Source organism: Ptychodera flava, unplaced genomic scaffold (genome assembly GCF_041260155.1).
Source record: "Ptychodera flava strain L36383 unplaced genomic scaffold, AS_Pfla_20210202 Scaffold_28__1_contigs__length_4768798_pilon, whole genome shotgun sequence".
In the NCBI taxonomy this organism is placed as follows: domain Eukaryota; kingdom Metazoa; phylum Hemichordata; class Enteropneusta; family Ptychoderidae; genus Ptychodera; species Ptychodera flava.
The window spans coordinates 4,627,232-4,699,320 of record NW_027248350.1 but is presented as its reverse complement, the minus strand read 5'-3'; the positions used below and the strand labels follow the sequence as shown (position 1 = coordinate 4,699,320).

At 37.3% G+C, this 72,089-nt stretch overlaps 4 protein-coding genes and 1 long non-coding RNA gene across 5 annotated transcripts in view; 4 read left to right on the top strand and 1 right to left on the bottom strand.

Annotated features, from left to right (window-relative positions):
- The window catches only part of LOC139126991 (uncharacterized), an 8,654-nt gene extending 1,080 nt beyond the window's left edge, over nucleotides 1–7,574 (bottom strand). The window contains exons 1-3 of the long non-coding RNA XR_011550881.1: nucleotides 7,431–7,574; nucleotides 4,734–4,849; nucleotides 1–885 (exon numbers count right to left, since the gene is read on the bottom strand). The exon at nucleotides 1–885 is cut by the window's left edge and continues 1,080 nt beyond it. This is a non-coding gene — a long non-coding RNA (uncharacterized lncRNA). The remainder of the gene's footprint in view (nucleotides 886–4,733; nucleotides 4,850–7,430) is intronic.
- Nucleotides 7,575–12,985: 5,411 nt separating this feature from the next.
- LOC139126983 (estrogen-related receptor gamma-like) lies at nucleotides 12,986–32,265 on the top strand. The gene is made up of 9 exons (XM_070692900.1): nucleotides 12,986–13,015; nucleotides 14,008–14,350; nucleotides 27,262–27,558; nucleotides 28,213–28,393; nucleotides 29,090–29,265; nucleotides 29,916–30,022; nucleotides 31,096–31,153; nucleotides 31,513–31,567; nucleotides 32,166–32,265. The coding sequence occupies exons 1-6, from the start codon at nucleotides 12,986–12,988 to the stop codon at nucleotides 29,951–29,953; spliced, it is 1,065 nt and encodes a 354-aa protein (XP_070549001.1). The 3' UTR covers nucleotides 29,954–30,022; nucleotides 31,096–31,153; nucleotides 31,513–31,567; nucleotides 32,166–32,265.
- Nucleotides 19,177–21,927, top strand: LOC139127081 (uncharacterized). The gene is made up of 3 exons (XM_070693002.1): nucleotides 19,177–19,826; nucleotides 20,361–20,448; nucleotides 20,655–21,927. The coding sequence occupies exons 1-3, from the start codon at nucleotides 19,567–19,569 to the stop codon at nucleotides 20,889–20,891; spliced, it is 585 nt and encodes a 194-aa protein (XP_070549103.1). The 5' UTR covers nucleotides 19,177–19,566; the 3' UTR covers nucleotides 20,892–21,927.
- A 14,203-nt stretch (nucleotides 32,266–46,468) lies between the features above and the next one.
- LOC139127067 (uncharacterized) lies at nucleotides 46,469–58,692 on the top strand. Its single transcript, XM_070692991.1, has 2 exons — nucleotides 46,469–46,671; nucleotides 56,215–58,692. Exons 1-2 carry the CDS (start codon nucleotides 46,586–46,588, stop codon nucleotides 57,566–57,568), a joined length of 1,440 nt encoding a protein of 479 aa, XP_070549092.1. The 5' UTR covers nucleotides 46,469–46,585; the 3' UTR covers nucleotides 57,569–58,692.
- The window catches only part of LOC139127069 (uncharacterized), a 34,588-nt gene continuing 21,191 nt past the window's right edge, over nucleotides 58,693–72,089 (top strand). The window contains exons 1-3 of the mRNA XM_070692992.1: nucleotides 58,693–67,816; nucleotides 68,438–68,515; nucleotides 69,252–69,377. The gene's annotated coding sequence lies outside the window, so the exon portion shown is untranslated. The remainder of the gene's footprint in view (nucleotides 67,817–68,437; nucleotides 68,516–69,251; nucleotides 69,378–72,089) is intronic.

Genomic DNA, 72,089 nt, shown 5'->3' with positions numbered 1-72,089 from the left:
TTACAACATTTTGACAGTTTTGAATTTACATGTAAACACGGTCCCTCTATGTGATAGAGGGACCGTGATGTAAATGTTGCAATGTTGAGCTGATGCAAAGATCTTCATTTTCAAAAATGTTGTGGGCACAATAGTTTCCAAACAAATACTTGTGTAGTTATGTGCTACATGATATGATTGGAGATTTCATAAGCACACCAAAGGTGTGTGAAATGGAATCCTAATTCCATGAACAAAAACCCACGTAAGATATAACAGTGCATTTCTCCTGAAATGGCGATAGCGCCCTCAAGTGTCAGCCATTCAAAGTAAAAAGAGAACGGTCTGAGCATGATTTTTGACCAAATGGTGCAGTTTCATAATTAAATGTCAACTCACTATCACCACAGTACACTCAGTAAGTATAAGTCAGAGCTATGCAGAATGTGATTTATTAGCCAAGAACCTTAGTACTTTATCGCAAAAACTCAACAAAGCTGGTTTAATTACCAGTACATAGGAACATCCTGGTATGGAGTACTGGATAGTTTTCTTTTGGTTTTTTTTGTCAACTGCAAGAGGTCAGATCCTCATCTACACTGTCTCAAAAAATGAATCTGAAGGTGACACTATGTCCAGTGGCATAAATTCCAACTTTAGCAGTGTAAAGCCTCATTAATTGTCAACATGGGAACTAAGCAATGCTTTGCAGTCCTAACTTCTGTTTGAAAACTAGGGGAAAGTATTTGCTAAACCCAACCATGAAGAGATTTCCATTTCACAAGAAAGCTTAACAGCCAACACTTTTATGGTTTCATTGTAGCATCTTCATCTCAAAATAAAGTCCTTCACTGCATCACACGTTATGTACCAGTAGTCATCCATGTCATGCATCTCCACTGCTTCCTGTAAGATCAGAAAGTATGAAATCTACTTAGAAGTTGGTTTGGTGTTGGGCATGGGAATTTTATATCTTAAGTCGATTTTTGTTCATGGAATTAGGATTCCATTTCACACACCTTTGCTGTGCTTATGAAATCTCCAATTCCACATAACAAAAACCTCCTTAAGATATAACAGTGCATGTTCAAAGCCTATGACATTTTAAGAGGTCATTCTGCTAGCCCACTGATGACTGTACTCTGAAATGTCAGACTGTGTGGTTCAGCTTCATCAGTTGTCAAGTCTCTCAAGTAAAACCTAGAAAATGTGGATGTTTTTGACCATTTAGCTTGTGCCAAGATGTCTTTGACTGATACCCCTTGCTGTTTTGCTTTTGATGTACAAGCAGATCGGGTGGAATGTGCCTTAAAAATGTCAGTATTTATACCTGCTGCACTCAACAATGACTTCAGCCATCTGGCACGTGTACTAGTGGTAACAGCTTACTTGTGAGGTTTGACTTTGTTTGTGTACCGTCTATTTACTATCTGTTCTGTGCTGTTTTGTGTCTATGTTTACAACTATTGTCTTACGAATTCTGACCTAGTGTTATTGGATTTATGGATTGGTATGATTGCGATTATTTGACATTAGCTACATAACAGCTGGTTGACTGGTAACTTACTCCCACTAATGCAACACCATGGTTCTGACAACTTTAAGTATTCTCTGAGGCACAACACTACACACAATACAGGTTGTGATGGTAACGTGTGGATTGAAAGTAGTGCTACCTAAGGGGCTGTGAGTGGACAGAGGTTTGGTTGATACAAGTTTTGTCTTACTTGACTTGGTCAATGAAGAATGCCTGAATGTGGTGTAGTCCCCATTGTCACACATATTAACAATATCCGGTGTCTGAATTGCCAACTGACGTTCAGCACTGGTCAGAGCCAATGGCAATGACAAGTCTTTTGGCTTCAATTTCTTGTTTTCAAGTATGTTTTCAATGTGACTTTAAAATCTGATCGAATTCCAGGTATTTGTGTACCGTGGTTGCGGTGGTCTCTCATTAAATTCTGCCATAGCAATATGATGACCCTGGGGTGTTGACCCGGCCTATATAAAATATTTGCCAAAGATGCCGAAAAAGGATCAATTTGCCTTTCACTACACCAGCCACTCCACTTTCTGTAGGAGTTGTATTAGACACTGATGTTCCCTTTCTACATGCATTTGACATACGCTGGGCAGTTTCTGCTGAAATTCCCCGTGATGAAAGACTACATGAAACCCTCCAATGCCGCTAATTTCAGATTGCTTCCTGCTGGTGACGGATGTGGTTGGTGTGTTTGTGAGACTAGGATAGGAGTGTCTGGTAAGTTGGAAGGACAGGGAGATCTAGAGACATTTCCACAATTAGTGGGAACCACGGCTGTGTATGCCATACTGGTGTCACCATGGCAATAGTCATCTCCTTCCTCACTTTGGCTAGACATTTCCCTATCAGGGAAAATAGGGGGGATGCATGCATACCCATTCAAGCTGATCCAGGAGATTTGAATTGCATTGAATACCAATGCTCCTGGGTCAGGTTTCTAAGAAATGTACTTGTCCAGCACATAAATACTTGTGTAGTTATGTGCTACATGATATGATTGTGCTGAGAATGCTTTGATCCTATCCTTACATGATGATCTTTGAATGCCATAATGCCAAGTTTGTAGCTAGGGTTTGAAATTTTCAATTGCGTTCACCACCAGAAAATATTTTGATTTTTTTGTTGTCACAATGAACAAGTGCACGGCTGCTACAAATTCAGGGCTCGAAATTCACATTTTTCCTGGTAGTCCACTTTGGCTGCCATTTACCGAAGTGACAATGGCTGGTAGCCCATGCATTTTTGTTCAGGGATTTTTTTCTAATCAACCAGACAATAAAAGACCTATTTTTCATACAATGAAGTTAATTTTCTAGTTATTGACATTTGACAGGAATACTTGCAAACCTTACCCAAGGGACACCGGTTGGTGACCTCTTGACAGCCTGTCTCATACTCTCAAGTTGTATGCAAATTTTGATAGTCGCCATAACAACGACCAATTCTCAGCACCTGTAGCAGGCTAAAAATAGACCATGGGCTTTCTGTGTGGAGGAGACATGTCAAATTGATGCATAAGGAACAAAATTCAATGAAAATACATGTTCATTGGCCATCACTCCCTATGCCTGTCATCCATGTTATCAGTTCAGACATTGAAACTTAGTTTCAAAAAATCCCCCTGCATGTTGTTTTTGTAATTTGAATAACACTGTCATAGTTTTGCTGTTCTACTTCCAGATGGGTTGATGCATTTAACTCATCTTGGTAGTCCATGTGGGCTACCATTTCATGGATTTTGGTAGCCCCAGGGAAAAGTTTGTAGTCTGTGGATGTGGGACTTCCGCTGATTTTGAGCCCTGAAACTACAACGCTCAACACGTGTTGTGAACGCTATTAAAACATGAACATTGATACATAATAATTGTCCCTACTGTTGGTCAAAATATTTTTTGATAGTAATTCTGGATAGCTTCAAGCGGTCACCGTGGCGTTAGGAGTAAATGGAATGATTAACACATAAGCTTATTAAATAAACGAATTTACTAAAAACTATGAATAGCTGTCATTTATCTTTTAATCATCCATACAATATTGTCATAGTTTCATACTGAGATACAGTATCTAAGTATCTGAAGGCAGAGGACATCTACCTGTCCTGGTATGGGTGGGGCATTGTCACAATTCCATTGCTTTGTATACAGACATCAAGAGAAGTCATAGTCATTGTTTTTACAATTTTCACAAAATGGCAAATATGAGTGTGAATAAACATTTTGAAAAATGTATCCTAAAAGTAAAAGTGGTGTCGCCAGAGAGGTAGATTGTTTGTCTTAAAAGAAGAACTATAAAGTATGCTGACTCAGCAGTTTTCATTCATGTCTGTGATAATGATAAAGATGTAATCCAGTATTTTCATAGCTTGGTCAGCAACATTTGCAGATCAATGTCTTAAACACTGAAAGCAAATGACGTTGCTTCTCTCTTAATTACCTTTTGTAAATTTTCTTAGAGCTGAAATTTATCACAAAAGCAATGTCTGCATAAAATCACAAGGTTATGTTGTCATCTACCGCATATCAGAAGAAATAAGACAGAACATGAATCTCTCAAATTTCTTGTCTACACACAGCTACCGATAACATGTACAGCCAGTTGTGAACTAAAATGCCTCAGTAAATGTTGCAGTTGTCTGAATGATGACACTACTGTTTTCTCTGACATTATCCATAAGTTTGTACAATTTCATTAAATTTGCAAACAATGATTCACTGATATAAACTAGAAGATATTTTTGAGAAATCATAAGAACAAGATATCCGAGCTTCCACCCTAATCACAAAAGGTCATAAATAATTCAATAAAATAATTTATCAACAGGATGTCACTATTCACTTTACATTACTAGAAGATCAATATCTGTATCATGTCTCATAGAATTTGATGCAGGATTTCTGGACGTATAACATACTGACAAATATCTTTGTGTATTATTAGAATTGAGTAACCAACATGTCTATAAAGTTTCATCAAACTTGGTGCAGTCTCCTAAGAAACAGAGCTCTTTTTCAAAAGTCACAATTATGCAAATTATGCATGCCACACCAAAAGCAATAGGCGTGCATATGTATGCCATTATGAATTATCCTTGTATGAACTGGCTCAGACATGTCAGAGACAGACGGGGAGGGATGGACAGACGGATTGAACTCAAACCACAAGTCCCCCTGGATTTCGTCCGGGCACTAATATTAAATGCAAGCACACTCACAAAAAGTAATCAGTTCTTGAAATTCCCAAACAGAATACTCGTAGTACCAGACTTTATTCCAATCTGATAAGCTGTTCTTGAGATATCACGTAGACAGGTAGAAAGGCAGGCAGAGACTGAAACACAGAAAGACACAAAAACATTGGTAAAACGATAGCTCATATGTGTGGACATATGAGCAAGTAAGGATTTTACTTATGATTTCATGTATACAATTGTATCTTTAATGCTTCATGCATGCCTAAGTATGCATTTTCATTGTGTAGGCAAATGATAAACTAGTTAAAAAAATCTAACAAATAACATATAAGGATTAGTCACATGGGTAATAAAGTGGTAGACTGTAAAATTACAATAAATTTAATGAAGCCATGATTATGTCAAGCAAAATCATCAATACAAATGCAGAAGTGTTCACTTCATGATGCTGCTTAGTGACATCATTTTCAAAGCAGCCATTCTAAAGATATTGCTTAATTACAGAAATTCATTAAATATGCAAATTAGTAATTAGTGTGTAAAATTCACTTTGACCAAACAAATCTCTACAAATGCAAAAGTGTTCACTTCATGATACTGCTAAGTCACATCATTGTCAAAGCAGCCATTCCAAAGATATTGCCTAATTACAGAAACTCATTAAATATGCAAATTAGCAATTACAAGAGAAGCACTAACAGTAAAACAAATGCACAGTAAGTCTTTGCCCATACATTTTATTCACTTCAATCCTCAGTCATCAAACATAGAAACACCCTTGCTAACCTTTGACATTACTAATTGGTCATATTCATTTAATATGTAAATGAGATATTAATTATCAGGTTTATAGAAAATTTATATGGAAATACAACACTCAAGGAAGAAAATATTAACACTGTTAATTAACATGACAAATGCTCATTGAAATAATCATTGAAAAGTTAAAATATCAAAGCATCAGCAGGTTGCCATGGAAACAGAGGTTTTATCATTCAATTTTTGGAACATTTTATATACCCTAAGCCATTCTCAACTTTTTTCATCGAAATAATTTTCGAAATTCTGCATATTTCATGACAAGGAAGAGTAATTTCTACTGGTAGTTTATTCTTTGACTGCTCTTGACCTTTGACCTACATTTGTAATGGCAGGTATTGTTCCCAAGTACACAGTCAGAAGATTGTCAAGGCAAGGCAATGGACCAGGAGAAGTCTGGAGTCCATGGGGATTGACAATAAACCACAATGGACAAGTAGTTGTTAGTGATTATGGAGTTAAAGATGATGACGAATATGATAACCAGCCTGGCAGTGTGAAGACTGTAACAGCAGACACTGCACAGATCATATCAACAATCACTTTTCATGGCTTGCCAAATATTTTCAGACCAACAGATGTGAAAATGTCTAAAAACAATTTGTATTACATTGCCGACGATGGCAACAAATGCATTCTAGTGTGCGATGCAAAGAGTAGATTGAAACAAATAATAGATATTGGTGAAGTGAGTGGCACCTGAGATATGTCTTGGTCCAGACAACACTGTTTTTGTAGCAGACTACAATGGCCGTGTGATAAAATACAGCAAGGCTGGTGAAATGATTTCAAGTAAACAACTCAGTAAACCCTGGTATCTGACCATGAATAGCAAATATCAACTCATAGTGTCATGTGAAGATGAACATTGTATCTATGTTTTGGACAGTAATCTCAACACATTGCACACATTTGGACATGAACACTTAGTAAAGCCATGTGGAGTCAGTGTTGATGCAATTGGAGAAAATATTTATGTAGCAGATGAGAATAAAGTAAAGATCTTTAGTGCACAGGGTGAATACCTGACAGATGTAACTGTAGATGGAATGGCCTTGGTTCATTGCAGTGTTTGCAGACGGTAGAATAGTTTATACAGACAGTGATGTCAGTGTTGTCAGTGCTGGCACTGTGCGTGTAATTTACACGTAAGAAATATGAGAAGACAGTTTATGCAAGTATTGCAGCAAATACAACTCTACAACACAACAACACCATCCAAAGTGAAAATTCCTCTTTTTTCACCAAAACTCTCAATATTTCTCAGCCAAGTTTGGGCTAGAATTTTACGTTAGGACGTAAAGAAGAGACTCCAAGTGAAATTGAAGTCATTGGTTGAAATTTTGTATTTTTTTAAGAGTAATTTTTTGTACAACTGTCAAGAAATTATATTCTGGTTTGTTGAAGAGCAATTGTAATGAATGCAAGAATACAATATTCTCATTTTTCTGAGAATTGTTGATATTTTCCCTGCCATGTTTGGGTTAGAATTTTACGTCTTGATGTAATTGATCTGGGAAAGTGGAAATTTTAATGATCAGTTGAAATTTTATATTTGTTTAAAAGAATATTTTTGAAAATTGATGAAGGTATTGTTTGTATTCAACGGTTTGAGATGATTGCATTGCAAAATGTAAACATTATCATGGTTTTCTTGGAAATGCTTGAAATTTTCCATGACATGTTAGGGTTAGAATTTCACGTCAGAATGTAATGAAGCTGAGAAAGTGAAAATCAAAGCGATCGGTTGAAATTTTCATATTTTTTACAAGTTGTGTTTTGATAATTTTATACATGATTGCATTGACAGTTGTATTCATTGAAACCATTGATCAAAGCATCGCTGTCAAATCTTGTCATATTTGCTGCAAATCAATAGATACAATGTTCAAACTTTACCTGTACATTCTTTAAAGAGTACCACGCTTGAATCTGTCAAAATCGTTCTTCTAAAGGAAGTAATATATCCAGATTTTACGATTTCCAGGGAGATCACAATGTGATCGAGTCGCCAGTACTGATGCTGATGCCATGTGTTGGCGTGAGGTGTGTACTTCGGCCTGACGGACTGCATCCGCCGTGAAAAAAAAATAGTGCACATAAAAATGTTGCTCTGTCTATGCAAGATTTGTTTGTGACCTAAATGTGTAATACTTTTGTATACCGATCAAATTGTAAAAAATCACACCCCAGATTGTGTTGACCGTGAATACAGCTGCAAGGCAGTTGGTGAACTTTGTCAAATTAGTCCGCCGGGTCACTGAACGAACGTGTCTGCACCATGCACCACGCCGTCCATGGATCAGCTGGTTGCTAGGCGACAAGCAGCTATCGTATTCGGCAAGCCCTGTCACTTATTGACGTGTTATGTTTTGTCACTAAAGTTGTGAACGAAATCAAAAACCAATAAAACTACAAATTAAGAGTCATTTCCTTCTGTGATTGTTATGAGAAACGAGTTGCATCACAGAGCTCAAGCTCAGAAAATTGAAACTGCTTAAAGTTATGTGATTTTTTGGTCACTTCGTCGTCAGCTCTTAGTTTTTAGACATGTATACCTTTTACGAGAAAAATAAAAAATTGTTAAAAAAAAGAATCATTACGAAAGTGAAAGTGGAGGTTAAAAATCTACAATATTCATTCAGGAAATTGATAATATCAAACAAACTATTCATTGCCGTTAAGAGGAGCTGTATTTTAGGTTTTAGGTATTGGACATTCAGTTTTGAAGTTTATTGCCTCTTCCTTTCAGCGATCTTGTGATATTATTACTGTAACTTCGTCTCCTGTGAACAGATACATTTTGATAACATTAGTCTTACTTTGTCGACTGAGAAATGTTAATTTTCATTGATATATCTGCTATACTTAACCAGACATGTAATATTTGTCTTTTTAATAACTTGTTTGTAAAACTAACTTTGTACTGTATATCAGACAATATAATTTCACAAACTGATTTATTCATGATTGTTGCATACGCAAACAAGTTTGTAGCACAGTCAATTTGAGAAGAAACTAGTTTGTATCAGAAATAATGACCGCTTTCAACGACATTTTTCCCATGATGTTGACACATTCTCTTCCTTGCATAGTTTTATTTGTTTGATATTAGGAATAGTAATTTTCATTTTATTTTTTCTCTTTCATGGGAGATTTTGTCTTGTGGTATGGTTCTGTTTTTATCGCACGCGTGTTGTGTCCCTTTTTTGTCGTTTTATTGCAGATCTGTATGTTGACTTGCTCATTAGTTTGAAGAATAAATAAATTGATTAAACATTAATTAAGCATGATGACCCTCATGATAATTTTGATGATATGATTGCTGACACGACTCAGACAGGAAGAACACGAGGCAAGTAACCCGCTGAGAACAATTTCCGACCGTAGACCGTACAAATACTGCAGAGGTTGTACTTTATGGGAGTTTGGTAGAGGCCAAGGTGTGCCGCGCCAATCGTTGATATCTCCGCTCATCGCCCCTTCCGTTATTGTTTTAATTCCATGGTCCAGTGGCTGTACTCATCGCTAGAAAGGAAGGCATGGTCAGAGAGAGAGAGAGAGAGAGAGAGAGAGAGAGAGAGAGAGGCGCAGACAGGCAGACATACAGACAGACAGAGGAGCGAAAGAAATATATTGGGAAATTTTCATAATGGCAATCAAATTTCCTTGTACAATGATGATGAACACCTCTGCTGTTTTAAGAGGAAGCAACGGTGACAATCGCTCTTTTACTTCAGGGGCAATAATAGTTACCATTTCTTTATATCGAAGTTTCTTCCTGTCCTTTTTTAAAGAATTCAAGACTAAAAATAAGTGAATTTAACGGTGAAGTGGTCGTGATAAACAAACATGTGACTTGCTCTAAGATTTGAAATAGTGTCAGCATGTACCATCGTCCAGCGACTAGTGTCTCCAGTTCACCGCACAGCGTGACTTTGCCAGCTGTACTGAGTGAACATTAATTTTAAAAATAAGTCGTCACATCGTCTTAAAGGAAAAAAAATCAGCGGCAGAGAAATTCATTAGAGAGTTTTTGCATCGATATCAAATATGGTTTCCTTCCTGTGTTGAAGAGAACGGTCATGTAAGCTTGAGCCTGATAATTTTCCCCCGAGAGATGAGACGCGGCCCCGCGGTCGCTGGCATCGATGTTCGTTTCAGTTTCAAAGTTTGCAAATTACACAAATATAGGTGTTCAGTTTGTACAGGAATATTTGAGAGTCTGCACAGCTATTTCTTTAATTCCAATAGCGATACTCTTCGCTTGAAACAAATCGTTGTGTATTTTATGTTCCTTCAAATAAACTGTCAGTTGATAATGATAACGGTCCGTGAAAAAGCAGAATTTTAATTGTTTTCCTCAAAACTGGCTCAATATCGGTAAATATTTTTCTCACGATGCCAAAAAGTGTTTAGAAAACGATAATTATGTGTTTGGTTCAAGTACATGTATATTTCAGCTGAGACTAGTATACCTAACACAGGTCGTAGAGGCTTGTTCCAGATCTCAGCAAATATAGCGCTCGCCGGCTGCAGTACTCACGCTGCTGGGGCGCCCTCATGGAAGAAAAAAACGCATGGTCGCGATCGGTCGAGCAGTAGAGGGCGTAATCATGCCGCCGGCGTTTCTGAGCACATGATAACGAGATTTCCGTATCCCTGGGTTCTGTCCTACAATTATCGATGAAAGTAAATTGATGAAAGTGAAACAACTGCTAATTAATAGTTCTCAGTGATAATCACGAGATAATGTCGATTGAAACGGAATAATTCAAAACTTCGTTCATTATCAGTAGCAACTTCAAAATAACACGAGTTCTACAATGTCTTTTATTCACTAGCATGTCATGCCTGCCACGTGATAACGCCTCGCGGATGTGTAGTCAACGAGGTGAAGTTAATGTGTTTTTTTCAAGGGATTCTCCTTTTGATCAGTCTGAAGCTTTCGTTTGGGCTAGCACGATAGCAATTAGAGGTTCATCAGTGAGTTTTGAGTGAAACTTCTTGATCTTTATGAAGACAATGTTATCACAATTTTCCCGTCCTCTAATATAACCACACAGATCTGAGAGGAAGGTTTTCAAGATTACTTTCCGCAACCAATAATTATCGATCACTTCAGCAAGAGTGTTATAATCAACAGTAGATTTGAGCTTACTGATCTCCAATTATTAACCATTCTATGTTTCTGACTTTTGCCATGTTTACTGCGAAATGAGTTCAAGGCGCATCACACGGGGCCCGAAAATTCACAATAAATTCACTTGCATCGTGATTTTAATGTCTTTTTACTCCCAGGCTTATCACACAACTTTGCTGGGGATGTCTTATCTGTTACGTAGGTGTATTAGCTTTTGAACGTAAGGTAGTATGCGCTTCAAAAGTGAAAGACAAACTTTTGCTCAACCTTTCCTCAAGGAATATTTGAACCATTCTCTTTCAAAATCAAGAATAAAAATCGAGCGTCATCGTGAAAATTTTGGTACTAGAATTACAAATTACACTATATATACCTGTATTTGAAATTCAAATGGCCGCCATACTAACTCCAAGATAGACTGAAAAAAAAATCGATTAAGACTAAGACGGTTGAAAGTTTTTTTTTATACAAAGAGCTTTATATTGAACCTCCGCAAGTGGTAGATCAGAAAAGAAAAGTTTTAGTGAGTCCGAATATCTGTACCCGAGGCTCACTCTACATTAAATAGTTGTATTCATTCACTGTGTCTTATCCTACTCTGTCGAACAATCATCATCAACTTCATCCTCTGAAAGCACGTGATATGAAAACAGGGATGACCTGCTTGAACAATCGCATATCGGAAATAGTTGCGAAAATTAGAGGAAGATATCCCAGGTGCAGTGGGCCTGATCACCAGAAGCATGGGATATATGGCTAACACTTTTGATAAAGGTGATGACGAATGTCATGATGGTGAATGATAAAAATTGGTCACCGAGAAAGAAAAATGAATTGCTTCCGCATAAAAAAAATATTGGGTATAGAACTATAGCAAGAAATGCTGTTACAGTGACAGAAAAAATGCTGCCCAAAAATAGCAACCAACGGCTATATCTTTCACCTCTCCAGAAATCAAATGTTCTCTCACTACCAAACCTTGCAACAGCTTTCTTGCTTACAGGTTTTGCTGGTTTAATTCGCTGTGTGTGGTCCGACAAACCAAACCTGGATGATACTATACCAAAATAGTTGAAGGTAGGTGCGACTTCGGAGTTTTGATGTTAATTTTATTTTACCGTCTAAGAAAGAAAGAAAGAAAGAAGAAGAATATATATATATATATATATATATATATATATATATATATATATATATATATATATATATATTTAGAATATATATTCATATATATATATATATATATATATATATATATATATATGTATGATAATAATAATAATAATATTTATTTCTTACACGCACTACACATACGTCTCAGTGCGATTTACATATTATAAAAAAGAAACAAACAGATACTAAAACCAGCAACAGCAATAGAAGAAAAGGAAAACAAACAATGTCAAAATCTATCAACACCTGTACGATTCTCTTTCAATAAACAAAAGACGGTGATAAAAAATGTAAAGAATTAATTGATAAAAATAAAATAAAACAAAAGACTGTGATAAAAAAATCATTACGAAAGCAGCAGAATAAATTGAAAATCTCAGTTAAAAAAAATCCCAGTTAAAAAGTCCCAGTTAAAAAACCATACAGAAGATGATGATCCTAAAAACTCAATCACAAATAGCACTGATTAAAAAGATGAGTTTTTAAAAGACGTTTAAAACAGTCCACAGATCTGGCGTTGCGAATCACTGGCGGCAGCGAATTCCACAGAGCAGGTGCACAAACTGAGAATGCTCTCTGCCCATATGCCTTATTAAAGTTTCCATGAGGTGGCACCAACCGCAAAGAGTCAGCTGATCTGAGATCTCTCAATGGGGTGTAAATTTTAAGCAAATCGATTAAATACAGTGGTGCGAAGCGATGAATGGTTTTATAGGTGATTAACAAAATTTGAATTTGATGCGAGCACCAACTGGCAGCCAATGAAGATCAATGAGAACAGGTGTGATGTGATCAAATTTCCGAGTCCGTGAGACGAGACGAGCCGCAGCATTTTGAAGTGATTGTAGGCGATCCAGCTGAGTCTTATTAACACCATACAGGAGACTATTACAATAATCAAGCTGAGACGTAATGAATGCATGAACCATCTTTTCCGTTGTAGTTTGTCCAATAATGGGCGGATCTTGCCAATTCTAGAGAGTATATATATATATATATATCATTCGTATGTATTTATGTATGTATGTTTGTCTATATGTACACGTGCACCTTTTCAATTTCAATGAGCAGTTTGAAACCGGAAAAAAGAGCATAGTGGGAGAGGGGTGTCAAATCTATAGTGAGGTTCCAGACACAGATGTTAGTGCTTGTGAAAAGTGCTCGGAATGTGAGATTTATAGCAAATAAAGACTTGGGGTGACAAATTTTTAGCAACATTCTAATTAAAATGATGTAGAAATGCAAATGTTTCTTTCTTGCTTTTTGTTTATTCTTTATTGTTCTAATCACAGTCGCTAAGTAATAGTTAGGTACATGACGGAAGGGTCCGGTCACGTGACCCAGAAATGGGTTACACTGACCCTCCGCCGTGTACCTAGCTATTAGCGTCTGCGGTTCTCATAGGTATGCAGTTAGTCGTCGCGTTGCCGGGTCGCGTTGTGAAAACACCTACCAAACTTACGAAGGTCGCAATCTGTTATTTTCATCAGATGTGAAGATACTGATGACGTTGCAGCGTTGCTGACGGTATCATACCGAGACAGTATTTTCCTGGCAAATCTTTCTAGATATAAGCCAATGACGATTTTAAGGATAATTGTTTATACCACATCCGTTTTGGCACGTTTTTTTACGCGAAATGCAATTTGTAGTCAAATGAAGGGTATACGTAAAGCACCTGATTTTTTCGGACGGTTTATTTGTTGTCGGCATAAAACGCAGCGTGTTAGCTGTTGCTCATGTACACTGCAAACATTACTTTATTTATAAATTCAAATGATGACGTCAATGCATTGCCACTGTGAGTTGCCATGGTGACTTGCATTTTCGCTGTACACATATCAGACGCTTAATGGTCTGGTTGCCGGATTCACACTTTTCTCGTTGCTAAAAAGATGTTCTTAAATATAATTTTAATTATAGTTCAGCATATCAACTTCGATTCAACTCAAATTAAGCGAAATTTCTTTAAATATTTGAAACAATTCTGAACGATATACTTGTTTTTCAAAGTGATGTTCTGATATTTGTGAGTCGCAATAGTCTGTCGCTCCCCCTCTTTTCCAAAGCAGCCATCCCCTTCAAGTAATGGTTTGACCATTATCTGCAGCACGAACCGCGTACTGTGTTCACAAACTCGAGGGGTCTTCTTTGCCATAGAAAAAAAAACATGGCCGCCCAGCGCCCAGGTTTGATCTCGAAACATGTACACCACTTGCCGACGGCGAGCCATCGGCAACGAGGGATGAGGAGCCCAGCACGTCGAGCGCAGTGACAACAACCAACGAGCTCTTGTGTCTCGTGTGCTCTGACAAAGCGTCCGGGTACCACTACTCAGTCTATTCATGCGAAGGGTGCAAGGGTTTCTTCAAACGGACAGTGCAAAAACAACTGAAATATTCGTGCCGGGAAAAGGAAGTCTGCGAGGTTACCAAGTTCAGTCGAAACAACTGCCAATTCTGCAGGTTCCAAAAATGTTTGAACATGGGAATGAAAGTGGAAGGTGAGTAGAACATTGTTTTTAAAGCGCTTTTGGCGTATTGGAGCACACACAGTGGATTGCATGTAACGACTGGTACCGTTTCTAGGCCAGGCCGTATACATATAAATTTAAGGTCAAACCAATGATGTCACTCGCCACCGTATGCAATGAACGTACATACTGTTTTGTACTGCTGCGGTGATTCTTTGCCGCACCAGCACCACTCCTTCGCTTGGCCGTGCCATCTTCCCTTGGACACTATGCAAACATCTGTTCAAGAGTAGGGATTTTCGGCCAGGTAGGGGTCGCCCCTAGCTCCCCCCTGCGCAGAACAGCAAAGGGAGTACTGGGACCACAGATTGCGCCACAGGCGAATAAGGCATTTGTAGTGGAAACACAACATATAAATATGAATATTATTAATACGACCAGTCTACTATTTTCTTACCTTTGTTACTTTTCTTCTCTACAGTTGCTAGATGTCACTGAATGTATTTGAGTCAGAATATGCTAATGTGATATTTTTACATTGTGACAAAACAACTGTGTAGTTTTAATTTTTTTCACAGTAAATCATTTGTCATCATGTCTAATGATTCATATTGTTGTAAAGATACAACAGTTTTAATATATGTTGATTTGGTACCTTACTTTCTTTTTCTCTTGACTTTATTTTTTTTGAAGCAACTGTTTTTCGAGCTATAATTTGGGACAAATTACAGGGCCTCATTTCAAACAATAAATATCTTAATTGAAACAAGCAATTAAAATGTTGTAGTTTGTTTCTTGTAATGAGGACATATTCAACATTGTGCTATGCAAAATATCGTTTCCTTCCGTTCAATGCATGTAGAGTTACATCTAATTATATTTCACGTCACGCCCCGTTAGTGTGTCCGTCCACCGTGAGAAAAAAGTTCAAAGGAAGATAGTAACCACTTTCCTTTATGTAATCATTTAAACATTATTTTGTTACATTCGTTATACATGGAAAAAGTGCTCATCCCAATGACATGTTATTTGAGGGACGATTTTCCGAAATATCTTCCAAAATAAAGTACGTCGAATTTGTCCGTCATAAATCTCACGTCCGTTACGTGACAGCGGATGAATATCAAGATCGTTGAATGTGAACATGAATATGCATGAAAAAGTTCTGGTATGAAACCACGTGATGAATACAAGTGATTGCCAGCGCCATTTTCTAGAAGGAACGACGACTAGATGGAGGTTTTTGTCGTCTGTCCAGGTAAGTAACGGGCGAAATAATGTCACGACCGTAACATTTTTGTGTAGATTATAACGTATTACAAAACCGTCGGAGGAAAAAAATCGTGTGGAATGGACTCTTGCACTTTTGTCAATGTACAAATGTAGAAATCATCAAAGTATGTGAAGTTGGTTTCAAGAGCGATTTTGTTTTCTCAATATTTGGACAGAAGCCGTTGTAACGGCCGTAATGAAAAGACGGACGCGTCGATATTCATTGAGAGATTCCAAGATGGCGACATCGACGCGATGCCCTGTCTAAATTTGTAAACAATCACATTACGTTTTCTTCTTTTAACGAGAGAGATTATTTTTCGATCGATGCTAAAAAAATATTACAGCATAAAACAATACATCAATGATCTAGGATACGTTGTTCGGGTTTGGATTTGGTGAAAAATGAACGATTTTTTCCGTTCTGCTCAGATCGCTCGCAAGATAGAGTGTGATGATATATTTGCCGTTGGGGGCGCTTTCAATGGGGATTCCCCTGGAATTAATAAAAACGAAAGACGCCATAACAATCCTCTTTTTAGATCGTTAAATTCGGTTTGAACCATTTCCGGTTTTTTTTTTTCTGATTGTGTTGGCAAAGGCTGCACAGAAAATACATTATGTTGTATAAATGATTCACCCATATGAAGAATAATCATGTAATTGTTATTACCTGCTTTATATTTGAATTAGAATTGTATTTGCAGGTACTGAGAATTTGTTTCATTCAAACTTACAGGGTTGGGTGATGTTGGATAGGGTTCCACCGGTGATACTGAAAATCATAACATCTTACCTGGATACCTTAGATATTGCATCCTTATGCCTAACCAGTGGCTACTTACGTGATGTCATAAGCCAGCTTGATGTCTGGGACACAGTTGACTTTAAGGGTGAGGAGGTCACAAAGTTGTATGCAGATGAAACATTCAGTCGTTGTACGGATATAAAAGCTCTCTACTTCAACCTCGATCAGAGACCTTTACGGAACGATCTATCACCATTAAAAATTGAACACACTTACCTGAACAAATGTTCATATTTGGAAATATTGAGTCTAAAAAGAAGCTACACAATTAATACCTTGTCCTTTCTTGAGAACTTGCCTTTGCTTAAAAAACTTGATCTTAGCAAATGTCTGAACGTACCAAAACACGAATTCTCCAGGTTTATTCCAAGACTTAGACGACTCACCGTCCTTAATATCTCTGAGTGCTATTACATTGATTCTGAGGATTTGCTAGCAGTTGTTATAAATACACCAAACCTATCTCAAGTTGATGCTAGTTATACTGTACAGGTAACACTGGAGGAAGCAGAAGAAATAGTAAAACATAACATAACATATATAAACTTTCATCCCAAGAAATGGAATCATCAACACATGTGGCATCTGTTCTCAAAAGTAACATAAACACTTCATTTGGGATAAATGTCGCAGAAGGAACACGAACAGACCCTGAGTGTTATGAACTTGAATACCCTAATCTCAACAGAAGTGTAGACCCTTTCCTAAGATGATACGATTGAGACTGAGGAGCACTGAACGGGATTCATCTGTTCACAGGAACTACTTTGTCCACATAGTGATTCCTGTCAACAAGATATATCCTTATCCGCTGCAGCAAGAAGAATGCGATTATACAGATCAAGATTAAAAAGTAACACAGAGAAGTGAAAAGATGAAACAAAACACAAAGAGTTCGAAGCGCTAAGAAAATACGAGGCAAGACAAAAAAGAACTGACAAACAAAGACAGAGAGACAGAGAAACAGCAAGAATAAGACAAAGAAAATACAAGGAGAGAAAAAGAGCCAGAGAAGTTGCATCTAGTGAAAATGATAGTGGTAAGATGAATAAGCAAAGACCCATCTTGACCAGACACAAGAAAGAAGAGTTGCAGAAAAAATGGAGAGAGTTAAAGAAGAAACAGCGTGAGCGTATGCATCCTCAGAAAAAGAGAAGAGAAAGAGAACGAGATAGGGAGAGAAAGAGGAGGCAAAGAAGTGAGCTGAAGAAAAAGAAACAGATTCCTACTGAAGTACCGGTACATGTGACAACAGATGGTAGTCAGGATGAATACAAATCACCTGAAGCTGAAAGGAAGGCAGTGTATAGAGTGAAAAAAAGACTTCCCACTAACCCTGACAAGTTTGCAAAAGTTGTACAAAGTTTGATTACGAAAGTGTCACCAAGAAAGACAAGGGCCCTGCGTGATAGAGGAATAAATGTAAACAATGAAGGTTTACTGCATGAAACAGTTAGAAGCCTGAAGACATCTATAGCTCTACTGAAGTCAAAGCGAACAGATAAGGACAGACACTTAAGGAAACTGCTTGTCCGATCCGTATTAGTTTCAAGAAAGTATAGAAAAATGCGAGCTCAAGCCGCAGTAGTTGGAGTTAGTCCTAACTATTTAGGGAAGTGTGAGAAATCAATTACAAGAATGGATAACATCAAGTATGAACAACTACGGAAATCAAGGTCGGACAAGACTACAGATGTGATTTCAGATAAAGTTAAAGACTTCTATGAGCGGCCTGACATCTCCAGAGAGCTTCCAACTATGAGAACAGTATCAAAGAAAGAAGGCAAACAGAAGAGAGTGATGGAAGTGACCACTGAAAAAGCATATGAAATATGGAAAGAAGAAAATGGGAATGTGAAAATGAGCAAATCTCTCTTCAGAAAACTGAGACCAAAACATGTTAAACCAATACAAATGAACAGATTGAACCAGTGTTTGTGTGAAACGTGCACAAACATCAACCTTAAACTACGAGCATTTAATATAGTAGCTGGTAAAATAAACTGTACTGATATGAAAATCGCCAACAAGTATGATCTTGTGAATCTTACTCTATGTGAGAAAATCGACAAATTTCACTCCCTTCAGTGTATAGATCGCCAGTGTGAGAAATGTGGTGTGCATCAGCTAGCTAGCAAATTGGATGTGCTCACACAAGAACATGGTGCTGTAGATATGACGTGGATGGTATGGGAAACTACCAAGTCAACCATAATGGTTAATGGTGTATCAAAACTCTGCACTAGAAAAGCGAATGTCAGGAAAATGGGACACTTGGTTCGTTTGTACGTGAACTCACTGAAGACACCCAGAAACTAGCAAAACACCTGTTTGTGGCGTCTTGGCAACAGCAAGCTTATTCGCAGCTTACAAAATCCATTCCTGATAACACAACTGTAGTGGTTCTTGACTTTGCACAAAATTACACCTGCATAAACCAAGACGAAATACAGTCAGCTCACTGGACCAACAACCAGGTAACAGTTCATCCCATTGTCAGCTTTTACAACTGTCCTGACTGCACAAACACTCACCCTGTCCAAGAAGCCATGGTGTTTCTCTCAGATGATTTGACACATGACTGTCATGCCGTTGCCATGTTCGTGAAAATAGCAAATCAGCACCTTCTCAAAGAGAGGAAGATAACTATGGGAAAACAAATACAGTTCAGCGATGGCTGTTCGTCACAGTATAAATCCAGGATGCCCTTCTGTGATATTTCATACAGTGAAGTAGACTTTGGATTCAAGATAGAAAGGCACTATTTGGGTCTCAACATGGCAAAGGACCCTGTGATGGCGTTGCCGGAACAGTAAAAGCTGCAGTGAGACAAGCTGTAGTTTCCCGCCAAGCAGTAGTCACAAATGCCAATGAGATGTTCCAGTACTGCCACAGGTATCTAACAAGGGATGATGGTGAATGCACTAAGTACAGGCGTCGGTTCTTCTTCATTCCTAGGGGAAGCATCGAGAGAAACAGACCAACTAGAGTAGTCAAGAATTCGTTAAAGGTACTCAACAACTACATGGAGTGCGGTGTGTGAGACCAGGTGTGATAGATGTCCGAAAGCTTTCTTGCTTTTGTATTAGCTGCGCAACAGAAGACGGATCAAATTGTCTAAATACAGCTCATGTTGATAGTTGGAAGACTGTCCAGATGCACGTGAATGATATCCCTAATGCTGATGTATGTGTCAGTCATGACAGTTGTGAAGCCCTTCATACAGAGACGCATTGTCTCCATAGTACTGAGAATAATTCTGATTCTGAAGCCGTGGATCAACATCAGAGTAAAAATGGAACTACTGACTGTGATGTTAGCGCTTGCTTGTTGTGATGGGAGAGTAACTGAAAGTGGTGTTAGTGACCCTAAAACTGACAACATTCAGTGTAGTGGAGATATACAGACCCTACCAGGACATAGAAGGTAATTGAAACTCTGTTGCACAATACAATTTTCACTTTAGTCTTTTGAGTGTATAGAATTTTATTTTGAGCACTCAATATTTTCAATGACAGACAGTTACCTTGGGCTAGGAATGACAACATAGATTAGACCATTGACCCTTGACCCAAAGGTGAATTTTTGTTTTCTTTCTATCATACTGTTTCATCCCTAGAGTCGAGGCTCATTTATCCTGTACATATTGTCACTCCCCAACAAAGTTGACTGTCAGCCTTTATCACTCAGAAGGACTTCAAGAACTTGTATCCTATATGGATAGCCTATGTATATTGTAATGTTTTCGCTAAAAATATGTCCCATAAGGAGCTGCACTTTAATTCCTATTTTTGAAAGTTTTGAATTTCAAGAGTGTTATATTTGGGCGGATACAAAGTTAACACAAGTGTACACAAATTGCTGTGAATCAATTGATGCATGATCATATGTAACCCCATTTCCCCAAAAATCAATTAATTTTGTGGTTTCCTCATAAATTTTATGTGATATCAATTTCAGGGTAAATCAGGACCAATTAGGACCAGGTGTTTTTGTGGCTGTAAAATTGGTAACATCTTATAGAAAGCATACAGTCTACATAGCACAGGTAGGTACAGTAGATTTTGTGACATATGCTTTTAGATGCTCAAAAATAATAACATGGTATTTAACTGTATAATTTAGTTAATGATGAATTGGGGTTTTTTTTAGTTGTTATGAAAAACTACAAGATAGAGAGGTATAGTGAATCTGCCAACACAAAATCATATCTATACAGTAAATTTTATTGTTTTTCCTCAACTTTCTCTGTAGGTGCAGAATGTCAGTGATAACAACCTGGAGTTGAAGTACTTGAAATTAAAGAAACCCGGCTCTGATGTCTATGTGTGGCCTGAAAATGAAGATATATCTTGGGAACCTATCCAAGTAGTTATATCTGTTGTAACAATGAGTCTAAGGCATGGAAGACAGCTGCAGTTTTCATTGTCTCCAGAGGATTCAATGACATTGACCCTACTAGCTGAAAAGCAAAAATACAAACTCTGTTAATCGTATCTGACAATGGTGGTACAGTGTTATGCTACTGCTAGGTGTAAAAGTACAATTTGGTAAAAAGAGTCACTATAAACCCACTCTTCAAAGCAACAACACTGAAAGTTTTGACAGTTTGACTTACCTGATGTCATTTCACTGGTAAATTAAATTTTGAGAGTTTGACTTACCTGATGTCACTTGACTGGTAAATTTTGACAGTTTGACTTACCTGATGTCATTTCACTGGTAAATTTTGAGAGTTTGACTTACCTGATGTCACTTGACTGGTAAATTTTGAGAGTTTGACTTACCTGATGTCACTTGACTGGTAAATTTTGACAGTTTGACTTACCTGATGTCATTTCACTGGTAAATTTTGAGAGTTTGACTTACCTGATGTCATTTCACTGGTAATATAATTTTGAGAGTTTGACTTACCTGATGTCACTTGACTGGTAAATTTTGAGAGTTTGACTTACCTGATGTCATTTGACTGGTAAATTTTGAGAGTTTGACTTACCTGACGTCATTTGACTGGTAAATTTTGAGAGTTTGACTTACCTGATGTCACTTGACTGGTAAATTTTGAGAGTTTGACTTACCTGATGTCACTTGACTGGTAAATTTTGAGAGTTTGACTTACCTGATGTCATTTGACTGGTAAATTTTGACAGTTTGACTTACCTGATGTCATTTGACTGGTAAATTTTGACAGTTTGACTTATTTGATGGCCTTAGAAAGAGCATTTTGCAATAAATCTTTGAAGCATGTATGTTTAAGTTATTGGTTAGAGTGCTTTTTTCCACTAGTGCATGTCTTGCCCCAAAAATTGTCTAAAACACTGAATGCGTGGTATATTTTTCATACACATTTATAAATCACTTTAATGTGTCAGCAAACATAGTATTTAGACTTTGTCCTTCAGTTCAGTCAATTTTTTTTTCTAGCCAAACTAAGTACAAAAATACTTATCAATACTCTTTATTTTTACCAATTTAAATTGCATCCATATCTACAGCAAGTTTTTGTCTGTCCAGGTAACGTCCGTTACACCTCTCTATATGTTTGGTTAATGGTTATATTTTGCTATTTTCATAAAAAGTGTGGCTGCTAAAGATGCATAACTACACAGGGCATTACCCAAACTGTTTTGGAAAAATTAATAGTGCTACTGTATGGGTGTTTATATCCAACAGGATAACATCTTCAAAGTTACGATCTGAGATAATACAAAAATTCAGGGTTTGGACTATTCTGATATGATCAGATTTTTTAGAATCCTGCATGTAATTGTACAAGACACCAAAACTGTCCTTTCTAGCCTAACTTCTTTCAATCTTGCCAATCATTTTTGAAATTCAAATTGATTTGTTCAAGAAAAGTCCGTCCAGGTAACGTCCGTTACACACATATGAAATTATGATTTTAATTATGACAAAGGGTGCAATTTATCTTGCCACTGTATTTAGAGGAAACACAGTACCCTGAAGTTTATTTGTGAGACAGTAACCTTCTCTGGTATTCAGTTGAAATTTGACCATCAATGTCCCACTTTTGTATCACATTAGCATATTCTTACTCATATAGATCACCCTAGACTCTCCACAGTCGCTGTGCCTAGTTTTGTGCGCGCCGCGGCCTGCATTCGAAGGCTGTGCAGCTGTGAGCACGCGCTGCCAGACACAGCGACTGTCGGTTCTTGCAAGTATATGAATATTCATAAGGGTAGTGATGTCAAAAGAAAACACCTATCTAACTGGGCGGAGAGAATATATACTAGTAGCTGGTAGACTTATATACGTGGTATGTTTTTATTTAGCATTTTTCGTTTTATTTGGCTATGCTACCTGTCATTTTTGTTTTGATTAACGGATGTGTGGAGTTCTATAAAGTACCCGGATCAGGCAGAAATCCGACCGGTCGCTTGCAAGAACGTCCAGACCCTGGGATTCGCGTCTCGTCTCTGAAGGGCGCGCGCGTGTTCCAACAGGAAGAACGCGAATCGCAGGGTCTCTGCCAGACTAAGATCACCCCTGAATCAACGCTATTAAACATGTATAGGTATACCGGTATAAGGGGAAGGTGCCCAGGTCCCACAGCCAGACTTCTTATACATATCTGTTTAAGTGTTCAAATTTAGCACATCTTACTTGTTCATTTGATACTCTGTCAATTTATGTCACCATAACTAATTGATGCTAAATTTGAGTCCCTTGAACCGATTTGCAAATTAGGTACTAAGTGCCTGGCACTTTACAACGGGTCTTACTAAATTACTGCCCGTGGACTGTCCGAGGAAAAAGTAGGCCAAATTTCGACCATGTTAACACTAATCCAATAGGTTAAACTTATATCATGCCTGGCCAACCAACAATAACAATAACATTGATTTGGCGTTCATGTGATGTTCTTTCTGATGGTTGTGGAACCAGGAAAACTGGACTGTAAGGATTTTGCATCTTGATAATGAGACCATATCATTCAATGCAAGGGGTACCATAGCATTGCCTTGTATGCACTGGCAGCTTGACAACCTACCACCCCTTGCACTGAATGGTATGATCTCAAAATCAGAATCCAGTGTCTATTGGGTTCAATAACCTCTGGAGAAAACATCACATGCACGCCAAATCAATGTTTATATGGCCTACTTTTTTCTCAGGCTACCCTCAGGTGGTTCTCCGGAAGTCCTCGGGCAGCCAAGGGCAGTCAGGGGCAGTAATTAGTAGGACTGTTCACGACTGATCTCAAATAGCCCAATCAACGCATCATTTCTTGATGGCCCACGCTCCTCACATTGAACAGCCAAGAGTATACTAGTAAAACCAGATTTACATATGGTGAATAAGATACAAAAGGTTTTCACAGACATGTAGAGAGTCCGGCTGGCTTAGGGAGCTGGCCACTTCCCTTTTCTTCCCTGTTTCTTCTTAAAATATGTGTGCGCAAATGTCTGTAACTGCGCCGCTAGGTTGCTGATTCGGAACATACTGTCACTCTAGTTTGGGTATAAAGCGTATTCTATCCTAAGTTTAGTACTGACTGACACAAATTTCACAGAATTTTCATGTTTACATTTATTTAAGTCTGTTTTGTCTGTGCGATGGTAATAAAGAGTTCAAGGGGGTTGGTTTTGATTTGCGTTCATCACATCCCAGAATGTCACTGCAAGTTGTACCTGTAGATCATATACTCTGAAGTAAACTTTTCGAGTGAAATTGATTAGAGCCAGGGTGCTTTGGCATAAAATATTTTAGGGTCCAGTGGACTTGGGTGTAGGGTCCAGCTGACATGTTGGGTCTGGTTGACTTGGATGTTGTGTTCAGTTGACTGGGTTCCGGTTGACGTGGGGTCAAGTTGACTAGTTACCCATACACACACTATTTGGACACACTGTAAATGGCTTTGTCAAGTGTGAGCAACAGGCATTCAGTGATATTCTAAATATTGCTAAGCAGAAAAGAACTCAACTTTCAGAGTTGAATCTGTTTAGTGACATGTATTACAGAGTGAAAGAAGAACCTCAAATCTGATTAATACCGTATTGACTTTTATTAATAATATTCATATTCATTCATAATTATCTATACATTTGGCTTTGACTATAAATGCCTTATTTCCCTGTGGTGGCACTGCAGCAGGTACCGTACAACATGTCCCACAAGGCCCATGTTTTGCATGGCTGATATAATTTTTTCTGAAGTCCTGTATGAACACATCCCTTTACTTGAATGGAGAATTATGGGAACTCTGATAGAGGAGCTGTATAAACCTTCAAAATGCTGTAATTTTTCCCACCTAAATTGTAGTGCAACATTTTGGCCACTTAATTTTTCTGTAACTGTTTGGTTAATTTTGTACTTAGAGGACATAACTTTTTATTGCAATATTAGTTGCAGTTTTTAATCAAAAGTTTGGTAAAAATCTGAATAAAAATTGTCTAAATCTGAAAAAAAATGTCTGTCTTACATTGTAGAAAGGTGACAAAAATTAACTTGGTCACTCAAACGGTTAATTAACATGATAAGGGAAATGGTAGATCACATTCAAATCACTTGAGAGAAAATTGCATTCTGAAAAAAAGCAGATTTGAAATTTTTGTATGCCTGCCTGCCTTTGTGCCCTGTTGTGTTCAGCAAATCTGATTTTGAAAACTCATGTCCCAGTCCTGTTTATGGACTCTGTCAATTTAAGGGTCAGTACAGTCGCTGTAACTTTCCACTTTTTTTCACTATTTTTTTGTTTTGTATGCCACTCACCATTGCTGTTGTTTTTACTCACCAAGTCATGTTGAAACGCCCTCTATTTAGCTCTCAACACTATGTTTATGCATGTAAAATGCACTGTTGTTGTTTACTTTTGAATTCTGGTCTGGACTGGAATTCTCTCGTCAACAACAACAATGTGGTCTGAACATGTGCAGGCTTTTTCGACAAGCTCCACACTGTGTACCTCAATATACTTTGGTGGGGTACAAGAGGAAACCAAAGTTGACATTCAAAACAAAAATAGTGAAAAAGGGCCATCTGCAGTGACAGCTAGCAGTACCAACACTCCAATACTCAAAATGTGTGTGATGTTAAAACAGCAGAAGAGATGTGGGAAAGGGGTGAATTTCAGGAGTTTGGATTCACTGGGAATATACTTTTCCAGAAAAGGATGGTTAAGTAGTGGTATTTCCTGAAGAGATGGTCACTGACCTGTACAGTACAATAGCTATGTCATGAGTAAGATTACCCCTGGCAAGACTCAAGAGAGTGTCAGTTTCTGTTCTGCTACTATTACTCTATTAGTGGGTTTCATCTCTGTGATGTCAGTGTGTTTATCATACACAACTGATGTCAGCTTAAAGGCACAGGAGCTGGGGAGTGCACAATTTTTATTTTCCATGTCACCTACAATTTCTTGTTTAACTCCCCCATAAGCATGTTGAGATACACAGTATTCAGCTTTTCAACTCTGCCTGTACATGTGTAGAATGCATTGTAGTTGTTGACATGCAAATTCTGGTCCGGACTAGAAATTGGAATCTAAAAGTAAACAACGACAGTGTATTTCACACACTGTGTTGAAAGCTGAATACTGTAATAGGTGTTTCAACATACTGTGGGGAATAGAACAACAATTTGGAATTGACATTCAAAACAAAAAAAGTGAAAAAAACATCTTCAGAAAACACAGCTACTTGCACTGGCTGTGTAATAGTACACCATGAATAACAAAAAAGTGTAACTTAGCGTATTGATGGAGCTACAGGTTGGCTGTATACCAGTACACATGATCATGTCACAGACTGCATATGTCACAAAAAATGCAGTGTTTTTGTTAAGGCCGGTGTCCGGTAAATGTTACCGGGGTTCCCCAGTCATTTTACCAGGGTACCCCTCGGTATATCAATGCAATCAAGTGAGGGGGACAACGGGTTCTCAAATCATTTACCAATGTTCCCCAACCTTAGCCAAAACACTGAAATGGTTCTCTATGCCCACCTCTTCTTGCATGGAAATGAGTCGCACATTTTGGTCTCACGGAAAGAAGTCAGTGGGTCAGAGTTTTTGCTGTTTACAACAATCTCCTTATGCTCCTATGTTAGATGACATGAATAGTGAGTCGAGAATATTGAGATTGATCCGGCAGGGTTGATACACACCTCTAAGTTAGAGAGCCATCACCATACCACTCTTACAGCTGATAGTATCGCCACCAACAACAACAACCTGAAAATGAGGAAGCATGCAGTTACAAGCGTTTGTATTAGTAATGCACAACTCTGCAGTCAGCAGTGTCCGTTATGACTGTGCAAATAAAAAATTTACTGGTTGTCACTATGTGTGATTTTTTTTCGGCAGCAAAATTTATCACATTTATGTCCCTGTATGTAGGTCCAGACGGTGAAGTGGTACACTTTGAAAACTTTGATGTTATGTAGTCGATGAAAGGTACTGAGCGAGATGTGATATGCAGACCTTCAACTGCTGTACTCCCCCCTGTCAAATGAGACAAAATGACCATACAACAGAAATGATCCCAGATGGCTTTAACCCTTTCACCACCATTGTTTGTCCCAAATCCATTGTTTTCTATGGTAAAGTTGGACCTGTACACAGGGAACTGGGGGTGAAAGGGTTTAAGCTCTATGCAAAGTCACCGATACTTTTGGCACATTCAAGTAAACCCATTGACATTCCAGACATCAAAATGACTGTGTTAATTTCTGCGATACATTGCTCATGTTTGTTTAAAGAAGTGTCCCCTCGAGGCAAGAATCCTCGGGACTCCAACAAAATCACGGCCAGAACAAAACCAAACTCACTATCATCTATTTTGCTCTATTTATCATCTCAATGCCAATTATTCTACAATTTCTGTAATTTTTTTTCACAGCTGTCAGGGAGGACCGCACACCGGGAGGGAAACAAAAAGCAAAACGGTTAAAGACAGACAACGACACAGACGCCACGACTCGGCCATCGTCAAACAGAAACGAAAACAGAAACATTGATTTACCAGCTGAGCCGTTGAAAAACACAATACCGTCTTTTGAGGAGGAGGGCACACCATGGGCCGAGAGCAAAGCCAGTGGGAACACGCCGTTTGCGATACCTGAACATAACGCCGAATATGAAAAACTGGCTGAGAACCTAATAGCTGCCAGACCTGACATTGTACCAACATCAGACTGTGAGTACAGTTGAACAGTTTTATACCGTACCTTAGTACCGGTATAATCCATTCTGCTAGGCCTTACCTCACCATACCAGGTGTATATCATACCATGGCAACCGGTAACACTCCATACCATTACTATACAGCTCTGGTAGACTGGTAGTATTCTTTACCTGTACTGTAGTATACCGGTATAAGTGCCAGTGCACTATTCTGCGTTAGGGTACCATGCACCTTGAAAGTGAGAGAATTTTGCTCAAACTTTCCTGAATGAAACTTTCAACCATTCTCTTAACCAAATCAACAATAAAAACCAGGGGTCACCGTGAAAAGTTTGGAACTAGTGAAACAAATTACGCAACATTTTGCTATATTTGAAATTCAAAATGGCCGCCATTCCTCAGATAACTCTATTAGGGGTGAGCAGGTTAAATATGGTTGGTATTCAGAAAGTTGTTGCTTTCCATGCATGTTAAGATAAAAAGAGTATACTTCCCTCCTTTCGGTTCTGTCAATAATCTGCAAAGGGAAAGTCTTAGACATGACCCTACCTCTTTCACCACTATGGTTCGACCCAATCTTGTTGTTTTCTATGGTAAGGTTGGACCTCTACACAGAGACGTAGAGGTGAGATGGATATAAATGTTTCACATTCACCCTCCCTGGCAGGCCTGAAGGACATGAGTTACCTTGGCATTGATGATCTGATGCAGTATGGTTACAAGGAATTGCAGCTGATCATCAAATGGGCCCGCCAAGTTCCGGGATTCCGTGATCTGCTCCTGGAGGATCAGATGGCCCTGCTGAAGGCATCCTTCATGGAATTGAACGTCCTGAGACTGGCATACAGGTATGAACAGCTTTCAATGCTCTGATATTCCCAACCGCCAACACTATTTAATTACCGCTTACCAGAAGAATGCTGGTTCCAGCCGCCCTCATTGTCGAACTCAATGCTCATCTGAGGGTGCTTGTGATGGTTAATAAATACAAGCATACCCCCTAAGTTAGTGTTGAATCTTAGCACAGCCTGTCACAATTATTACAGACACATTGCAATGCTACTTATTCTTAAACATCAGCTAGTAGTGCCCATGTTGTACACTTATTTGTTATAAAAAAACGTTGTTGGGAGATACAGCACTTAATGTTCATTTAAAACATTAGGAGGTATGTGCACAAGACTACTTGTAGTTCAGAAATCCCATGACAAACAGTTAACCAGCACTTCCTTCGTTTTAGTGGCACAATGTTACTGTAATCTCTACATGAAGTCCCTCTTTGGCAAAAGTTATATTTGTTAAGTAATTGTATGATTCTGGAGGGCGACTTAAAAGAAGTGCATATCACATATGCCTGAGGTGCTTCTTTTGGCAGCTCTGTGAAGCCTAGCGTCACTTTCTCACATGTTTGGTGTACCCATTGTAGACTTTGTGATCCTTGAGAAATGGATAGTCGAAAACTTTGGTCGTCTGTCGTTGTAATCATTTATATGATACCCCTGGTATTTTTTGCTTCATCTCAACTACTTACATTGATTTCGCAGATCAAGGAACACTACAGGGTGCGTCAAGTTTGGCGCTGACGTGAAATTGACGACGGAGCAGTCTATCAAGATTGGCTGGGGTCACGAACTCATCCAATCAACTCTAGATTACGTCATTAGAATCAAGGACCATCCGGAATTATGTTTCCTTAATGCCATTGTCTTGACTTATCAAGGTAAATGCAGAATCCGGAGAAAGATCAAAAATGTATTTACAGCTCTCACTAATAACAACTGAAATATTAACTATCAACATTGTCAATATATTGAAATATGTAACCTAGTATAACATCACTTTTCTTAGAAATTTGTAGTTGGGCTGAAAATTACAGGACAGGTAGTATTTTTGTTAAGTGTCATGGCAAGCATGACACTGCAGTGTTAATGGACACAGGCTGCAGTTTGCATTTAATTTAAATTCTGTAGTTTTACCCATATATCTCATTTTTCAAACAAAGCTTTTTGTGCAAGTGAACTTGACCAAGTGGTTATGATGGGGGACTTCCATATTACAGCAGATCCAGGTTCAAAACCCATCAAAATACAAGTTGATTTTACACATTCCTTGCACAAAAATGTTCATTTCAGATAACATGCCAACAGAAGTACCAAGATGATCAGTCATGGAAATGGGACTATTGCATTTATGCACTTTCAATGTATTACAGTGACAGAATTTATATTTTGCAGGGACTATATCATTGACAATGACTTGTTCATCATCAATTTGTATGCTTCCCTTAAAATTTGATACTCTATATTTTGACATGATGTACAAGACATTTCATTCTGAAAAGTCTTTATGCATCTCCCATTATCCACACAGCCAAAGAACAAGGAAGAGTCACAGAAAATACCCCATAGCCAATGACTACACAGGAGTCACAGAGTACACCTCATACGAGTGGCAGCAGAGGAACTGCAAAGACAAAGGTAAGACATAGTTTAATCTGTGATCACTGTGTTTCCTCTGGCTTCTGAAATTTTTTAGTAAATTTACGACTTGGGTATTGAAACGTTTCGTAGATTTTGAAATTCATAAGTAAACTTAACTGTTCCAATACAGAATATCATTAATCAAATTAAGTACCACATGTGCTTAGACAGAACTATTTTGAGGTTTGGGGCCTTCAGCTTTCAATCAACTAGCTGCTTCCTTGCATTCGTATATTATGAATCAACAATGAAAAAAATTAGTAAATCATCTAAAAAATTAGTAATTTTACGAATTTGAGAGTGGCAGAGGAAACACAGGATCAGGGGATTTGTGATAGTGGTTCAATGTAAGTGTTCATCTGATTGTCAAGATTTGGTGTCAGATTAATTAGATATCCAAGTCACATCAGCAATTCTTTTGTTTGAATTATCAAAATTACGGAGAACTTGTTTTGGATGCATATGCACTTCAAAGCCTGTCACCATTTAAAATCATTCACATTTGCTAATTCTAATTGAATGTCAGAAAGCCAAAATATTTTCAAAAGTCATGACTACAATGACGTAGTCAATCTATTTCCTGCACATACGCTGTAGCTCACACACACTATGTTTGTTGTGAAATGAGAATATAACAGTAGATGGTACCAGGTCTTTTATGAAATTTTTGAAGTTAAAACTCAAGATTTCATGATATCGGTTTGGCTTTGTTTGTGTTCTGCAGATGCTACATTGCTAAATCCTGAAATTTTCCATGCACACAATGAGCTGTATGTCCACGGCACTGGTATTTATGAGTAACATTTACCCTTTTCCTGCCAAGTTCATATTTCACCATCAGGTCAAGATGGTTAAAGTTAATAAAATATAATACTGTACATTTGTAAGCTGTTGAAAGCATAAATATTGTAAACTTGATTTTTTTGGACAAAAGATGCTATAACAGACCAAGCCAAGTGAGTGAAAATACGTCATGTTTTGGCTGAATACTGCTTTTTACTGACTTTGCTGATGGGGAAGTGATACTGTCTGGCAGGAAAAGGATTAATATAATCTTCTTCATTTCACAGATTTGAGCCAAAGAAGCTTCACAACTTAAGTTAAGATTGAAAGAGAGACCTAAGCAAGGTAATTGTCTTTTAAGTAAATGCATACAATTATATCAAGGAATTTGGTCGGGAAAGGCTACATTATTCCTTCCCTCTGCAGATTATCACTATACCCTATTGGAATACAACTGTATCATTCATTTGGCAGCTTTTCTGGTCATTTTTGCTGTTCCTCAGTGATATCATGATGATTTGACATTCAGATTTTGTTGTTTTGCAGTTAACACTGCCAAACTACCGGTATGCAGTATGAGATAGTGAGTGACTTCAAATAGGCTTTATTTTGCAAATTATTTTCATATGGAGATTAAAAAATATATTAAGTTTACAGTCAAAACATTCATCTATTTTAATTTTTAAATTCTGTAAATTCCACAGGAACCTCCTTGGAAAAAGGACTCTGGCAGATGCTTAAAGAAGAAAGAAACTCCTGGTTAGTTGCTTTAAACAACTCATTATTCCTTGTAAAGTTCAGTTTTTATTTTATAATCAAAATTTTGTATCATGTGAAAAAATACTGTATTTGCGTTCTCTGTGCTGGTACTTTTTATGGAAAATGAAGAAAAGAAAACAATGCCATGGTATAATGAATAGAAAAGGTACCATAAATAAGTACTAAAATGAGTTTATGTTAGTTCGTATTATGGTTTCTGATTTATTGCTGTGTTTGGTGGTCATAATCATATTTGTTGATCTTCTTCGCTTCAACCACGCTTCAACCACAGCAATAATATCAGAAACCACAAAATGAACTAGCATAAACAGATATGAATGTGAATGTGTTTTATTTCATTACGCTGACCTACTACATACTTTATCTTCTATAAATGAAGCTTTGCGGACTAAGCTGATGCATCTCACAGGTTTGAAATAACGATTTGATCTGTACCTCAGGACTTCATTATTGACATGTCTGCTATTTTGTGATGACTGCAGCTTGCCATAAACATTTCCTAGACTTTTATCTACTTAATAAGTAAATTCAGTTTAACGGTACCAATAATGCAAGGTCTTTTTTGCTTCTATTTTAGGTTAAAGCAGTCATGACTGATGAAATTTTAAGCAGGGAGGCTGGATTGGCATGTTGTATGATGAACTTTGTTGGCCACATCTTGAAGATCTCAGGGGAAACAGTACTAGTTCATTTCTTGCAAGGAGCTGCAATTCATCTAACTAGACTCAGTAGAAGTGATAAACAAAAATATCACTTGTGGGGGTTCACAAAGATTCAATGGGGAACATCCAACCGGACTCAGTATGAATAATAAACAGAAAATAAAGGAACAACATATCACCTGTGGGGGTTGATGTAAAATTAATGAGGATGTTAAAGGTAGCAGCTTCATCAAAGGAATGAGCAGAGACGTTGGAAACACTTTACATTGGAAAGCACTACATGTAAGGAAGGAATAAAGTTTAAATAAATAAAATTTAATGAAGTTTAAGCATCATGTGTTTTTTGTGTATTGGTTTCTATACCTCTGGAAAGTCCTCCATTTTGAAAGTACTCCTTGGAAATTGCAATTCTTTCCTTGGATATTAATCATGTGAACATTTAGATTGGTTACCTTAAATAATTTGTTTGAACCAAAACGTTGTCATGCATATACTTGTACGAAATGGAATTATGACCACAAATACTCTTGGAAGATGCAGAAAAAGGTACAGGAAAGTCATCAAATTTGGAGAGACTTTGACTGTATAAACTCTACGTGTGATTTCAATTTGTCTCGTTGTGAGCTCTTCAATGTGACTGGAAAAACAAAGTTCTCGGTTATGTAAACTATTCAAGACAAACTCTAGAACAGCTGTCAGTCGATGGTAGTTACATAAAGGCACTTTTTGATCCCCGGAAAAGTGAAAAAAGAAAAAGAAGAAGAGACATGGGCTGTAGAGAACTGCAAATCAATTACGTGTTTATAAACCCCATCAATTGATTATTTTATTCTGAATAAGGAACACATTTAGCCGTAAAGTAGTTACCCTGACACTTTGTCTACTCTGGCACACGCAACTCCATAACAGGTCTTTGGGATGGGAGGGGGGCTGGTGACCATATACCGTCAATGTTTCGGAAACAAAGCAAAGTAACTCGTTTGTAAGTAAATATGCCTGAATGAAACGTGTATTGAATGTAAAACTTATTATGTTTGGCGCAGCCGTTCGACTTGTGACGCCAGATCAAGGTCAACATTAAAATGATAAAATTACCATTGAAACTACCTGTTCTACATCAAATTTCGATATTCGATTTATTCAAAGCATATTGTAAAACGCTTGTCTTTCCACATTATCAGTAGCAACTTCAAGAAAATACGAGTCTATAAATGTCTTTCATTCACTAGCATGTCATACCTGCCACGTGACAACGCCACGCCGAAATGTAAGGTTTACACATTTCTATATGGTAGGAATTGATACTTTCCTATAAGACCGATATAGCAGAACTCAGACAGTTGGTTCCCTGTACTAATAATCACCTTTGTGCGTTTGGTGTTCAAGTTTGACGGTGAGAGTAGATCAAGCTGCAATTTCCCCTTTGAATTTATGAGGCAAAGGCATTACTTTCTTCAAAACCGTTGCAATATATTCCATATTACAGTAATCATATAATTGTCAAAGCTCGTTTGAACATAGAAGGTCAACGAGACTTGTGGATAACGCCCTCCCGATGGATTCAACTTAAATTTCATCAGTCTTAGACAGTTTTAGACTGTTGAGAAGGCTAGCACGAAACTTTAGTTGGAGTAAATTTGGCTTGAAACATCATTTTCCTCAAAATCGATCTATCCTGTACGACAAAGAATCTTTGATCGTCGCTGCTGGTTTGTCAGTATAGTGCTGTATAGCGCCACCAGTGGTGCATTCTTGCAAAGTGGACGTTCCAGTAAACAGAAGTAGAAGTTCAAAAATTGTTGCTAATAGATCAAGGAGATTTCAAGCAGGGTCCAACAATGGGTGTTTCCTGCTTGCTTTTTGGAACATATTTCCTTCTATAGATTAGAATTCTTTATAATTGTTAAATGATTGAATTTCCGTACTGTTAAAACTGTCACGGTGGTGGCCCATTACACACTATCGTACGCAATATTTTGCCGTTGCCCTTGCAAAAAGCCAGAAACAGCGAATATTCTGGCTAAAGTGCACGTGATCGTTAATTACTGGTTGGGGCAAAGTAGTGAAAATCGTTAAGACATTTCCATGAGGTTATATAACAGGTCGGGGAAATTATGATAATATTTTCTGCATAAAAATTCATATTTTATATGCAAAATCGCTGATAAACCTCTAATTGCCATCAGGCTAGACCGAGTGAAAGCTTTTGAGAGATTACAAAAAAAAGATTCCTTGAAAATCCACCAGTGATTTCATCACGCTGACATTGAAAGAAACGTTAATAAAGTAGCTGACTGAATTCAACTTTCTTAAATTTATGACTCAGAACAAGGAACGCCAAATTATGTGATAACTAACGGTCAGTGAGCCGCACTAACTCCATATTAATTTGAAAGTCGACAGCAACCAAGTGCCAATGGTGAACGGTGTTGATAAATTGGAATAAAGTCACTAGGAATCCAAAGACTGACTTGTCCAACATCAGATTACAACCTTCTTAGTGAACTTCTGTGCCACAACAATAATATGGAGAATATCCGATCCTGTTTTATAAGAAAATGTTAGGAATATACTTAACGACATATTTAATGATGCAGAGATGCCTTGCTTGAACGGTTGGAAAATTTGCCACGAAAAAAGAGATACAGATAAACATATGCCAGAATTTCCAACAATCAGTTCTTTTCCACACAAATGGTAATGAATTAGGACCAACACACATTTACGGAGAAGACTATGATATCATCGATCTTAAAGGTTATGTCTTACAAAGAGTGTTGTCAAAACAAATTATACTGTAAAGGAAATTGCTGGAGAAGAATTAAGTCCAGGTAAGACTTGCAAAAACAGTCGACTGCTTACTCTCACCGACAATTGGAAAACTTCTTTATTCAGTCGTTTTCATTCAACAAGAATGTTCAGGAACGAAGCAATTGAATGATTTAAAATCGGAAGATATTCCACGTTGGCCTAATCACAGGAAGCATGGCCATGAACTTAATTTTGATAAAGGTGGGGAGAACATATTTGTCACCAAAATGTGTTCCAACATATATTGAGTGCAAAAACAGTGACAGGATTCAATAAACCGGTTTAAAAGCAAGATATTATTCTCTAAAGATTTTTCTTAAGATGCATTTTCTTCCTACTCTGCTTCTATTATGACAGTTTTAGGGAGAAGTACACAGAGGGATCAAGAGTAGAGCACTTCGCAGATTAGCTATCTTTGGGCATAAAATTTAAATAGCAGAGGCATGTATTGTATACTGCTGTTTATTGCAGCTAATACAAAAACTGTGTAAGTAATGTACAAATCTGAACCAGTGACATCACAGATTAAGAATAAAAACAGACTAGAAAAAATATTTTTCAAATTATTAAGCTTAATCCCTTCCATGGACGAACTCGGCACAGGTAGCCCTTGACTCTGCTTTCTGAAAGTTTCAGAACACTCATCCTTCGGCTGTTTCTGGATTTTCGCCGATTTTTAATCGGAAGTCTTTCCATGAAAGTTCGTGTTGTTGTTGTTGTTGTTGTTGTTGTTGTGTTGTTGTTGTTGTCGTCGTCGTCGTCGTCGTCGTCGTTTAGTGCTAGGTGGGTGGAAGTGGCGTGCCTGTCGAAAACGGGAGAAAGTTTGAGCTTCAGGGGTGGGGGATGTGTTGGACCATTTCCAAAATTCCTTTCACATTTTAAGAATGTAAGTAGGTGTGTTTAAACCAAATTGACACTGTCAGATTTTACCCAATTGTTTACGATCACTTATGTTGTCTCCTATAGGTATGCCATAAGAGGAAGGTTTTACATAACCGGCTGCGGTGTTATTTTACGATTTTCGCCAAGTAGTGTTTTGGCCTTGACAGCAACGCAAAGTAAATATGGTTGCGACAGGTAGTACGATACCATTGACTTGTCAAAATCACAAGGAAAGGCCCGGTGCGTTGCATACGATTTAATGAATCGGTCGTGTTTTTCTCTTTGCCCGGGGTAAATTTTATGAGGTGTTTGCTTGCGAACTATTTTATTCACGTCTGAAAATGAAAGTATAAAACGTACTGTTCTGTCGGCATGCCTCAGTTCCTAGTTCGTCTACAGCTTGATATTTCTTCTGCTAAGGAAAAATCAAAATCACTGACACAGCTATTGTCTGAAAGTTCGTCAATTTCTAATTCGTCTTCGAGCTTGTCAGGAATAAAGGAGGCTCTGCTCGATGCACTCGTCCATGTTTGTTTGACATATCGAAAAATGGGGTCACACACAGGACTCTGGGAAATCTCTAATATAAATCAAGTCTAAAAAGCATTGTATGAGCTTGAGGCGCAAGTCTCCAACATGGTAATTCAATTAATTTTAAACAAAACTTCACATATCGTTTGAACGAAAAGACAGTGATTGGCAATCTGCCACATTCATTCATTATTACTCCGTTTTTTGTACTTACTCTGGTATAAACTCACAAATGCCCCTCGCCGTGTTCTTCGTATTTTTTTTTCGTTTTTTAAATTGCTGAAAGCCCAAAATATCAGAAGCGTGCAATAATATTGGCAAAATTGTTGTATAAAAGAGCATAATATGTAGCCACCATTGCGAAGGGCCACAGGAGTTGCATAACTATGTACGCTGACAGTATGGGAGACAGCGCCCTCTACTGGTTGCCCTTACCTGTGCCATACTGTCATTTGAGGCCAAACGTCATGGTCAGCTATCTCCGTTTCATCCTAAACCTGCACTCCTTTATATAAAGGTACAAGGTGCAGCATATATGTGTAACTTGTTTAACAACCACATTAGATCGATTTACGCATCCGTTTGTTTTAACCTCACAAGATCATGTTTTCGCAGGTCAGATAGAGAAAACCAACGATTCTGTAACTTTAAGCATTTGTGAGACTCAGCTACTTTGTAAGTTGTCTTATTAACAGTGTTTATTGTTCACTTAAGGGGCCTACAAGAGCTTCTCTTCCCAGTTACCTTGATTAAAAAAATACAGGCTTCTACCTTCTAACCGCCAAACTTTGTCGCAAATGTAAAGACATATACCTTTTTACTGGCGGCGTATAAAACAGCTAAATATTTACTAACTCGCTCTTCTAACATAGATATCGCCCAGTCCCACCTATTTTGATGACAATATAACGCCTAGATATTTGCAATAAATATAAACAACTAAAATGTTTCTACAACTTAAACCCCACTACTTTTGTTTGATCCTCATTTACAATCATTCCCGGTTTTTACAAAGTCCCCTAAAAACGTTGATCAATTTCTGTAAATTGACAACTAAGTTAGCAAAGAATGTGACATCGTCAGAATTCATTAATGCAAGCAAGTTATAAATATGCTAAGTAAGCTGAATTCCATTATTTCTAGAATTAACATATCATTAAACTCTTCAATGAAGCAATAAAAAGTACAGAATTTAGCATGTTACCTCGTCTTACGCAAACATGACAGCAAAAGTAATTCGAAAGTCTCGAACCGGACTCTCGAAGCAAGACTTAAAATTTGACCAAATATCTGAGGACCTATCTTTCAATTCTCTGGAAAGCTTTTCTTTGATAGAATTTTGATTTTCGCGGTTTTTGTTAACATGTTTGTATTGTTTTTGTGATTTTTTAAAAATAATTTTACATACACCGTTTCTTCAAACCCGAATTATTGTCAAACCAACCAGTGTACCACACACTTCATGTTTTCCCCAGCTCATTTTAACGACTTTATCAAATTCGAAATAGATGTGTCCATATATGGTTAGCAATCTAAATAATCTCTAAGGAGATTCATTACTTGATTGTAGGACAGACTTATGTATTTATATCGTACATTCTCTGCGAAAATTCTCTTCAGATTCTGTCTGAACTTGTCAAACATTTGACGACTACATATGACCTGGTTCATTGCAAGGAAGTACTTTGAAATACTTCGGTGACGTGGATGAAATGACGTAATCAATCAGACTTGCACCAGCTTAGGAAATACTTGTATATTACCATCTTTATCTCTATCTGTTCTACCATTGGTAATATGAATACCAGCTCACTTACACATTTCTATTTTAATATTTTACTTGCTGGCTTACAACTGAGTCCTTTGAACGATGCAATGTGTCCGAAACATTTCTAAATTTTACACAGGGACATACGTGGTTGTCATCGAGAATAAAATTATAAAGCTGATCAACTCTTCATTGAAACCACATGTTAGAATCACTGACTTACCTCAGTTAACAGGGCATACTTTTACTAAAAAATCATGCAATTTGACAATCCCCTCACTAGGATTGTCAGGACGTACATAACAGCAGCCCAAAAGCACATCATTGTTCATAGAAAAACGTTATTTGTGAAATTAAAGAAAGTACACGCAATTTCCACATCACAATAAACTCTAGTGCTAGACCATTACAACTCCACTTGGTCTACCTCTCTGATAACATTCTTACAGCGGGGAAAAAGATGAAAAAGAATTATAAACAGGCAAAAATAAAAAAATGAAAAAATGAAAAACAAAAATATTGACGGTAAAATTACGAAACAGAATTGCAAGACATTTTGCATTTTGAGGTCAGCTAATTCCAATCTGTATATCCATTGAGCTTTCGCAGTTTGGCGTTTGAAGCTCGAAGGACCTGACTAAAGTAAGCGCTGACGTGGCTTTACATCTAAGTAAATTAAGTTGTAGATTTCAAACTGGCATTCTCATTATTTCACGGATAAATGTTAGCATAAGAATACTCCTTCTTCTGTTTTCTGTGATCTAGACTGTGAACAAAATCTCCCCTTTGATTAGATTTGGGAACGCGCACGAGTACCCACTTTCCTTGGGAATGCCACCATCAGGATAATCTGGCATAGAAAAAACATTTCAACAAAGACGACACAGAATATTGGCCAAAAAAATATCACCTGAGAGGGAAAGTAGAAACACAAAAATCGCAACAATAGGTCCTCATAAACTTTAATTCAAAAAAGAGAAAAAAAGAAAGAAATCATAAACTCTATATGTCGAACGACGATGATATTTAGGCTTTGTGAGTAAGTGGTAAGCGGCCTTGAACTGCAACTACCATGCATCTCTACCACAGTCGCTCGCGTTTAAATTAGGTAAACGGCGGTTACGAAAACAGGGTACGTGTTTTATCTGCGTCACCGGCCGGGGCTGTCCACCGTGTACCTACAACATACTACTTGGATGGGCACCATGGAAAAACATACGAGAGTTCCAGCTGCATTGAAAAAAAATCGGGAAAAAAACGTTCTGCAAACACCCTAGCACAATATTGTGTAGTATCGCCGTGTTGGCAATCATGAATAAACTTTAAGTCGGGGCACAGTAAAATTACCTGTAGGGAAGGGCTGTGAAGAATCTTTTATTCGACATTGCTCACATAGAGCATAGGTTGATGGGATGAATGGTTCAATTTCCGTTGACGGGTCATGGTAATTCGCGGAGCATTTTGCAAACTTGCATTAGAATACTATAGTACCTATACGTAGTGAGAGTGTTCGCTTATCAGATCAATAATGTTTTGCAAAATTAAATAAAGAGAAACAACTTGCGATTAGTAGAACCAAGAAAACAATTTAGGAACAGTACAGAAAGGACAACAACTAAGGAGATAGAAATCCCGCTGGAGTAACGACATATTGAATTAAGATACATGTATAGTGTAAAGACGAAAACTGACATCCTTGCCTTTTCCGCACCTTTATGGGTTAGTAGAACATGGGGTCAGATATATACGCAGATATTAACGATACTTCTTCATGGTTAAAGAATGTTGGCTGTCAATTACGATCTGGTCCACCAATCAAACTTGGCTTTTCATAAGTCAGTATGTCAAAGTCTAAGGTTGTCTTCATCTTCATGTCTGAGCGAAGAATGCAAAAGTAAGCGTGTCGAGATGGTTTCGTCTCATAGCCGGCAGTCTCTACAAATATATTCACTTTCCATAGATATAATTTGGAAGTTCAACGTGACGGGTTCTGAAAATCGTTTTACAGGTCGGTTGTCACCACTTCCTTTTTCATAGGTCCGCATTGTCTACTAGCATTATAGTGGTGCGGCATGGCAAACCCATTGTGCATTTTGTGATAAAAGCACCAAACTTGGCTCTGATGTGTCTTAATATGTGCTGAACAAATTCAGATACCGAGCCACTGAAAACCTACCGAAGCGTTGCCATGGCAACCATTTTTTTCAAAATGGCTGCCAGACAGATATTTCTCACCTAGTAAATGTCAACTACATAAGTCGTTGGGTAACTTTAGGTTGAATAATTTCAATAAAAAACTGTGAAAGAGTTATTTGAAAATTCTTTTAAATTTTCTTCACCACCTGACTTGTTAAACGGGTAAATACAGGCAAAAAAAACACAATTTTTATGCATAGAATGCACGGTATTAGATCCTATAAAAGAATGACGCTACGTAAGCAGTCAAGATATGTTAGGCCGTGGGCCAGAGAAGTCTACTTGCATCCCCAGGATAACAAACCTTTCTTTTTAGAAGCCTTGGAATCCCTAGAATACGAAATAGAATTTTGACAGAAAAAATATCGGGATGCAATAACTGTTATGGTCAACTTTTGAACTTTACCGCAAAATAACCATTTAGCTATCCATGTACTTTTTTCTTGTAGTACTTGTAAGTCATCTGCTAAGGTTTTTAACGTAATCTGACGCGTCGGATATCATTAGAATGGAAATTTATTCCTCTTTAAAATGACATATGTAATATGGAATATCTTTGATAGATTTTTTATGAAATGGGACCAAACCTTACCCAATACCCCAAAAAACAGGAATTCTACCAATTTTTACCTTGGCATAACACAAAGGGCAATGCTTTGTATGACATATGTTTATTTGCTACAAGGACATGTCAAAATGTGAAATAGACTTTTGATAGGAAAATATTGGGATGCTATAGGTGTACTGGCCATACTTTGAAGGGTACGCAAAATTACAGTATTGAAAACTCGCATGCATTTTCGTTTAACCTGTCTTCTGTAAGTCATCTGCTGAGCTTATTTTTTACATAACCTAGCTTGTGGGCTAACATTGGAAAGGGATTTTATTATTTTATTTATTTTATTGTTTTGTAATATGCGATATCTTCCATAGCTTTTATAAAATATGATTAAAACTTACCCTATACCCCAAAAACTTTATATTGCAAATTACTCTCACTGCTTATCTCAATTCTACAATTTTTACCTAAACATATCAAAAAGGGCAATTCTCTATATGCAATCTGTTTTATTTGCTACGGAGACATATCAAAATATGAAAGAGACTTTTAACAGAAAAAGCATTGGAAAAGGGAAATGTAAAGTCAAAGTATTGCGAATCGCATATTTTTTGTTACACGTCAAATTCTACCATTTTTTAACCTAGACATATAATAAAGGGTAATACCTTGTATGAAATCTGTTTTATTTGCTATATGAACCTGTCACAAATACGAAATAAACTTTTGGGCAATGCCTTGTGAAATCTGTTTTATTTGCTACGAGGCCATGTCACAAATATGAAATAGACTTTTAACTGAAAAAATATTGGGACGTAATAGCTGTCACAGTCATATGTTGAAGGGTACCGCAAAATCCCGATTTTGAGACCCATGAACATTTTTGTTAAACCTGTCTTTGTTTAAGTCATATGCCGAGCCTAACATAAATAACCTGGTTGTGGGGTATCATTAGTAAAGCGATTTATTTTTCTTTAAGGTGACCGTTTGTAATATACAAATATCCGTTACAGTTTTCATGAAATAGGACCAAGACTTACCTAATACCCAAAAAGATTACATTTCAAATTACGGTTTATCTTACGTTCTACCGTTTGTTTTTGCTCCACACAATACAGAAGGCAACATAATGCTTATATGAAATCCGTTTTGTTTGTATCAGTCGTATGTCAAAATATGACGTGAACTTAATATGATTTAGTCGCCACTGGAATCATATTTCTAGGGGTACACAGATACGGCAAATTTCCTGAAACATATAAATTTTTATCAAATACGTCTTTATGAAAGAAGTCTGCCAAAATCATAGTCACGGATGATCTCAAAATGTTATCAGCATCGCATATTAACTTAAAAATATTTTGTTTCAAGTTTGTGTTTATAAGATTTGACCTGGAAAGTTCTTATGTGGAACTCTTATTTAATATTTTTGGTAGAACAATTTTTGAAAACTATTTATGGTATATGTTCTACTCGCTGTAATGGAGATGAAAAAAGAAAGGCATTATACTGAATTATACAATCAACTGAATGACAAGCAAGGTGCGGAATTCAGCCTTTAAAGGTTTTGTTTTCTAAACTGTATCAATGAGCACAGCTAATTCAACAGTTTAGCTGATCCAATAATCGTTTCTAAACATTATACATTACATCAAAATTACCTGGGTTCCTGAAGAAAAACTAGTATAGATATATCCGAAAGCTGGACTTTCTTCATAAACAAAATATTATGGAATAGATATACCTGATATTTAGCTGCTCTAATTATCGTTTCTAACTTCATAAATTAGCATAAGTGTCTAAAGATATGTTATGTAGCTTGGCTTTCTTTATTAACAAAAATAGTGATATGTCCAATATTCAGCTGCTCTAATGATAATTTCTAAACTTCATAAATAAGCAGAAATTTAGCTAGCCATTCTTAAGTACTTTATGGTATTCTTCAGTAAAATATTTTTAGGATATCTATCCGATATTGAACCGATCTAATTATCGTTTCTAATCTTTACGAATTAAATCAAAGGATGTTCTATAGTTTAAAAGCACGTATCGGATACTTGATGGATCTCATTATTGCTTCTACATAAAGTAGTTCAGATTTAGCTGGTTGACATGTTCAAAACGTTCAAAATTTGGTAATAGTTTACCAGTAATTGTGTGTCACTGAATGTGCAAATGATTTATTGTGAATACTGAACTGCGTAAAATCTCTAAGGTTTATGTTTCAATCTGGACTGGAGTGTCACTGTTTGTATAGGAAGGTTCCCATTTGATCAGATAATTGGCCAGCCAACACTACCTGCTTAGGTCTTGGGTGTATGTGTCAAGTGGATAACAAGAAAATGATTGGCAAATATTTAGGATTGTCGTTTAAACTTGTTGTCTTAGCCTATGTAAACACCATGGAAAGGAATAAAATACTCGCCAGCTGACTAGCCATGTAAAAGCAAGCAGAGATCCGGGGAGTGCCAAGCACGGACATGACGGACAAAAGTGCAGCATAGTGTTTTAGCTTTGCTTTCCCTACCTTTCATGTTTGTTAAAACAAAAGAAAGTGGAGTAATACAGTTTACTTTACGGTGCCACGTTTTTGCATTTCAACAACAAATTATGTACGACCAAGAAATTAGTACCAAAATATACCATGTTCAAAATATTATAGGCATGAATCCATATATATATATATTTATGCAATAGACCATTGACATTAAATAAATCTAAAACCAATATCTAAATTATGAAAAAGATATCAAATTACACAAGATCAGTTTGTGGAATGAATTATGAAAAGTAATGTATAAAATATAGTAGCCGAAAAATAAAATAAAAATACGATCGTGTTCTCCACATGGTCAAAATTTAAACGGCTGCACTTATGTACTAATTGTAGTTACATGATAAATCTCTAACATTGACAATTATGGGGATACATAAGAGATTTCCGCCCAAAATGTGATTGTTTTTAAAGTTAAAACTAGAAGGTTTGTTATACAGTAAATACCATTGTGCTTTTTGGTATGTAGGCCTACGCGTAAATGTAGATGAACAAGAGTGAGAGATTGGGTTAAATTCCCCCACAATTTTCCATGGCAGGCCTTGTGATTTAACACCCCGCAGAACTTGTCAATGGCTACTTATAAAAATTAGAAAAGATAATTAGTCAATGTCAAAATATTACACATATCCAATATTTCAACTCAAGAACACTCCATCCATTGGAAGAACATGGAACAGGCTGCTTTTACACTCGGACGCATCATACCCTCCCACCACAGCCATGGGCCTATCTAGGCCTATTTGCAAAACCTGGTGAGGGACTGGTCAGTTTCTTCAGCCTGGGGGGGGGGCGGTGGATTCATGGGGGGGTCACCCTGTTTTTGACTTTGGTGATAGGGGGGGTCACCATGTTTTTGAAATGCCCGATAGGGGGGGGTCAGTGTGTTTTTGAATTTTGACACAGGCTCATCATTGCCTAAAATGCTAGTGTCAGCCACAAATTTCATCATTCAGTTGTATTTTTCGGCGCGCCCTTCGGGCGCGTAACTTTAATAATCAGTATATTTTCAGCACACCCAACTTTAACATATCAAGCATACATACATCAGAGATATCTGTATGTTCAATATTTTTCAGCGTGCTCTTCAAGCTCATTACTTTAATATATCAGACATTTTTCAGCATGCCCTTCAGGTGCATGACTTTAATATACAAGGCATATATATCAGAGATATCAGGATGTTTCATATTTTTCGGCGCGCCCTTCGGGCGCCATATTTTAATAAATCAGAGATATCTTGATGTTTGCTAAGTGAAAGTGTACCATTATGAAATCTGCATTTCATATGCAAAGGATGACAAATTCCTGATACTTTTCTGTTCTCTCTATGAGAATTCAGTATGAGAAAGCAACATGCCCAAATATTTCACCATATATATTTGATACAGTGACTTATTTTAGAGATAGAAAAATGACAAGATATCTTTCCTTCTCATTGATGCAATTATTTTCCTTTGTTTCACAGGTTTTCTGTAGAAAGATGCTTTTTTATGAACAAAATAACAGTTCAAAAAAGGCAGTTTTTGTCATTATTAGCTGTGCTTTTATGGTTTCAATGTTACAAGAAAAGGTCCTCTCAGACACTGTACACATCAGATTTGGCTAAAAAAGCTCTCTATGGCTCCTCAGGAGATTTAATTGGATGGTTGGCAAGTCTTAACACCCATAAAAGTTTTTGATTCACTGCTTTTTCCTCTTTGATATTAATGATTGACATCCATTTCTGTACAACAGTTCAGGACATCTGGTTAAGCATAGAAAGTGTGAAATACATTCACAGCTCATTCAAAATACAGCTCATTCAAAATGTACTGTATTCAAACTTTAAGATTGACACTTTGAAATTCTTATCTTACAACTGAATGTCAACAATTTCATTAAAACATAGAATGACTATTTAAAATATAAATATATGTAAAATGTAAAATATAATATATATATATATATATATATATATATATATATATATATATATATATACGCCGCGGGGGGTCACCCTGTTTTCGAAATTTGGAATAGGGGGGTCACCCTGTTTTCAAAATTTGGAACAGGGGGGGTCAGCCACTTTTTGACGTCGGCAAAATATAATCCACCGCCCCCCCCCCCCAGGCTGAAGAAACTGACCAGTCCCCTGAGTGTCGCACGTACCAGCTACAACTATAAAAATGCTTAAAACTGGTGCATCAACGATTACGAATAAGAATAAAATAATAAAAATTCTGAATAGTACCTTCTGATAGTCTAACTACACAGAACAGCTGACAGCTGATCATCGTATAAAATATTCATTTGACAATTTTGAATCTTCCACTTTTGCCTTGTTCCAACCATATTGTCAATAATGTTATTAAGAGAACCCGTTTTTCTGGTAGTATGAAATTATAAAACAATAAAAAATGCAAATAGTAATATTAATATGCATTTATGATGGTAATACATCCACTATTCACTGCAGAATCATCCGTAAGAGCAGCAACTACGGGATTTTACAGTAATTGATGGTCGTCATATTTAAAAATGGCCGCCACACCAGAACGAGGCTCTAGCTGTGAGGGATCGGTATCAAAATTGATTTTAAAACAAAAAATATGCAAATGGTAATCTTAAAAGTCATTTATGATGGAAATACTTCCTTTATTCACCACAGAATCATCTGTAGAGCAGCAACTATGGGATTTTATAGTGACTGATGGTCGCCATATTTAAAAATGGCCGCCACACCAGAACGAGGCTCAAACCGTGGTGGCTCGGTATCCAATTGATTTATATCATGATAATCTACATTCGTACCAAATTTCATGCTTTTATCACAAAATGCACAATTGTTATGAAAATTTTGGTTATGCCGCACCACTATTACCCCCTCTACCGTTTATAATTCTGCTCGTTCCCTAACAAAAACCATAAACGTTCGTGTAGGCGCCATTTTGTTCCTCAGTCCTCTGCGTAAAAGCAAACGTGTAGCTGTGTCCGTGTAACGTTCTGCAATTTCTGTCAAACTCCTTTGGGATTTTTGTATCTGGGATTGGCAATGGCGACGGTCTCAGGCTTCGACGAAACTGATATCCCTGGCAGATCGGTAGACGCAGCTCGTACGCCCGAAAGAGCAATATTAAGGTAACTAGTTTTACGACTTGACAAAAATTTATGTCCGGGTGCACAGTGTCTGCAAGGTTATGATTCTGTTAAGAAGGGTATTTATTTGTGTAAGAGTCGCCTTCTTAGCCTTGGTTTAGGTTTTTTTAACTTCGCCATGGCAGGCCCGTCTGTTATCGCCTAGAACACATAAGCTTACCTGTGTGCACGACAAGCGCCGCGCCCACTATTGGGCTTAGGGCCTGCGTCGTTATTATTTTCGTCAAACGTCTAAATATTTTAAATTCTCTATGCTGCCATTCGTATGCATATATATTTTGCAAAACAGATCCATGTTTCTAAAACACTTATTCAGAATCTGATAAAATTCCGTGGTATCTCATTTGGTTGCACAGTCATTTTGTGACCTAAAAATTATGTTTCAATGCAGCAGCCATGATAGAGAACTGTTTTGTTCATCATGCAGCACCGAGGTGGTAACAAGGAATTGCATGCAAAGCACGTACGCGTTGTTTATACCAAAGCTTCTGGTGAGTAGCCATGGGTACACACTGCGTAGTATTATATTGCGGGTGACCTACATCTCGAGGGAGAGTTCAGGTATTGTTGCAAGGGTTTAGTCAGTACATTCTACTTTTGTTCTGACCCACATGACCCACTCAAATGGAGGACATTAAAATGTCATGTCCTTATAGACGTATACCATTTAGGACATAAATTTGTGTCCTAAACCCCAGCGTCGCTCACATTGATTGGTAGGTCTTATGTCCCTTTTTCCCATCTGCGTTCATTCATTGGCTGCCTTTATGTCCTCAAGTCTCATTAATATTTACTGTTCTGAATGCAACTCATTCATTGGCCGCCATATGTTCTTGTCCTTGCCTCACTTTCGAGTGTTACTTGTCTCGTTCTGCCATGTGCTCATTACTGTAACGCATCTGCGAGCCTAGCCAATCATTACCAGACAGCTAGAGCGTAGGTGCAACGTTTGTGAAGACAAATTTGTCTTTGCATCTGCGCTGCACTTAATCTCATTGTCAGGAAGCTCCGGCATCAAAGTTGTCTGCATTCCCCTGACACGTGCACATGTGACACGTAGCAATATTGGTCTTATTAGATGTAAATATTTCTGTCAGTAACAATATGCTGCTTCTTACAAAGTGAACAACTTTGGAGTTACACTCTTCAGCTTAAAATTCATTTGTACAACAAACTGCTTGCCATCGGATTGTTTGTTAAAGCTCCATTAGCTGTCCCATTTAGCTTTTCTCAGTTGTTCTCCGTTTTGACTCCAGTTTCTGGTGTTAATCCCTGGGCTATGATGAAATAAATACCAAATGCATACCTTGTCGATGCAGTCTAAATGGATATAATCAGGCGTTATTGTTGAATACTGTATTCAAGTTCGGACTATAATTCATTTATCAACAATAACAATGATCATTACACAAGTACTGGGTGTGTTGACAAGCAGTCTGAGAGTAATGGACACTTTAAATTAGCATATCACAGGTATTAGGATGAGAAACTATAGTAGATTTACGGAACTAAAATACTGAAAAAATAGTCAAAAGTTGCAGCTTATGTCCCGAATTGATAATAAAGGACTGCATCATTGATTCGAGATGATCCATGTACATGTATAACGTAGTCAGCATCTTTAATTAGACTAGCTCTTTAGTTTGTTCGGACATTCACGTTTGTTGATGATTATTTTCGTAATCGTCTACAGATCCAATGTTGGTGTACATATATCATCGAAATGAGCAAGGTAAATCTGCTTGTGACCCGTTCGATGCGAATATTACAAGACATTAGCTGTGGAGGGCAATTAATGTGCCTGTTGTGCACCTGTTTGAAGTTACTTTGACAAAAAAACGGGCAATCAGAAACAACTCTGCCAGATGCCGCGCATTTCCCGAATAAACTTGAGACTTTGAAAAAGAACACGATATCTTCAACGGAGGAATTCTTTTTTTAATTTCTGGCGAATGTTTACTATGCTTTCAGTTTGGTAGAGGAACTGCGGTAACCACAGAGACAAACAAAGACGGGGGGTGGATTATATGACCATTTAGCAATCGTAAAGAGGTACTATATTTGACATAAGATTGTCATGGCGATACGTTGTTTTGAAGCCACCATAATTAGCGGCTTCACAAAGGTTACTGTCAGTCATTGTTCGAAAGTCATGAATGAAACACCTGGAGTCTGGGACTGCTTTGCTAAGCGCGCAGATACATTTGTATATTACAGTAATGAGCACATGGCAGAACGAGACAAGGAACACTCGAAAGTGAGGCAGGGACAAGAACATATGGCGGCCAATGAATGAGTTGCATTCGGAACAGTAAATATTAATGAGACTTGAGGACATAAAGGCAGCCAATGAATGAACGCAGATGGGACATAGGGACATAAGACCTACCAATCAACGTGAGCGATGCTGGGGTTTGGGACACAAATTTATGTCCTAAATGGTATACGTCTTATGAAACTTTATTGATCGAGAGGAAGTGGCATTGTTCATATGAAAGTGAAACAAAAGCAAAATGTTTTAACATTTAGGCAGCCTTAAAAACATCTGCTACAATTTTATGAGCTTCTCTCCCAACTGTTGAGAAGAATTTTATTGTAGCTCCCTTCGATATGAAATAAGGCTACAGTATTAACAATTGTCCCTTAGATACAGGTCACAGTCTAACATATCGGGGTTGAGGCGCATTTATTAACTATAGAGCATTCAAAATGAGAAATAAAAAGAATGTAAAAGCTACAATAATAAAGCAACTATACCGTGGACAACAAAGGCGAAAAGGAAACGTGCGAAAACGATGACAGCACTCTTTTCAAAGTAAATTACAAAAGTTAAAAAGTACAAAAACTGAAGTAGATTAATCAACAAGTGGGTCTGCTTTACAAATATCATCACAATCTTGGACATCTCAGAATAACACGGTACATGTACTTCCTCAAGTTAATTATTGAGGCAAAGATAAAGAAAGAAGTAAAGTGTCCTTACTGTCTGCTCCACACATTCAAATGTGACTTTAGAAGATTCCGACGCTTATACTAAACATTTAATAAAACAAAAATATAAAAAAGTACTTTTTCTCTCACGAAACGGGAGGCGAAATATGTTGCACAGAGAATGCCAATCAGAACTCCTGTATTGTACATTGTATTTAAACATAAGAACTGTACAAATTTCGGCTTTACAATTATAACATGATCAATATGTTTTCTGTCAAGGCAAAAGGCAAGAGCACGGACAAGAGCAACTTCAGATGGCTCCCACATTGCCATTAGGGGATCTATATTGTATAGAGTCTATTAGAAAAGTTTGCACATGTTGATGTATAATCATCAATCTTTGAGGCCCACTCATTATAGTTCTTTCGTGTAGAATGAGACAAAACATTATTCCTGGCGTTTCCAATAACAGCTTTGACAAAAACTCATGATAAGCTGATGATAGGTAAGAATTAAATTGACATTTACGGGGGATTTGTGTAAGTGCAGCTGATTAAGAATGAGTAGTAAAAACGTTAGTCGTTTTCAATGGACGATCATAGAGTACAAAAGGTCACAATCTCAACATGTTACTTCAATCAAATTGGTTTCATACAAATGACGCCTATGACGCTGCGCCTATTGCTGAATAAACCATACGGAGGCAGTCATTCCCTCGGCAAATTTTACTAGAATGATGCATGTATAAATACCGACATTGATTAGAAGCATGTATTCGTCTTGGCACAAATGTAATGCACAGACGATGTACCTGATATATCACATATTTTATTCTTTCCAAACATGAAACACATCACTATACGTTGCCCTACGTTTGGACTGAGTTGTCAATATCGAGGCATTGCCATATTTTGACTATCATCATATAGTGAAGTTTTCTGGTCAATACACGAATACGATGATGATGTTGTCGTCTTCAGTTCGTACTTCCATGCTGCTGACATTTTAAAAATGTCATTATTGATGGTTCAGTATATTTCAAGCAGCCGGATGTTGAATTATGTTTCCTCTTAAGATCAAACATCAAAATGAGAATTGCGTATCGGTATATTAATCTAAACTATTTATGTATTTAGATGGTAAGATGCTTATAACGTTAAGTGACAGTCACTCCGTGGTTCCCCTCTTCTGATATATCGAATTTGACTTTGTTTGTGTACCGTCTATTTACTGTCTGTTCTGTGCTGTTTTTGTGACTATGTTTACAACTATTGTCTTACAAATTTGACCTAGTGTTATTGGATTATGGATTGTATGATTATGATTATTTTGCAATTTTGCAAATTAAATCACGTGAAAAGTAATCACAAACTCAATTAGGTCTTCTGTGGGTAGAAAACGCATCTTTTTTAAGTCGATAATTTCATTCAAAAGCATGACTTCGTATATACATTCCTTGATAATTACGAGTTATAGTTATCGATATCTTTGACAACAACATGCTACCTTTTTTGTTTAAGCTGGTGATGACCGGATCAGATAAAACACTTTTCTTTTTTTAGGTGACGTCTAAATTATATATAATAAATTGCCACATGTCCTCTAAATCATGCATACCTCATTAATGAAATTGGAGAACTGTTCAAACTTAGTTTATTCATCCTCATGACTCAGTGTAATTGTTACTGCTCACCGTCTCCCATCGAAAAATACCAGACAGACGACTTTGGCATACAGAAACAGAGTAGTGACTCAAAATCTTCGAAGATAACACAGTTTCATTCTTAAACACTGATGTTACATATTGCCAGGTGTTGTCCCTTCTTCCTTCCATCTTTCTGCCGGCTCCCCTGCATTCGTATTCAGTGATTATTTGCTTACAATGAAAATTTAAACTCATCATATCATCCTCTGTACATTTGGATACAATTCTGATCAGACCCTTTCACATTGCTTCGTCACTATCATCATCATTTTATGGTTTTGTTTATATGTTCATGACGTATTGTCACTAGTCATACGGTAACAAGTATTTAGTATAGCGTTATAATGCTAGGAAAGTCTACATCAAAGTGAATGACCTGTAACATAGCCACGGAGATAAATTTGTTAAACTGTAAACAGATATACACTTTTCGCACCCTTTATCTACATTCATCCAATTTGTTTATTTATTTAAGAAAAGGGCGTGCCTTGTATCTGATGTAAACATAAATACCAAGGTTTACATCCCATTAAGTGAGGGCTATATGTTGGAGGTATCGACACTTCTGATATGTCAAAAAGGCCTGAAAACATAGTGACATCGCGCAACAAATCCGTAAAGTCATAAAAAAGGGAAGCGTTGTTTTTGTTTCCCATATTTTCAATATGCATAAAACATAAAATATGCGTTCACAAACCAAATGCTGTTATTCAAAAGGCCGGCTTCTTTCTCCTGTTTTCAGAAATGAAATCCTCTTCTCTTCCTCAGTACAAATTTTATTTGTAATTATGATATTGAAAGGTACACCCAAACTCTCAATATATTTAGGTACACTGCAAACAACAAACAGCTGCCCCAATTCATTGCAGCAAATTACTCATGCCTGTGGCAGCTACAGCAAAACGTCTATAGGGAGTCAGACAGCAATGCAGACGAAGAACCGGGCCATTAGGATTCTGCATCCCTCCCTTCTCCCTCTTTTCTGTTTGTGAGCCATGCAATCGCAATCACGTACGATTATCGACATAAAATAACTATTATTGGAATATTGTGTATGAAATATGAAAACTAGAGCAAATAATTAATAGGTATTATCATGTTATTGTCTCGAGTAAAGCCGAAATTCCAATGGCGAGCACGTTTATAGCTACTGATTAGCGCGCCAGTGGAGTGGTGTACTACTCTCTCATTATCTCATGGATGAGTAATCAAACATCTTATCCGTCCGCGTTGTCACTCGCCGTTTCTTTATTTAAGCAATAATGCACCCCCTCCCGGCCCATAATGGACGAAAGCAAACTTTGCACGACATAATGTACGAGGCGAAGCCGAGTACATTATGAAGTGCAAAGTTTGCTTGAGTCCATTATGGGCCGGGAGGGGTGCATTATTGCTATTATTTTATAGTTTTGGCAATGCCAGTGAATTTGTAGTTGTAGAAAACGAATAAAAAAGGAAATTTAAACTGAGTTTGAAGCCAGTGAGCGTCGTCCAGCATGATCGGCCCTGACTCCACACTGCACAGTGCACTGCACTGAACACGCACGTTCAGCACAAAAAATGACCAGCACTTTCACGGTTCATTTTGAATTGAAAAACGATTTATTTTCGAAGGAAATGAAAAGTAACTGCATCCCTACCGTCCATATCAAACTTGAAACATCACCTTTAAATATCATGCCATTCAAAAAGTCGACACGGTGAAATGCCAGAGATGGAGAAAACGGAATGTTCATGCATCGACATCAGTATGATTAGCGAGCTGCATGGTATCAGCTGATCAATACGATCATTATTATGTCGCTAGTAGTACAGCATTCATTGCTAACGATATCAACAGAGTTCAACATTGTTATTCAAATGTTTATATTTCAATAATAATAGTGTCTATGAATTTAATTTTCGATGGCTTCTTGAGAAGAGCTACTTTATTTTGGCGAACGACAGAACTTGACGTAAACGGGTGCTTGAAAGGTACAGTTGACAAACATACTGGAGGGTTTCGGTACCGTCGCGATATCGAGAACAAGGCAAGGTAAAATCACAGACATGGAGAAAAAACGATGAATGAAAGTTGTCTCCGATTACAGTCAATGCATCAGAATTAGGTGGCCGAGATGTTAGATCAACGGAGAGTCCACGGTCGTCATGATTGTTGGTAGTAGCTGACCTTGGACCGAGACTTTGAATGGCTCCGTAGTATGTCCGTAGACACTTCCGGTTTTTTACATCCATGATGACAGCAAGCTGCCGTTGTTGGCTCGTTTACGGCTGGTTCGAGTAGCCTTTCACGCTTGCATCGTTTACATGGCCACTGACATGCATAATATGCCATGTGTCAAACCCAGTATCGTCTAGGAGTTTGCAAACGTACTGAGTTCTGTTTCACCTATACGGCAACGAAGCGAACCATGTTGTAAACAAACGTAGTAATACAACCAGCGTATGCTGAGCGCCAGCCAGCCAGACGACAAATGCGTGCGCGAGGACTCAAAAAATGTGATAAATCGTACAGTAAGACATTATTATCAATATTGTGCACGATTATCAAGATTTATAGTTTTGTGTATTACATGGTTTATCCGATATTTTCCCTCGTTTTAAATGCGCAGTCCTTTTTTCGTTTTCCAAAAAAAAATTTGCTCGCTGTGGGGCCGCAATGCTGAATAATGGAATACATTATCAGTAATAATGTATGGATATGACGTCACAAAATTCACTGGTATTGACAAAGCTATAATATAATTATTATTATTCGCAAAGTTATACAGTTTCTATCTCTATTATCCATTTGTACCAATTCAAGGGAAACACCTCCATTTGAACGCCTGTTGTCACATATGATTTATCGACTTGTGGTTAGTTTGCGTTGCTTATCTCCATCAACAAATCTGCAAAAAATTAGTCCAACGGAACAGTTCTAGAGCTCTTGTAACTTTTGACAATGATATTGTTTCTCTAATTCTAAAAAGGGAATTTTCATTATCTCCTTCCTACACACTTGAAAATGAATATTAGTCTTTCCATCACAAAGCATTGTGTTCAATGTAGACTATTATTATTTACTGTTGAATTCTAGACTAAATCCTTATTTCAGTTCCGCCGTAATAACATATTACAGTACACAAATGCAGGCTGAAACTTAACTCGAAGTGTAATAAAGGGAAAGCCGCGCCATATATCATACATCTTTTCTTGTATGTGTTTCAATGTGTTTTGCGTCTACATCATTTTATGGCAGTCAGTGTGGAAATGGACACCTCGGTCGTTGATTTAACAACAAGCCATGGCGAAATTATATAAGACACTACACAAATACAGACCAAATTTTAATTCAAGGAATGGAGACATCACTTTTTGAGCATACAAGGAAAATCATAACTTGTTGATCATGCATGATACTCTCCTTTACAAAATGGGTACGTTTCGCTTCACTTCACTTGATACGCAATCAGCTTGTAAACGGTACTTACGCTTGTCCTTTTTAACGACTTTGCCGTTGACAAATGAGCTGATACCTTCCTAAATTATTTCATAGGCGCTGAGACTTTACAAAATATATAATGAATGTTAAAGACCATAATTGCAAATATAAGTAAAGTTGTTTAAACATGAAAATTAGGAGTAAGTTTATCTCAAACATCAAAAACAACGTTCATGATTGTTATATCAGTGTATCTCAAATATGCATAATTAGTTTCGTCAACTTTGATCATGTCAATCGAGATATATTTCCCTACCTGGGAAAGTTCGTTAAGTATGCAAATAAGTCATTAGTTGAAGTGATAGCGCTAAATAACTTTCAAAAATATTATAGTATCTTCAATGTATATAGCAAGTCTCTTAAACTTTGGTCGTCAGTTCAGTATATCCCTAATTTCGAAAGTTCGTTAAATACGCAAAGTAATTAGCTAAAATAAGAATGCCCAATCACTTTTTATGATGTTATATCATAATATCTTCAATATACCAAATTATTATCGAGGAAATTTAGATAAAAATTCATTATTGGGAAAGTATACAAAATTTTGTCAATTTCGGTAGAGGAAATTTAGATATATATCCTAATTAAGTAAGTTCATCAAATATCCAAATTAGTAATTAACTTTCATTTCATCCTACTCTATCTTTCATACATAATAATCCCTGGTGTTATCAACATTTATAGCAAATTCTCTGCAGTCTCTATCCCAGTATATCTGTTCTTTCTGAAATCATTGATTATGTAAATAAGCATGAAATATGCAAGCTACACCTACCAAAAGCAAAAACTAATCAGATTTTGTTATTCCCTAACAAAATATATGTACCAAATGTGATTCGGATCAGATTAGCCGTTCTCGAGATATCCCACCCACAGACAGACAGACAGACAGACAGACAGAAATCGCGGCATCATCTCGCATGTGTGAACACATGGGCTAAAAATAAAGTATGAAATAATATATCACCAAGGATTCAGTAAATGTCCTTTGTAGTATCTTTATGTGAAAAGGGTCCGCTAATTGTAGTAAGAGAGTTTTCACATTTTTGTGCTCACATTTTTGTGCACACATTTTTGTGCACATATACATGTAGAGGTTTTATTTTCATGCATTCAATTTTTCAAAAGCCCCAGCGCCCTGTCCCTGCATATTTACAAAATGATGCACACATTTTCACACAACAAAATATTTACATTGTCTGATTTCCGTCTAATCAGCTGTTGTATTGCACGTTGAACAACACAATTGTGTATTTTTTACTACTGCCAGCGTATCTTAAGCGTATCTTGTAGCTGAATCATGTATGCTAAAATCCCAAAAGTGTAAAAGGTTCAATATATCCTTGTTCTTTTCTTGTCATAATTTTGTTTCCTTAACTCTTTTATGTTCTCATTTCCACAGAAATGTGAAGGGTAAGCCGGCAGCTTTAATAGTGTGTGAACAATGGGAAACCTTTCTACAAGGTGGTGTTGGAGGTGCTGTCTCACTACTCGCTGGTTTATTCCAAGCTTTGGGAATGGTCATTTTCTGCACTTTGTTGAAAACATCACCTCGTATAAATCAAGAGGCCAAGGATTTAGACATTTCTCTTAAGTTGCCATCTATGGATGCGCGCGGTCGATATACTGAACCAGAACCTAATTGGTTACCTACACATCAATACTATTATCCTAAACTAGGCGAGATAGAAAATGTGAAAATGGTGGTCGGGTTTGGCATGAGTACGTCAGATGCAGCCTATCGAATACGCCAAGATATTTTCAAAGATGCCATTTTCCACTTGGTAAACCTATGGGATCATGACTTATTATCTGAGCATTCTCTTGGATATTCTAAAGACAAATTCAATACCCATTGCGATTTTTTTAGGGAAGACAGTAAAGTTGCCGATGTAATAACTTCTATTGGACTTGAAGCGCATCACGATTTCAGTTCCAAACACGGAACAGATTATGGAGATAAGCACTTCCAAATACAGACATTTCCACTCGATCGTTACTTTAAACTATCACCTCCTAAACTCTCAGATAACGGTCAAGTTAGAATTCTTTCGTTCCTTGAAAAGTGTGATATCAAAGAACTCTCAAATCTCCTGGTCTTGGCAAAGGCAATCAACGGAGTCACCGAAACCTGCATAAATAGTTTTGATTCCCCACCAAAATGGAGAATAGTTGGTGTTCCCGAGGGAAGAGAGGAAGAAATAGAAAAGCGTCTGAAACCACATGCAAAACTAGACATTTTTTGCATTCCCATTCAATCGCTCGAACAGTTGGAGGAGGAACTACAGTGTGCGCATATTGTCCTTATTCCTCCCAAGGCTCTGAACTCTTTCAATTTTGCCTTGACAGCTATGGCAATCGGCGTTCCGGTTTATGTTCCTGTTAGATCGCAGTGTCATTACTTTTTAAAGGAATACAACATGTTAGATTATGAGCGTGACGTCACCGTTGACATGAACGGTGAAACAAAGAAATTGCAAGAGAAAATAATGTATGCAATTAAGAAATACAGTGTCGTTAGTAAGAAGTCAAACCAAATCAAAGAATTACTGCGAACACAAGTAAAACAAGAAGTGGATAAGACTAATGCAGAATTTGTTAAAGAACTTAGCAAGCGCTTTGACAACTCTGTCTCCAAAGGCTGTATCGAAAAACGAACAGGTACATCTTCTACTTGTTCTTCCTATTTAAAGTACAATTTTGTAGTCGTGCATAATGAGGTATTTCTTCCTTTTGTGTCAGTACCTTTGTTATAATATTAACCAAGAGAATTGTGGGTAATTTATTGTACTGTGCAGTAAACCTCATTGTCTACCGTGTCCGGGGCTTGTATAGTCAACCCCAAAGCTAGCGTTTGTACAGTCCACCCACAATGCAAATGAACTGAGACTATGAATAGTGAGCAATGCAAGGGCTACGTTGACCCTGACTATTGAGCTGACTGAACTCTAGGTGCAATAACGATGAATGACGAGTTGACTGATGTGTCTCTGGCAAATTCAGAAAGGGATACAGTGTTTGCATTGGCGGAACGACAGTATGACAATACTGTAAGTATTACATTTACCTATTGCTAATCAATTTATTTATTTATCTATTCTTTTATCTATATTTCTCTATCCTTTTATTCCCTTGCGTTCGACTTTCTTTTCGGGATCCTTTGTGTTAAAGAGACAAACCAATATGTCCTGATAGATGTTAAAAAATTGAGAGAACTTAAATGCACGTCGAATTTGTTTTATTTTATACTCATTTGTATAAAATATTTGAAAAGTCAGGAAGGGATTCCCTTGAAGGAAATCACGTCTTATATAATGTTTCACTTTATTTCTACAAAATGAGTAGGCTGTCAAGTTCCTACCAACTTACACATCACCCGTATCTTGACCTCCTAATACTCCTATCATGATGTCAGTAACATTTTCATTTTTTATCTGTATTGTCCGATTTCCCCTAAAATATATTACTTATTAGAGAAAAACAAAAATTACAACATATAGTTTAGTTGGATAGAATGAATTTGCATTTTACTTTCCGTAATCAAACTCAGGAAATGAAAACATTCGTGACGTATACAGTACATGCATTTTACTTGACTATTAAGCACTATTATCAATCATAATGCCATTGACCTGCCACTCGAATTGTGATCAGCCGACTATGTTAAAATCTTTATGTAATCTTTCAGCCAATCAGGCCAATTCAGGGCAAATCAGACCATTTGTAGAAATGGGGTCATTCAATTGGGACATACTTTTACCGTGCAGAAACTTTGTAGCAAATTTTTATTGACAGTTAGAGGTTGTTGGAGAGGAGAAGTGAAAAATTCCATCTACTAATTTGCAACTCACAAGACTACTGTCTGGTGTGTAGTTTTGGGGCGGGGGTTCTACATATCCCCGTTAAAACGTAAATAAATTGCAAAGACTGGAGTGCATTTTGCAACTGTCAAGTGGAAAAACATCGTCACTTATTATGTCGTGGGGAAATATGTATTATTCATTAACAATATGAATTTGAATTGTTTGAGTACAAGAGCTCGAGCATTAATTATATGAGGGTCTTGCACACGCAACAAGGTCATAATGTATGGAGGTTTAAATTTGTTGCAAAGTTCTGATTGACATTTGCTCAGAGTGCGTCCATGAATACACTGAGGTTCTATGACCTTGATCAATGGCACTGTGTTGTAAACTGCGGATAGACTTGTCGACAGATCCATACATAATATCAATCCGGTTTTGAAATATCTTTTGACGTCTTTTATGTCACTCCCATTTCCCTGTTATACTCTCAAAGCAATCTCTGTATTCCAATAAAAATAAAATAATAATTTATTGAAACAAACATTTTGGATTTTGTATTCCGCGTGATGAAATTGAAGAATTAATGTTGATGTTATTTTTAAAATCTTCTTCATGAAAAAAAATATTCATTCATTTGCAGTCATTGAACGGGGTACATTTGTTGACAATTTTACCGGAAGTAGGTATTTGCCAAAAATGTCAGCACTTCGGCAAAGTCCTCCAAACCCTTTACTTGTCCAAAAATATGATATGTTTTACATTTAATATGAAAGACTTAGATATAAACAGCATATAGGACACCCCAGCTATGATGAGACGCGAATTATATACCATTATACAGGAAAATGAAAAAAAACATCTGTCAGACAGAAAGTGGTTTCTGGCTCCGGTAGTTGATATCTGAGCCGTTTTAAGGATAGAAACTGATTGAAGCGTTCGCATATGTTTGGGGATAAGATGGGCAAGGGATAAAAAACCTGCATCAGTCCACTTGGGAAGTTCACCATCCATGAGGTGTTAAAATTGAAATTAAAAGTCTCCCCCTCGCCCACATATCTGGGTATTGGCAAACATGTCATGCAGTTTAATTCAGGTTGTTGTTTGCGGAAGGGGTAAACGGCAGTCGTTGACGAGAAAATGAACATCGTAAATGACGGCTACGGTACTGGCGCATCTACTTGGCCGCTGGTCTTAGCTTTTGTTTACACAGGTGAAGATATTGCTAATCAGATGTTGTTGTTGGCCTTGGTTACCTGTGAAAACCCTGTCGAGACTTGGCACGTTTTATGTCCGCTTAGTTGTGCCCCTGTGTTAGGAGGAACGCTGGCATCAAGCAGTGGCTGAACACAAGCTTTGCAAGCGCTGTGATTACTGAGTTTACAGTGGAGTCTGGCTGCTTTCAACATCCTCTTCATGAGCATATTTAGCTTATTAATTCCCATACGCGGGTTACATTACCATGTTTCCCTGTTGATGACATATGGAATGTATACAATACCGAGGTAAATGGGAGAAGTGGCTTCTAGATTTTTTTATCCAGTGTTGGCAAAGCAAAGGTTTCACATACTCGTATAGGACATATGTTGGAGAAGGTTTGGCTTGTTCGGCAAGTTCCCCTTTCCTGATGCTTTAAGCTGTTTACGTTTCCTTGTCATTGCACTACAAGTTGATGCAAATGCTTTGTCACGAATAATACTAGCACTATAGTCTTTGTCACACAAAAACCTTTAAATTGATTTATGGTAGCTGGAAATAGAGTCTAGCTCAAAATTATCGGCACTCTTCTTCCCGATGCCAGAGAAAAATTACTCGAGAAGAGAATCAAGATAGGGCAGTGGTATGTCCATTAACATTCCTCTCCCTGTTGTCATAGCTGCAATTCATTCTTCAACATGGCGATCCCTTGCTTTGTTTTCAAGACGGCATTCTTGTTTTTATGTTCGCCCACAAAAGCAGCTACTTCTATTAGAAACAGAAGTAGTTCCACAAAAGACCCTTGTTTGTGAAAATTGCACATCGATAATCTTATTTGCATGTTGCCTGATAAAAAATATCGGTTTGTCGAATGTGGTATTAATTGATAAATTACAACTTTGATCACTTTCTACATAAATATTGCAATGAATTTGATATCAGATGTATCCCTTCAACATTATTTGTGTACAATTGGAAAAATATCGGAAATTCCATTGTTGCAAAAAAACCTGTGACTTTCGTTTTTCATATCTGTATATCAGGTTGTATCACTATTGGTTTATTGTTTATATGCAAATTGGAAAACGGTAATACATTGTGTAATAATTTAGTATTCAATAATGGTGCACCTTTTCTGTGAATGTAATTATGTTTTCGGGTTTCTTTTTCATAAACAAACTCCTAAGCCAAGGAAGCAGTATATCAAACCAAGCATAAATCTTGCCATTGTCAAGAAAACGTGGGATTGTGCTCGAGTGAGAAAACCAACATCAGTGATAGCACTGTTGAGTCGTCAACATTAACCTGTAGTGGTTGTAGCAGTATCAGGAATGGCTCTTATAGTTCTTTTAATAGTGATAGTTGTAATACTGGTTGTAGCCATATTAGCGAGAACAGCCACAATGTTGTGACACAATATTTATATTCAATGTGAAGTTAAAAAGCCTTCTTTACTCATTGCCCTTTATATGTTCGACACACTCAAACGTCATCATGATGAATACTCAAGAGTACATCTAAAATAATCATCAACATAATCCCTAACTGATGACCTGCCATCAGATGACTAACCATCAAATGAAGACAGTGGGTTGGAGTGTTACAGCGCCATATATGTCTATGAACGAAAAGTGAAGGAATTCGATGCTGCAGCTCATAACAATGAGATAAGATTCAACGGCATCCAACAAGTGTGTGGTTTTGTGCAATCGATAGCTTTGTTACAAGATGTCTTGTTGGTAGACTCACCTTAACATTCTTTCCAAGGATAGAGTACAGATTACACTTGAAGGTCCATCTCTTCCCTATCACATTTGGTTACTTTTGTCACCTATTCAATTCAATTCAATTCAGTTTATTCAGTACTTATGGCCTCCTATTCAAGAACTGACGGGTGACAGAAAAACGTACATTGTACTGGTGGCAGAATACACCGTATCCCTTGGGAAATACATTAGGAACTCCAAAGAGCGCCTTCCAAGGCCAAGGGGCTCTGTCATATTATACAAAAATAATACTAAATAAACTCCATTCATGTGCAGATGTCTGTTGGCATGGAAAGAAGTAGGGTAGGAGACCTGTCAACATATCCCGTTATCTTCGATTGATGAAAGGTGTCATCTGCATCACCAACACTGACGAACTGTGCTGTGCACAGGATAGAGTTTGAGAACCAGCCCACACCAAGCATAAGATTTATCATGACGGGTTACCTCAAGACGTTTTGACCGGATAAGAGGACCTTCAGAACGCAATTTCTGCGTAGCGAAGGCTTATTACGCATTCATGGTAAGCTGTAGCCAGCTGTCAATATCTTTGGAGGCTTTTGTTTTAGGCCTACTTTGCATATGAGGTCGATGGGAGCAACCTGCCAATCACCCAAATAGTGAATAGACAATTAACTGACTGTTAATTGGCCCAATTAACACTATCCAGTATCAGTTTGTCTTGTCCATGGGCTATATTCCGTTTCTACTCCGTATCTAGTCGAAAGTCACAGTGAAGCAAATAGCCACGACTTTTCAGTGCTACCGATTCCTTACATTTCTTATTTGAGCAATCGGCGATCTATCCAAATATATATTACCATAAACCTTGAAATGAATCTTGCACAGGTGTACGTGTAATTAGGTCTTATCTGGAATAACATGCCGTACGCAATGAAATGTGAAAGAGGCTCCCCACCTTACTATCCAAAAGTTTGTGTTGCGTTCGTATTCGGATATATGTGATTTAGGATCATTAAATTGCAATCCGATTGTTTGTGTTACAATAATGTTTGTTTCGTTTCTCATTTGTGTACGGAACTTGAGGTTAATGTGTACAATAATGTGTTGTTTGTGTGGGGAAAGCTTATGGCGAGACACAGCCGGACCTATGGTTACAAACGTTGCAGAGTGGCCCTTTGACGCCTGTGTTTCGAAACCCAAGTGTGGATGCTCATCAGTCGCAGTGTAGATTCTTTCCTCAGTTTGTGTTTGTGATTTTTTATTAAGTGTTTTTTTAAATGTTCTTGTTCTTCAAGTAGTGAAGCAACCATATCTATGTTCGGATCGCGCTGTAAATCCGTTTGGTGATCTGGTTAGTTTCTTTTATGTTTCTTTACTTCCGTAAGTTTTGTTTTGATTAATGTGTCTTTAAAATTTTTGTTTCTTTTGTAAGTAGTTATTGGTCATTCTGGGAATAGATTCCTCAGTGGTGTGGCTTTTTTTAAAGCTCTGCCCAGTGTTTCAAAATACTTCCCTTTAGATCATTCGTTTTAACATATGGGCTATATGTTGTAGTGAAAATGAGTTTGTTCGTTGTTTCTTTTCATGTTACTGTGCGGTTTGTTAGTGTATTTGGATACTTTGGTCTATTTCCGCTGTTATTTTAGTGATTTGTTTTTGTATTCTCTGTCGATTAGTTTGTTTGTGAAGAATGCGACTTTTAGTAGAGTTAGTGTTGTTACAAGTGAGAGCATATCTGAGGATTTCGCCTTTGACGAAACCATAATGGTTGCTATTGGGTGACACGATTCTCTATGTAGAAATTTGGATATGTCTATTGGTTTAGTATGCTACTGTAGAGAATGTTTCCTTTGTGGTATCTTGCACCTTTGCATATTACTACATCAAGGAATGTAATTTGAATCCTGTTTTGAGCATGAAAAGTTTAACTTGAATGTCGGATGCAATGTATTGATTGCATGGATGAAATTTGTAAGTTTGTGTTCCGAGATGAATCGCTAAGATGTCATCTCTAAACCTTTTCAAAAAGTTGATGTTGTTGTGGTTGTTTGAAATTATTTTCTTTCCAAGTTCGTGAAAAGTAATGTCGTCTATTTCCGGTACATTGAAATCAACCATAGTTGTCGTTGGTACACGTATACGCATATCATGGTGGCAACGTTAATCCACGTTTATCAATACCACATATCACCGTCGGGAAAGTACTCCTCCCCCTAACACAGACAATCCCAACCCTCGAAGCCCTGTGTCACTCGACATACTATTGTTATTATAATTTCCTGCATAAAATTAACAGCTGAGTTAGCCGTCAGATCGTCTTGGCAATTCCTGGCATGGTCAAGGATGAGACTCGTGTCTGTACGTAGAGGAGGACAAGGCAGAAAAGACGTGCATAAGAACTCACCACTGTCACAACCGGAAACAGGACAAGTATGAAAACATCTTTAAAGTTTTCTGCAAGTGCTATTGTGCTCAAACTGTATGTCCAGGGATGATCATGGCTATTGCAAAGGTCATCATCGCTATTTTCGGCAGGGGTTGACAATGCTGAAATTATCATAAACGCAGGGTTCTCATATGCAATACGTAAAGGTATTAGTCTCCACAACTTGCAGTGTAAACATTAAATGGGAAATGAGAAAGATATATAAAGACCATCATTGCAGTGAAAATACTGCAAAGACTGTAAAAAATATTGAGACAGTGACCACTTATACCACATCCATTCAATCCTGGCGAAAGAGAAGCCCAATGGAGTGAGTAATCATGATGATGCTGTTGATATATTCAACTTTGAAGCCTGAGACGAAGATGAAGGGTGAGTGAAGACGAGACAAAATGCTATTTTTCTATTTTGAATGTACTTAAGAGGGTGGTCTCCATTTGCCAAAGTTGTTAGTCACGTCCAGAGCAGGTGTTCCGTGAAACCCATCACCAAATAAGAGTTCTAGGAATGAGCGGTCATGAAAGAAAATGCCTCAGTACTTTCATTGCTCTGCAAGGTTACGATGAAAATTTCATACTGTATTACTGCAATGAGAACAATATCAAACCTGAAGTCATCATCAATGAAACAAAAATCATCCAAATTTTCATCCCAGACTTACACAGCAAGTTAATTGACTCTAAAAATTTACCGTCCTGTGCCTGTACCTTTTGGCTCAAGTTCCTGACATGTTTGAATAAGATGAACCGCACAAAGACTACTTCTCATTACTTGAACACAACGAAAAAATAAAATAAGGTCGGTCCTCGCCAAGATTCAGGATACTATGGTCCTGATGGCATGAAAGAACAGGGAGAAAAAAAGAGAAACAGAAAAAAGACAGAGAAAAAGGGAAAATGTGACAAAGAAAGAGAGAAATTATGGTATGAAGATGAAAGTGTAAAAAAAATACCTTTTCAACTTGAAAGAAGAGATTGAAAAATACTGTGCAAGTGATTTCGACACCTTAAGAATTTGTTTAAATTTCAACATATATTCAAACCGTATAGAATTGTGTAGATACATTCAGAGATTGTGTGACCATCGTGTCACTCTGCTCAGGTATTTTCAAGAACGAAACCATGATGGTCTTTCTGACATTAGCTACATCCACTGAAGAAATCTCTATATCAGTCTATTGATGTGGTTTGCATGGATTGATTTCAAAGCAAACATCTAACATGTCAGTAAGGTGGTAAGAAGAAAACGGAGCTTTTTGGGGTAGCAGTTTGTGATAACAAAAAAAAACCCATGTATATGTGATGCACGGTTGGCGATACCAATGACGTCTTCGATCTGACGAAGACCCAGACGTGTCAACACTAAACTAGAGGCACACCATGGATGACCTCTACCAAAGTTCTAAACACAAGATGCAATTTTTTATGTTCCAACAGCCTCAGCTTTATAAAAATCCAGGAATATGACTTCTAGAAAAATATTTACGAAAAGCAACAGCTGCAAAGTTCATCAAGTTACTTGATCCAAAGGGGCCCGTTCATCCACGAGGATATCTTCATTGGTATTAGAACCAATGCTACTCTTCCTAACCACAAATAAGTTGATAATGAAGATATTCACTATGTGGATTTCACACGCATCTACCCATATTTCATCAAGTACTAAAAATGCCATTTCAAGCTGCTGGTAGTCTGCACAAAGAGCATTGTACTCCCTTTCCATTGTACCTTCATCTAGCAGAATGTCGAGTACTGTCACCTCGACAACTCTATTTTCCTGTTCTCTTCCTTAGGGAGGATAAGAAACTGACATGTCCCCTTTGAAGAAGTCGTGAACACACCCACCAACAGTCACAATGTTTACCAACGGTGCTTTGCGAGAACTATGACAATGCCCGAGTTAGCCATAGCTGTTGAGGAGTACAAAGTCATTAAAATGTTTGAGGTATCGTAGACAAGGATTGTGAAGTACCCAATAGAGAATCACACAGGTGGGAACTTTACTGATTATACCAGTGCCTTCTCAAAGTTAAAACAATATAGCAGCATCGATCTTCATGTTATCAGACAGAAGAGGACCAACATTTGTACATCTATGAGTACTGCGGAAAGAAGAAGTATCCTCCTTGACAAGACTTATTTCACCGAAATCCATGCCAACGAGCATTGCAAAAAGAGATGCTGACTTCTTTGCAACTCAACGCCATATCTTTCAAAAGGAACTTTTCCTTCTGCCAATATTGATTAACACATTGTCCAAATTGCCTTCCATCAATGACAACATGGTTGTAACATTCGCTTCTTGACTTTGTCGATTTGGCTGTCAATATCACTGCATTTACCACAGCATATGCCCTTCCAAAGCTTTAAAATCTTCTGGAGCCCATTAGTGAATGGGTCTTGTACCTTGACACCAATTCAGTCATCTAAGTCGGTAAACCACTTCTTGGTGACTAATTTGGTGGCCTAGTCAGCGGACAGGATTCTCCAGGCAATTTCATCATCCAATTCATATGTGAGGAGATAAAATTATACCTTCAATCAAGCACAACCTGGAAGGAATGGAAACACCGTTCTTTGCAAAGAAGAGCGATGATCTAATCTTAGAACTGAAGCTTCAATTTCACCTTTGATGCCGTCATTCGTGTTGTTACCTCACATCAAACGTCAACCATCACCGGGAATAAACTCTGCCAAAATCTGACGTGTTGAATGTGATGTCGTACCAAATCGTGAAATTGAGATAAATGTCCTAGATTTTGATAAAGATCACCGCTTAGAAATTACAAAAAGTTTACATATGGTCATTAAACATGATCATTGTCCTTTAACTCTCCGTTAAAATTATATCTATTAGGAAATAAGATCAAATATTTGGCAGTGTTTTTCAAATTTCACATCGAATACTTTTTTCGGAAAATGCATAGTAATTATAATTGTAATTCAAGAGATTTTGTAGATGTCATTTAAAGAAAAGAACTGTAAATATAGACGGGTCATGGTGGAACATTATTCTTTCAGTATGTAGACATTTTGTTGAAGCTATTTTCGCAATTTCTCATCTATGTTTTAGCAAGGCATTGTTTGAATCCATCGTATAATGTTTTCAAAGAATGCTGTTTCAGAACATAAACTTTATCTTGTTTACTGTTTTTTTTTTGCAACATAAACAAATCTCGCTGATTAAAAATGCGGCAAATATTTTCCGATCATTCTCTTTGTTTGAGTTGTTGTATATTGCACTCATTTTTAAAATTATTGGATGCATATGTTTGATATTCGGAGAATTTGAAATAGATAGAAAGGAGAGAAGATAGTAAATTTTCTTTAGAATCGTAAATACTGAATTCTTGTCTGCTACTGTGCTGTTTATTTGCTTCAAGGTATTTCATCAGCTATTAATGTAACAATTTATACCTTTTATCTTCAGATACGGTGCTACAATCGTATAATTTTAGCGTTAGTTATTTTTAAATTGTACATTTCACTTTCATGAACGATTAGAAGACCATATGCCCCACAGTGTGGCCATCTCATAATTTATATACTTCAATTTTTCCAACCGACCAATCAACAAAGTACATTGCTATCCAAATATCACTATATTACTTACAGAATTTAAATGGACTATTGCGAGAGGCCGACTTATTTCATTTTGCATGTTACGGGGCCTATTAAGAGTCACGACTGCGATGTTTCTATTTTCACGTAGCCAGGGCGTCTTTTAGGAGCATGACCTACGAAACTGGCAGACTATACAAGCCCATCTCAGTGTGGACTAAAAACTGGAGAACGGGTAAAGGATTGATCCTATAAAAGCCCAAAGCAGGTAGTACACTATACTGCCCCTATCTACTTTTTATCAATTTAGTGCATTCAACTTTGACACATGGCCTTGCTATAGAAAATAGCTTGATTCAAAATTAGTACATTCAGTATGGATATTTGGCTTACTTACAGAAATTAATTCAATACACCAATAAGCGAACGATCAGTACGTCTCGTTTATCCAACTGTCATCAAAGGTAGACGTATGTATGACCAAAATACCTCAGATATCTGATTAAATCCTGTGCACAGAATTTCCTTTAAGGCAAAAAACGTCATACTCAATAATTCGTTACAATAGAAATGACTTACTTAACATTTAGCATAAAAGGTTATAGTGCTTGAAAAGGAGAGAGAGAGAGAGAGAGAGAGAGAGAGAGAGAGAGAGAGAGAGAGAGAGAGAGAGAGAGATGCCGGCAGCTAATGATACCTAAAAACCTTACCATTCACATTGCCAACAAGTCGCCCTGAACATAGGACTTTATGGCAAGGATTGAAGCAATTTTTGTAAATTCTGCAAGGTGTACTTCTGTGAACAAATGAACATTTATTTTCTTCCGGACTGATGCCAATCTAATACATAACTGCAAGTACACACTTTTTTCTCTTGTTGTTGACCAAGCTTCAGAAGAGGATGAAAGCCAGCAGATATGTAAATCATCTATAAGGAAAACGAAAAGGAAGCAGAAACGACGAAAACGTAAGATTGTTTCCACAAAGTTCAACAAAGAAATGTTCAGTAGTTAGAGAAAAGGTGCAACAGAAAGAAAATTCGATAAAGAAATCATAGTATGTTGGCAAGTATATAAAGGTAAATATCATGTTAACACTTTGAATCAAAGATTTCTCTATAAGGTGACGTTATGTGTCATACCATCATGGCATATCTCTGGAGCTCATTTGCAACTTCAATGCATATGCAATGAATAAAGCTCTTGCACCAGACAAAACCTTTGCGTTCCCATACTCCCTGTTTAAACTGACTCAGTAACGATGAAACCCTTAAACCAAAGACTACGGAGGCCTAATACAAAGCCTCACAAGTGACTTTTAACTATTGAGGTGAGAATTCACGAGAATTCACGGCTCCAGAAGAATGTTCCCATCATTGGAAATGAAATAATCATTGAAAGGTAAAATATTTTAACAGAGTTCATGTTACAGTAGCGGGATGCTGCAGGAACAAGAGCTAAAGGCCAATGGTCGAGAAAAACGATGTAACCATTAAACCAAAGAAGCCTCACAAGTGACTTTCAACTATTGTGGGAGAATTCATGAGAATTCACGGCTCCAGAAGAATGTTCCCATCATTGGAAATGAAATAATCATTGAAAGGTAAAATATTTTAACAGAGTTCATGTTACAGTAGCAAGATGCTGCAGGAACAAGAGCTAAAGGCCAATGGTTGAGAATCAAAGAAATGGTGTCTTTTGCAGGTTCAAAACTGTCTGAAAAAGAAATATCATCCTCCTCCTCATCATCATCAGAAGATACTTTAGAACCGGAAGGGCGATCATCCCTGAAGACCAAAAGGAAGTCAACCAAACGCAAATATCTCTCATGTAAGCTTATAGAACCTATTTACACTCTATAGACGTACGATGTATAGAAACTGAAGTTAAACTGGTTTGGATATCTCAATATCTCTGAGCCACATTAAAACAAGTTCAATTTCTGAACACGTGACCTATCCGGTCATATGGTTTCTTTATCATTTTTGAACACAAATACGAAATTGTCAGAGAATAGTTCGAAGATGAATGCAACTGACATTGTTGTTCAATCGATTTCGAGATATTATTCATTCAGACAACATAATGACCTCAGACATATATTGAATTAGAAAAAATATTTTAAGGATACAATTGATCAAGAAATGTCTTTATCATTTGATCAAATTTGAATAATAACGTCATCTTAACGTAAATAGGAGGCCAATATTAACAGTGTCACACATGCAAATTAAGGGAAACGACATTGCAACTAAATTGCATATACATGAGAAATATATGTCCATTAAAGAAAATTGAATAAAGTCATTCCTATGATGTCACACTCTAAAATTCAAGTCATTAAATGTGAAGCTTCAGACAAAACATTGTGTGAAGAATCGATTACAAAATTTCGTAAATTTTCAAAGTTTTTCTATTTTAACAAAAAGATCTGACCGGAACGACAGATGTACAGCAGTATGAAGTGGCATCAGCGACATGCCTGTCAACTGAGTTATGAAAATGAACTCAACAGATTACATGTGGATAACTCATAATTAGTTAAACATTCCTAAATGGAAGTTATCTGCTATATTATCAGAAAATGTTTAACAGAAGACTTTTGAAGAAATCTGCATAACATTCCCTGCCATATACTAATTCTTCCTTCCTATCATTTACTCAGAGAGAGAGACAGTCGAGGCAATTCTGAGACTGTGCATCACGTTACTGTGCAATGCTACAGCTGTAACTATTTTGACTATATTTCTTGGGGACTACTACAACAGCGTTAATTTTGCATAATTACTAATCATCATCATTCAGGATTCCAAGGCACTGGTTATTTCGAAAGTATGCAAAAATGACCGAAATATTAAATTCTTATTGACAATATTCATGATCGTAAATTCATTAATAACAGGGTCTGTACTACAACTGCGTGAATTTGGCATGAAAAGTAATCATCATTCCAGATTCGAGTGCAGTGGGGTACTGTTGTAAGTTTATAATAACGATAGAAATATTAAATTTCCTCAATATTATTCATGGATTTCTGAATTTTTTACTTTTGCCATGTCCTATACTGCTTATGGCTCTGTGGCTCAAATACACAGGTCCGTGTCGAGCTGTGATGTTTCATTCGATTCGATCCCTTAATGTCTCTGACTTGTACTTCCTACGTAAATCGATCAAAATATTCGCACACCCTCTCTTCAGTGATCGGAGTCAACATTAATATCAAAATCAACACATGTGCATAGCTTACGAGATTAACTTAAACAAGTCATCGTTGATGACACGGTCTCCATGTGATAATGGGGATGTTACCAAACATTTTTGTATTCTATTGTAACACTAACAGATTATCACCACGTTTCATAAATGATACCGCTAAGTGTCAATGAATTGTAGTATTAGCACTGTGAGATCAACATATGTTCCAAGTTTCATTACATTTTATAATAATAATAATAATAATAAGAAGAAGAAGAAGAAGAAGAAGAAGAAGAAGAAGAAGAAGAAGAATGGGTTTTTATATAGCGCACATGTTCACAAGTACATGTGCTCAAGGCGCTTTACATTTAATATTACCCCTGGACCTCATTTGATACCATTCATCTCCCTGGGGAGCACACAACAGCTCACATGAGCAGCAAATCAGCGCAGCAGAGCCAAACGTAAACCTTACAACCACTGTCCTACCAGGTACCAATTACTCCTGGGTGAGGAGGAGCAATGAGGAATAAAGTGCCTTGCTCAAGGACACAACACCATGGCCATGCCGGGGCTCGAACTCGCCAACCTGTGATCGTGTGTTCACTCCTAAAGCCTCCGGCCCATGATGCCTCGTATTTGATGTAGTATTTCTGGACGTATCACTCTAATTAGGAAAGTTCATTAAATATGTAAATTACAAATTAATATGACACTGCTAGGTGGCTTTATTCAATGTGTACGCAATCTGAGCTCAACATCAGTACCAAGTTTTCATAAAATTTGATTAACCATTTCTTGACATTACAGTCTCATTACTAAAATTCATTAAATATGCAAATTAGCAGTTAATTGACATGATACCACCTTATATCTATGCACGCCATTACAAAAAGATAACGTTTCATCAAATTTGATGTAGCATTTCTAGACATATCACACTAATTATGAAAGTTCATCAAATATGCAAATTAGTAATTAATTGACATGACTTCTTTACACAGTATTAAAGTACTGAGAGATCAATATCCGTACCACATTTTCATTAAATTTGATGCAGTATTTATGGAGATAGCCTACTAATTAGCAAATATTCGAATTGGCAATTAAATTCGCATGACACTGCTAAGTGTCTTTGTACACTGTTATGAAACTGTGTGCTAAAGATCTGAACCAATTTTCATCAAATTTGATGCAGCATGGGATTAACTGCCGTGAAAAACTGTCCGGTCAAGGTAGCTGATAATGTATTCAATAATATGGCATATCGTCGGTCTTTTGTTTCCATAAACCTGCATGCATATCGACAGACTAGCTTGTTACGTAGGAATCTTAAGTGAGCGTGTG

Coding starts and splice junctions, on each gene's coding strand:
- LOC139126983 (XM_070692900.1), top strand. CDS start 12,986: ATGTTAGTGCTTGTGAAAAGTGCTCGGAAT. Junction 14,351..27,261: donor CATGGGAATGAAAGTGGAAG/GTGAGTAGAACA, acceptor TTTTTTTCACAG/CTGTCAGGGAGGACCGCACA. Junction 29,266..29,915: donor CATTGTCTTGACTTATCAAG/GTAAATGCAGAA, acceptor TTATCCACACAG/CCAAAGAACAAGGAAGAGTC.
- LOC139127081 (XM_070693002.1), top strand. CDS start 19,567: ATGATATCCCTAATGCTGATGTATGTGTCAGTCATGACAGTTGTGAAG. Junction 19,827..20,360: donor ACCCTACCAGGACATAGAAG/GTAATTGAAACT, acceptor TATCAATTTCAG/GGTAAATCAGGACCAATTAG. Junction 20,449..20,654: donor ATACAGTCTACATAGCACAG/GTAGGTACAGTA, acceptor CTTTCTCTGTAG/GTGCAGAATGTCAGTGATAA.
- LOC139127067 (XM_070692991.1), top strand. CDS start 46,586: ATGGCGACGGTCTCAGGCTTCGACGAAACTGATATCCCTGGCAGATCG. Junction 46,672..56,214: donor CCCGAAAGAGCAATATTAAG/GTAACTAGTTTT, acceptor TCATTTCCACAG/AAATGTGAAGGGTAAGCCGG.